Source organism: Megalobrama amblycephala, linkage group LG1 (genome assembly GCF_018812025.1).
Source record: "Megalobrama amblycephala isolate DHTTF-2021 linkage group LG1, ASM1881202v1, whole genome shotgun sequence".
Taxonomy (NCBI): domain Eukaryota; kingdom Metazoa; phylum Chordata; class Actinopteri; order Cypriniformes; family Xenocyprididae; genus Megalobrama; species Megalobrama amblycephala.
The window spans coordinates 6,831,109-6,903,197 of NC_063044.1; the positions used below are offsets into that span (position 1 = coordinate 6,831,109).

Consider the following 72,089-nt stretch of genomic DNA (forward strand, 5'->3'; position numbering starts at 1 on the left):
AGCAGTGTGTTGGTTCTCATCACTTGGGTGTGCCGGGGTTACATGATTTTCTGTGAACGTGCTTTCTAAATATACAAATGATTCTCTGTGTAACAGCATACAGTTTATTTATTGATTTATTTTTGTCACAGACTTGCTGAAGGTCAAAGCACACTTGGCCTTCTGGACATGATGAAAATTCATCACAGCGTTCTGTGCATCAGAGAAGCCTCTAAAAGCCTCAGACTTGATCTCCTTGTTCCAAGCGGAGCTGTCCCAATATTTGAAATCAACCCAAACAATCCCAGCCCTCTCTTCATTGCTCCACCTCCAAAACTTACTCTCATATCCTAACCACTCTGCTCTGATTCGGTCTCGAACCCCGGCCCGATCACTGCGGGGCGAGTGCACTGACAATGACACTAAACACCTCATTCTCTAGCGTTCATCAGTGTGCAGTAGTTTACCTGCAGAACTATCTGGCCTCTGTTACAATGCGAGTGTGTGTCTGTGTATCACAGCTGACATGCAACAAAATGATGCTTCATGAAAATTAAAGCGCCGATGATGAACGAACGACAAGGAAGCACAAAAAATGAACGTACAGAACACAAGAGTTCATTGTTAGTCACAAACAGGCCCATTCTTCATTTGTCGCTAACTTGGTTAGCTGGATTTGATTGATGACGATTTGGCATGATCTTGGATTGTTTGGTTCTTCGACACTTATCCTGGACTTTTCCGTTTTCAGCTCCACCCTACCTGCACTCGGCTACTCTCTCCCCGATTGGTTACATCCAGCTGCAGCCGATGTCGTTCACACCTAAGGAATAAACAAGGAGGCGTGGTAACAGAAAACAAGGAGGCAGGACATAAGGAGCACATGGCAAACACAAATAAAGACATAGCCATGTGTTCAAGCACAAGACAAGACAAGGACACATTAATCTGTCAGGGCAGGATCCTGACAGTTACTCACATGTGAAGCGGAATCAAAACAACGACCTCCATTCCTTCAACTCCGTCACGAAGGGAACAGGCGCTTACAGGAGCATCCAAACTCAAGTAACACAGGTATCCTATTTTTGCTGTGCAATTTTTATTGAGCAAACAAATTAGGGTTGAATTGCTAGTATATTCATTCTCTCAGGTTACAGTCAACGAATATTGTTTTAAAGCTAGACAATTGGGGACTTCATTCACCTTCTGATAACAATTTCACAATTTCCCTGTAACTGTGCATGTGTTTTCATTAGATTAGTTTGTGTGTATTAGAGTAGTTCAATAAAGTCTTGTTTTGATTTTTCACATATATCAGTGTCTTGTATTGTGTGCTTGCCAACTTACTGCCTTAAACTAAGATTTTGCTACCTTAATCATAACTTTATATTATTACCGTTGGTCACGAGATAATATTTTATCCAGAATTAGTAAAATACCCTAACCTCAGTTTTTCGGTGGACGAATAATTGATAAAGTGTTAAATATTCATTTTGAATCATTTACAGTTTAATTTGGTTTTTATTCACTGTAATTGAATTACCTTTGAGTTATAATTGATCTGAGTTGATTCCTACACAGTGCTTTTGAAATATGACTTGCCTCACCTTTAAAGGGTGAGTTGACCCAAAAATGAAAATTAATTACTCACCCTCATGTCGTTTCACGTGAACATCCTCGGCCAATACTGAGTCTGTGTTCTGCGTAAACAGGGAAGCTCTGCAATGCTTTCACTGCACCAACTGCTTAACAGACTGACAGGGTAGAGGAAAAATTGTTGAATAAAGTTGTTATTTTTGTTTTGTTTTTGTGAGTTTAGCTCCAACCCTGTAAAAAACCTTCACCTGCCTTGATTAGAACTGCCTAGAAGAACTTGATTAGCTTGTTCAGGTGTGTTTGATTAAGGTTGGAGCTAAACTCTGCAGGACAGCGGCTCTCTAGGACCGAACTTGCCTACCCCTGCTTTAACCCTTTTGTGTTCAGATCCCTGCAGTCTCACACTGGATCCAAACACGGCATACGCTCAACTCATTCTGTCTGAGGAGAAGAGGAAGGTGACACATGTATTAAAGGATCAGCTTACCCTGATCAATCAGAGATTTAAAAACTGTGTGAAGAGAGTCTGACTGGACGCTGTTACTGAGAGGCTGAATGGAGTGGATATAATGCTGGAATGTCAGTGACGTACAAAGGAAAGGATTGTGTGACTGTGAGTTTGGATACAATGACAAATCCTGGAGTCTGTTCTGCTTTGATTACAGATTCTCTGTCTGTAATCACAATAAAAAACGAACCGTCATATGTGTCCCTTTACCCTTGTCTACTAGAGTAGGAGTCTTTGTAGATGTGTCGGCCGGCACTCTGTCCTTCTACAGCGTCTCTTGACACACACACACACACACACACACACACACACTTGCACACATTTAACAACACATTTACTGAACCCACCTGTGCTGGATTTAGAGTTTATGTGAACTCTGTAGTGTCTTTGTATCAGATTTAGTATCAGAAAACTTAAAGATGCACACCCAAGATAAATTAATTACATTAATGTCACACATACATCTGTTCACGGCAACATAAATGTCTTTTATATGCTGGTGGGAGGTAAAACACCCCAAAATTAAACAGCCGAAGCAATTATACACTTAGGGTTAGGTTCAGGTTAATATTTTATGAATATCTTCGAGTTCGGGTTTGTAACATAGAAAAACTAGTTAAGGTTTGCATGTTGTCTGTTGTGTTGAGGCCGAAAGAGTTCACAAGAGCGGGAGGCATTTAGATTTCTGTATTTGTGCTCACTTTGTCTGAACAGATATACAGAGCATTTAAGGATTCATTTGCAGGGTTGTTTGCTTACTTTGCCCCATAACACTATATATCACGAGTAATAATCACACAACAATCATATTTTTATGAATAAGCATTTATTAATAAAAATATTGAAAAATTTGTATTTATAAAACTTTTTCTTCTATCACTTTCAGTGTGGTTTGAATGAAGTCTGAGTTTTGCAGTGATAGTCCCTAAGCTCAGGCAAACATTGCACTTGATACAGTGTATTTGTGTATCCATTATTGCAGTGTCTACAGCGTCCTCTCTTCGTCTTTACAGGGAAATGTGCAATCATGTCTTTGCGTACATCCAGTGGATGGTGGTCCGATGACATCTTGGCAATCTAAAATGGAAAAAGTAAAAAAATTAATAAGTGAATAATACATATGGGTCTTATATTGTAGTAGATAAGCTGAAAGAATAGACAGGGCAGTAGACCATGTGTTGAGGGTTGAGATCTAAGAATTATCCATCAAAGTATTATAATTTAAATGCAAATGCTAATCAAAATCCCACTACTACATTCAAACAATACTGTCTGGCTGGCCTATTATCTCTCTACTTATCAAACTAAACACATGCATCCCCTCAGAGTACTTACAGATTCATGTTCAAGACCATTCACACCTGTCCCTGAACAATGCAACAAGCATCCCCCCCCCCCCCCCCCAAAAAAAAATCTCAGGATCATTTAGAAGTTAATAAACTACAAAGATACAGGGAGTTTCGGATACTGCTCTAGATGACGGAGTTTCAAATTCCACATACAATTTATTCCTGTGTTTAATTATGGTCTAAGCTTAACTAAGTACTAAGTTAGTTACAATGAATCATCTAACAGTTCAGTCAAACTGACGGATACGCTTTATTTGTAGGGCAACTTTATGATTTGAAACGATTAGTTTGTCTTTTTAAATGGAGTAGGCTAGTCATCTTGTCAATATGGCGGATAAATGACGTCTGATTCATATTCTCTATAATGTCAGAAACAGAATATACTGCATGGAGATAGAACAGGTATAGTTATGAATTTTGCATAATAGGTCCCCTTTAAAGCCTTGCAAGATAACTTTTTACACATTTTATACACATTTTTAGACTCAAATTAACTTGTTCATATATATATATATATATATATATATATATATATATATATATATATATATACTTTGACCTTTAATTCACTTCTGTGATTGTAGACAATGCAGGGTCTGAACAGGACTTTTATTTTGTAGTGATGACATGATGTCATAAGACTGCGCCGCACTCCTGCATCTGCTGTGATTCTGCTGCAGAAAGGTTTGTTTTAAGAATTTATGCTGTTTTAATCGATAGACACAGTTCAATGAATTGCATATTTTTTTTTATTTAACAAACGATGTGAAATGAGTTAATTTACTCTTTAATATATTTATCTAAGTGTAGTGAAGGATATTAGTGTGAGTAAAGCTCATCCACTGATGAGAAACAGTAAACCTGCGTCTCATTTCTCTCTTTATGGGGCGGTTTCCCAGACATTAAGCCTAGTCCTAGAATAAAATGGCCCTTTAAACCACATTAACAGAAATCTGCTTTCTCTGTCATGGTTTAAAATAGTCCTAGACTTAGTCTAGTCCAGAGTTTAATAAGATGATTTCCTGGAGGAAGACTAGAGCTACTCCGCTGTTACATAAAACACTTAGACTAGTCTTAAAAGTTAAGACACTAAAGTTTTTCTTGAAGAGTGGTCCTAATTCTAAGTCCATTACATAAAAAGGTAGATTGGTGTAATTTAAATTGGAAAAATAACATTGATTACCCCTTGATTAACTGCAAGTTGGTCAAACTAGTTCTTAAGACACAGTCTTAATATAGTGACTAAGTTTATGCAACTGCAGCAGGACTAAACTGAGGCTTAAATTAAACCTACCAGGAAGAGGTTTAACTTCAGATTATTATTGTTTCATAGAAGACACATGTATCTGTGTGTGTGTGTGTATCTCTCTCTCTCTCATATATATATATATATATATATATATATATATATATATATATATATAGAATTCATCTATTTAAAAATTATTTATTACAAACAGATTTCCAGGCATTACTTTTTTCACAGCTGATGTATTTTGCTTGATTTAAAAGAACTCTCTTGTTTAGTAAAGGTTTTTTTTTTCTTTTTTGTTTTTTTGGATTGCAGTCTTTTTCTGCTGCAATGGTTTTCCTTGGATATGCTTCTCAGTTCCATGCAATTTTAAGCTTTTCTTGGTTCATTCCATGTTTTCTAGGCAGCCTCTCTCATGCTAATTCAGACTAACACAGTTGGTTTTAAATTAATCTGGTTTATTTTAATTCAGGACTCCATAGTCCAGGTTTTAGTAATCTGTACTTAATCTGTGTTTCAGGAAGCCATGATTAACAAGATTAAGGCCTATCCTGGCTTAAATTAAACCCTTTCTGGGAAATCGCCTCTATATATCATAAATCAGTTTATCATGAACACGAGTTCAGTCTCTGGCGAGTAATGATGGAGAAACTGAACTTTTCAACTCCGAGTCAATTGAGTCAAACACTTTGAGAAATGATTCAGTGAATCACGACACGTGCTGCTCAAACAGTGAACATGAACGACAACAACAAACACTAACAAACTAACTAATCATGTTTTCATCAAAGAGTAATCATTTAAATATAATCTATAATTCATTAAATACCAAATATAGATCATAAATGTCTAAATATGAAGTGTTTATTATAGTGTTAGTTTTGAGTGCTTTTTGTCTAAAAAAGCAAAAAAAAAAAAAAAAAAAAAAAAAAGAAAGCTATAGGCAAGGGAGTTTTTATCAGGGATGGAGATAAACTCTGCAGGACACTGGAGTTGCCCATCCCTGGTCTAAACCATTAACTTAATAACGTTACTTAATAACATTAATTATTCTTTTCTTAAAGATGGCGTTCATTAAAGAGGAGACTGAAGACATAAAGACTGTGATTATTAAAGATGAGACTGAAGACATAAAGATGGAGTTTATTAAAGAGGAGTTTGAAGAAATAAAGATTGAAGAAACATTCAGTGTGAAACATGAAGAAACTGAGGAACAAACAGGTTGGTTTTATTCTCACAGCTGAACTCATTTGATCATTATTAAAATGTCCAGCTCTACAGAAATAGAGAATATTTTGTGCAACATTAAACCCAACATCTACTTCTCAATAGAGAACAATGGAAAAATAAAGAAGTTTTTCTGTTCATGCTCAAAAGTGTTGTACTATCATTTTAACATACCTGAACATAGCAGTAATTGAACATTAAAGTAATAGTTCACCCAAAAATGAAAATTATCCCATGATTAACTCACCCTCAAGCCTCTTTAAGTGTATATGACATTCTTCTTTCAGACGAATACAATTATTGACCTTATTCTGAATAAGACAATATTATGATTAAGGTGTTTACATGAGTTGCTTTTAGAATATTCAGTGCTTCCCACAGGTTTGAAACATACTTGCGGTGGTAGCCGGGTGAAAAATCCTCCTGTTACCCATGGCACAAAAATGGTCTACTACATGTGACAAACAAATAATGTGTGATTTTTGAACAGTATTTTTATTTATTGAAATTAATTTTATTACATAGCATACGATTACATTTAATTACATACTAATATTATGCATTATTATGCATTGTAAATTATGCAAAATTACAGCATTTAAATGTTTATCCTTTTCCTATGTTCTCCTTGCTATGTCAAATAGTGTCTCTTTCAGTGAATGCACAGATTTTACTAGTAAAATTTATATACTGAATAGTATATGTGTCAAATAATGTTCTTAGCCTTTTCTTCCTGTGGGGGAGACTTCAATAATTTACTATGAATTAAATGGAAACCAAATTACAAAATACAATTTATTGTGTAACCAAAATACCAATAATGCCCAAAAGAAAAAGAAAAAGCTTAGCGTGTGACTTTTAATTATAAACAAGCCCGAAATACACTGGGACTCTTATTTTGAAATGTATGTACTATTGCAGGCTGATCCTTCAGATTCTTACAACCGTATAAAACATTTTATTTAAAGACCATAAAGTAGACATTGTAATAATTCATCAACTTGAGTTCATTAGCAATCGCTTGGCATAAATCTGTGCTTTTCATTGATAGAGAATCACTTTGAAGCAGTGATTTGGTAGACCACGAAGTGGTAGACCACGTAAAATCACAGAGCGGGGTCAGCGCATGCTGAGGTGTACAGTGCACAGAAGTTGCCAACTTCCTGGAGAGTCAATAGCTACAGACCTCAACTTCCTGTGGCCTTCAGATTATCTCAAGAACAGTGTGTCGAGAGCTTCATGGAATGGGTTTCCATGGCCGAGCAGCTGCATCCAAGCCTTACATCACCAAGTGCAATGCAAAGAGTCGGATGCAGTGGTGTAAAGCACGCCGCCACTGGACTCTAGAGCAGTGGAGATGTGTTCTCTGGAGTGACGAATCACACTTCTCTATCTGGCAACCCGATGTATGAGTCTTGCCTGACTGTATTGTGCCAAGTGTGTAAAGTTTGGTGGAGGGGGGATTATGGTGTGGGGTTGTTTTTCAGGGGTTGGGCTTGAACCCTTAGTTCCAGTGAAAGGAACTCTTAATGCTTCAGCATACCAAGACATTTTGGACATTTTCATGCTCCCAACTTTGTGGGAACAGTTTGGGGATGGCCCCTTCCTGTTCCAACATGACTGCGCACCAGTGCACAAAGTAAGGTCCATAAAGACATGAATGATCGAGTTTGGTGTGGAGGAACTTGACTGGCCTGACCTCAACCCAATAGAACACCTTTGGGATGAATTAGAGCGGAGACTGTGAGCCAGGCCTTCTTGCCAACAGCAGTGCCTGACCTCACAAATGTGCTTCTAGAAGAATGGTCAAAAATTCCCATTAACATACCCCTAAACCTTGTGGAAAGCCTTCCCAGAAGAGTTGAAGCTGTTATAGCTGCAAAGGGTGGGCCAACTCCATATTAAACCCTACGGATTAAGAATGGGATCTCATTAAAGTTCATGTGCACTCAAAGACAGGTGTCCCAAAACTTTTGGCAATATCATTGAAGTCTTTGAAGTTTAATGGAGCCTGATGTCAGAAAATGCACACTCGCAGGATTTTCTAACTTTTACAGGTAAAAGTATAACTGTAAAATGTAAATTGCGTGCTGAGGAAAACACATCTCATAAGCATTATTATTTTTTTTTTTTAAAAAGTTGCCAGCCACCACCAGCATTTTATGATTTTCACAAAACTTTTGTTTGATTTTGTATGAATCAAGCTTTTTTTATTATTATTTTTTTTAATAAAGACCACGTCTGGATCAGATTCATAATCACATCCATCAAGGGTGTACTTGCACTAGGTGATCGAAAACGGGCCGAGCACTTTTGACCCCCTAAGTCTGATTCGTTTGACTTGTGTGATTGCTCAGTACTGTTCCCTGGACCGCTTGAAGAGGCACGGTTGGATTAGGATTAGGCTCGGTATGGATGTAGTGAGATTGCTAACCCTGCCAGAGTACAGAATGGTTTACTACTTATGTGCGTGTGCTATGTCTGACATAATTACAACAACAAATATCTTCTACAACTAATATAACAGTACACTTTTCAATGAATTAATTAAACTATATTTAGGTTTATAATGGGTCCAGTTGTCACCTTATTGATGAACAGGAATAGTAGTTTGCGATTAAAGCTGCAATTTCCTCCATCAATGTCAACAATCTTTTAACAAGCTCATGATCTTAACCAGATGTGAAAAATACAGAAGAGATACAGAATGTACAGTGGTGGGTCCCTTTGGACCAGGTTTAAAAACCACTGGTATATTGAGTAAAAGATCTTTAGACGGGATGGCCAACTCGGGTCCTGGAGGGACACTATTCTGCAGTGTTTAGCTCCATCCCTGATCAAACACACATGCAAAATTTAAGCCAACCACAAAATTTAACCCCAAGTCTCTGCAAGACGGTGGTCCTCAAGGACCAAAGCTGCCCATCCCTGATCCATAGGGTAGGGTATAGATCAGGGGTGTCCAACCCTGCTCCTGGAGAGCTACCGTCCTGCAGACTTCAGTTTCAACCCTACTCCTACACTCCTGTCTGTAATTATCAAGCAACCCTGAACACCCTGATTATCTGGTTCAGGTGTGCTTGATTGGGGTTGGAGCTGAAATCTGTAGGATTGTAGCTCTCCAGGAGCAGGGTTGGACACCCCTGGTATAGATCATACATGTTGTTGGTTTTGATACTTTAAATGTTGAAATTGTTTTATGTCTGTTTTTGCCCTAGACCTAATGACACTGAAAGAGACGAGTCATGAACTTAATGAAAGGCAAGAAGAGAAAAAAAATTATGATAAACATAATAATTTCATGACTGGGGAAGGAGCGACACAGGCTAAAAAGTCTTCCTCAGGAAAAAGAGCTCAAAAGACAGGAACTAAAAGTTATTTCACCTGCCAACAGTGTGGAAAGAGTTTTAAACAACATAGACTCCTTAAAGTCCACTTGAGAGTTCACACTAGAGAGAGTCCCATCACTTGCCAACAGTGTGGAAAGAGTTTCACACGTGAAGACTACCTTAAAGTCCACATGAGGATTCATACTGGAGAAAAGCCTTACACTTGTCAACAGTGTGGAAAGAGTTTCAGTCAAAAAGGAAACCTTAAAGACCACATGAGAATTCACACTGGAGAGAAACCTTTTACCTGCCAACAATGTGGACAGAGTTTCAGTCAAAAAGGAAGTCTTAAAGTCCACATGAGAATTCACACTGGAGAAAAGCCTCACACCTGCCAACAGTGTGGAAAGAGTTTCCCTGTAAAAGGAAGACTTATAGTCCACATGAGAATTCACACTGGAGAGAGCCCATTCACCTGCCAACAGTGTGGACAGAGTTACAAAGAAAAAGGAAAACTTGAAATCCACATGAGAATTCACACTGGAGTAAAGCCTCACACCTGCCAACAGTGTGGAAAGAGTTTCAGTAGAAAAGGAAGTCTTACAGCCCACATGAATATTCACACTGGAGAGAAGCCATACACATGTGATCAGTGTGGAAAGAGTTTCACACATAGATTGACCCTTTATAACCACATGAATATTCATACCGAAGAGAAGCCATTCATGTGTGATAAGTGTGGTAAGAGTTTCAGATTAAAAGGTAACCTTAAGAGCCACACGAGGATTCACTTGAAAGAGAAGTCTTTTAGAAGTCGTCACTGTGGAAACCTAAAAACAATACTTGAATAAAAGTTCAGATACCTTATCTGCCTCATCTCCTAAATCAAATACCTTTGATTCACAACTACCTGCTAATGTACTCGCATTCATGTAAAGTAGCCTTGTTGACAAGTTTGGGTGGGTAAAGGCAAACGTACAAGATAAAATACTTTCAATGCCTTCTTAATAGCAGGAACTGCTGCAGAAAATGTAGTGGAGTAAAGTACATTTATTTCAAAAATGTTGTCAAGTAGAGAGTAAAAGTTGCTAATATCTTTGAAACAAAGTAGGCAAGAAGATACGTAAGTACAGTAACTAATTACATATACTCAAATACTTGACAGTACTGGGAAATAGTTTCAGGAAAACTATGAGAATCATGTAATAACTCACACCAGAGAGTTCCCATGTCTTCAGTGTGAGAAGAGCATCCCATATCAAAAAGACCTGTGCCTCTCAAGAATAGTCTTAAGCTTTGACTTAAGTGTCAAAGAATTCCTGAGCACTGTCTCACGTTTTTAGATGCAAAGACGCGTTCTGTGTGAATGGCCCCTAAGAGTGTAGGAGGAGGCAGGACTTCAGATTCTACACAGCATTTGATTGGACCAAAGATTTGACGAGAAACAAGTGAGATGTGATGTCACGAAAATCCGAAACAGCGTGCCGCTCTCAAGCAGCTCTGTTCTACATGCCTTTTCTTTCTGCAGCTGCAGTTGGAAAATAAAAGAGCATAATCTCTAATGAGCAGATTTCTTGCGCCATTGTTTCAACGTCCCTTTGCACATGGATGAACGGCACAGTGAGTGCGTGCGATGTATGGGCAAGTCCCACACAGAAGCCACGCTCACTGAAATGACCTGCTCTTATTGCGAGAGCATGAGTGTAGCCTCCTTGTGCTTGCGGACAACATTCTTTTCAGAATGCGGCTCTGTCCCTCGTGCCCTCACATTTTTCTTCCTCCCAGGAGACCTCTCAAACCCATCCTCGACCTCAGATATTTGAATCAGGCCCTGATAAAGCGCTCATTCAAGATGATTGCTTTGAAACAGATCTTCTTGCAAATTTGCCAAGGAGATTTGTTCTTTTCTCTGGGCTATCTCTGGTTCCCTACACTTTTACGAAGTGCATGGACGTGGCTCTCTCCCCACTCCCCTCAGATGGGAGTATGCATACTCTACTGAATCTACAACTGGCTTGTTATGGCCCAGTCAGAGGTGGAGCTAGTGTCACACAGAACCCTCCTCCTCAACCACTTAGAGTGCTTGGGGCTCAGGGTCAATTTTCCCAAGAGCTCATTATCTCCCAGCCAACGGGTCTCCTTCCTGGGTATAATTCTCGACTCAACCCGCATGAAGGCTGTAATCTAGCCAAAGCAATCCCTTACAGAGGATGCTAGGTCTCATGAGCTCAGCATCACCAGCCCTGCAGTTGTGTCTGCTTCATATGCGCCCACTACAGTTCTGGCCTCGAGTCCCACCCCTAGCCTGGCAGCTGAGAGCAGCACACATCCAGGGCGTATTGAACACAGGGGTGTACATGCTGTCCTGGAGCAACCTTCCCACAGAGGAATGGTCGCTTCACCCCCTTATAGTCTAGGGAATTGGGGACCTGGTTTCATTTTCCACTGTGGGGCTGATAACGGTGCTCTTCAGTCGTTGCCTTAGTAACACAAGATTTTACACACAATATGCTATGTAAATAGTGACCACGTTATGTAGGATGATCAGTTATTTCTTTTAATTGTATGATTAATTTGTGTTCATGTTGCTTAAATATCATGTTTAGCAAGCTACGGAGAAACTGGCAGCCAGACAACAGACAAGTGACTGTTCCTGATTGATGTCGCCTCTACTCGCATTCTAGCAGTAGCCTACGGTTCGGCACGGTTGGCTAATTCCAATGACTACGGTGACTATATTATGACTATACTATGAGCACCTGTTGCAAGCCCTTCTCAGTGCGCGGCTCGAATGCTCTGTCGACCCCCTTAGTAACACGGCGTGGTTATATTGTCCTCGTAGCGTCTTACCTTAGAAAGAAAAACGACGCAGTATAAGTGTAGTATCGAAAGGTAAAGTACTCGGTTAATAATGTAACCTTTGGTCTTAGATACGGAACGAGTACTGCATACTTTGCCGCGCTACTCGCGGGGCGCCTAATGCTGTTGCTTCAGTCAGAATAAAATCTGCTTAAATAGCCCAATTCTCCGCCCATTTTGGCGGGCTCGCTCACCATTGGCTTGGTTTGATTACTTTATCTTCACAAACCAATGGCCATGGAGTTTCACTGCGCAATTGAAAAAGGCTTCAGTAATCAGAGAAAAAAGGAGTTTTCCCCCTGTAGCATCTTGTTTTAGAAAGACAACTGACACAGTACTTGTTCCGTATCTAAGGGAACCAAGGTTACATTAGCAACCGAGTACTTTCATTATGTAGTTACTATCTTTACTTCAAAAACCAATGTAAAACAATGGTTCTTTTGTAGTTACTATGGTTTTACTACAAAAACTATAGTTAAACTATGGTTACTGTAGTAAAACCATAGTTCTAGTATATAAATCATGGTTACTACAAAAAAACATGGTTGAGTTTCATAAGGGTGAGAATTTGAAAGGATACTGATTGTTAGAAGGCAGCTGTCTAAGATGAAGAACGGGAACGGTGTGTGTAACATTAGCAACACATAATTAGCTGTTTGATAACGTAGTCAAGCAAAAGACTAATCATATTAATTCATATTAATTAATGACAGAACCGTCGCAAGGGCTTTGCCAAGTGTGCGAGCGCATAGGGGCTTGCGCTAAAGTAAAGTTTTGTTTTGTTTTGTTTATTAAGATCCCCATTAGCCACTGAAACAACAGCAGCTATTCTTCCTGGGGTCTCCTCTCCATATTCATTACATGTTTTACTTATATTTTTTACACCATTCACACAACTGCACACACACTAACAGTATACAAGACATAAAAGAGTTCATAGCAGCTCAATGCCAAAGAAAAGAAAACTCAAAAACAGCTCATTTTCTGGTATCATTATACACTACAATACATATTCGCATTGTTATATAATTACAACAAAACTAAATCATTAGATTCAACTTCAATCTTCCTAAAAAAAAAGTGACAGCTGACATGAAGTAAAGTCAATAAAGTTCATGTTTTTGTCCTTCGAAATATTTTAATACTATAAAACATAGATAAAAGAATATTGCTCTGAGTGTATGACCGTGATTCATGTGCATATTCAGTCAGTGTGGAATCGCATGTCAAGTTCTGAGAGAGATATTCAGTCCATTATAAATTCGAGAGCATTCCAAATGTTTTGCAAAGGCATTTTACCAGTTCATAATTTGAAACACAATTTAAGTGTCAGAACTTTGTTGAAAGTTGCAGAGCTGTTAAACTGTATATACGAAGCGAAGCAAGCTTTTTTCTTGAATATCCACAACACAAACAACAAATTGCTCGTCACTACAGCAACAGTATACTGACGTGAGCGAGTGGAGGCAGGGCTAATTTGCATATTGATTGATCCGTGTATATTAAATGAGGCAAGGGTGTAGAGTTACATTCAAGCTATTTTAAAGCTGCAGTCTGTGATTTTTCCTCTTTGTCGCCATCTCTGTTTGAAACATGTGATTGCAGTCATATGCGGAACAGTTATCTGTGCGTGTGCTCGTCAGTGCGGATGAATCTAATGTTTGGTGCACCGGTGTGGATACTGTATTTCAGAATCACAGACTCTACGTCTTGAAAGTATCACCAATATAAGAATTTTCACTGGAAAATATCATCTGAACAAGTAAGTAACATGTTTGCCACTTTTGTTCTGACCAACTGAGGATTGAGGATGATGAGCTCGCTTAGCTCTGATCATGCCAAACCGTGCAAATTATTATTACTCTTATATTGTTCTCAAATTGTTAGTGTTAACAACATCAGCATTGCGTGACTGTGTATTTAATGTGTATTAGCGTTACCTGTAGATTTCAATTTCTGTATCCACTCCACAGTCCAAAGTCTTTTGCTTTTGACAACGGGTGAATCTCCAGTTGTCACTGATGATTGTCATTTGGACCTTTCTGGATTACAATCCGACATAAAAATGATAAGTTTAATTATTTCAGCTGCTGTGAGAAAAGGCTATAAATGATCCGCTACCAGCAGCGTCCTCACATGATATAACTGACTAGCCTCTCGACGGGACTCCTTCCTTTCTGTTTACAGACGTGACGTAATGACGCACAGAGGAACTGCTGCATGTTTGAATTTCCAGCAGAAATCCACCATGTCGCTCTTTTTATAAAACATTATTACAAGCTTACCGTTGTGAATCAAGACAAGACAATTAGATAGTTTTGAATACTGGCTGGTTATGTACTTGCTCAAAAATTGATTTTGGATCATTTTTAACCAAAAAAAGTTGTGGACTGCAGCTTTAAGGCATAAAGAAACTTTTGTTCACTTGTATTTTTTTAATATGTCATTTTGGTGATCAAAGATGAGTTTTAAGGGAAAAAATAATTGACTACAGGGGGACTTTGAAACTAAATATTTTGTTTTTATTTGGTAAAATGTTTATCTTTACACTGAGTATATTCTGATACATTATGGTTTGGTCTGTTCAAATAAAAATATTTCTTCTTTTCTCACTGTGATGGAGTGTGATTGGAGGAGGCCTGATATGAAACGTCAAAAAACACTCCTGGGGAGTTTACATTTATGATGTCAAAATTCAAAATTAACAAAGCTCATATTATTCCCCAGATAATCACTGGTTTGCCTGGTAATACAGTGAAGTTTGTGCCTTCACAGGAGCAGTCTGGCACCTTCACAGTTGGCAAAATGCAAGCTGGCAAAAAGAATGAAAACCACTAATTTAGATGATCTGTAACTGGCTGCTGACACACATGAACAGCAAAATTAGGACTTTCATGTGAACGTACCGTGCTCATAAGTGCAATATCCACCATCTCCTTTAATGATGCATGAGGCTGGAGGAATGGCTTCAAAAAACCCATGAATCACACTTTCCCTGTTGTGGAGAGGCTGTTTTTTGTGATGCAATACATCACAGTCCCCACAGAACCAATCCTCAGGAAGACACTCTCTGCACCTAGAGAGAAAAAAACATTCTAATATACATTATTTCAGGTGAATAATTTATTTCAAATGTACTTTGATTAGTTCTGATCTGATTTTATAGGACTGCACAGTAGCTCAGTGTTTAGCACTATCACCTCACAGCACAACGTTCCTAGATTTACTTTTCTCATTAATGTGGTTTTCATCTGGGTGTCCAAGTTTTCTACCATTCCACAAGACATGCATCTTAGCTTATAAAGCACTGAGCATTAATTCTCAGCAAACCGACCCTGGGTAATTCAAGTTTAATATTATTGAAAAAGGCAACACGAGGGATGACCAACAGCCTCCTTTGCGATAAGGCATCGTAGGTGGTATGGTCTTGCCTCTTTCCAGCGCTCTGAGGCTTTCTGCTGCCGAAAAGACCATGATGAAGCAGAGCTTCTTTGAGGCTCAGCAGAAGGACATGATGCCAAAATGTTTGAGAGCCTCTCCATATTTTTCTCTGTAAAGAAAATACAAAATAAAGCTGTAAAGGACGATTTAGATGAGGACCAATTAAAAGTCAACTGATCAATATTTTGAATAATCTTTCATAATTCAGTATCAAACTGGACCAAATCTTTACTACATTGTGTTCTTAATCCATCTACTGCACTATCAGTTTTGTCTAAGGTTTTTGTCTTTAATTTTACATGAATTTTAGATTTAAACTTAAATTAATCACTGTTATTTACCAAATTCCTCTTAAGGATTTAGTATTTCTGAGGGAACCTCCACGCTGGATGACAGGGAACACTCAACCGGGGGTGTGTGACTGTGAAACACAGAAGAATAACAACAGGTTAGGCTATAGCTGCATTCATGTTCTTTCTTTTTTTTCAACCTACTGTATATACTGAACAATTTTTGAAATCAGACATATTTCTGTTAAGTACTTGGTAATGTCTTCTATAATAGTGCCACAAAAAGGTTTATGAACTTTTTAATGTCTTTTTGGATACTGGAGTATTTTAAATTCTCAACAATCAATTACAGTGCTCTAATTTCAGTTGGTCCACCATTTACATAATAAATTCAAACAAACGTCACATAATTCACATATAACCTGTAGCTGAGGCTTGGCGTCGCCCTCCTCGCCTTCCCCTCGGCTTGCCACGACCTACAGAGACCCTTTTAGAGGTCCGTGGAGGGTCTCCTCCAGAGCCTGACAGTTTCCTCTCCACAGCTGCTCTCTGTGTGTTGGAGTGAATATTTCTTGTAAGACTGATGTTGTTAAATGTACTGGAACCAAAAGAAATGTAACTAGTGAAAAGAAAACACAACAGTGTGTTATTCAGGTGTTAACGGCTTGAATGAGCCTTGGCATAGAAGTCTCTGTAACTCAGGGGGATGGAGCTCCATTCTTCCAAAATATATTCCCTCATTTACATATGCCACAGAGCATGATAGGATGTTAACTGCTAAACTGCATCATGCAATATACCTGTCTGAAATCTAATACACTCATCCTTCCACATTCATTATGTTTTTACTTCAATTTGTCCCCCATCTGTATGTTATGTTTGTATAAAATGATTGAGGTGTATAAAACTCTAACCCTGGCTTCAGCTAGAACGTGGTCATGTTTCAGTTCAAGAGCCATGCGTCTCCCCTCTTGGTAATGGGGGTCCTGTGAGTCAAGGATATGTCTGGTGGCCATTGCAACACTGACAGACAGACAGACAGAGACAGATAAGACAGACAAGTAGACAAAGACAGAAAAAGAGAGGAAAAACTGAGAAATTGAGATAGATAACAGTATGGAGATTGAAGAGATGGATAGAAATATAGATGGACAGAGAGGTTGTGCGAGATAGAGATAGAAAATGATGAAGAGAAAGATAGAGGTTGGCTCTTAAAAGTGCCTTTGGGTTTTGGGAATCAGGTGTAGCCTATCTATAGGGTGAAGGTGAAGTTTGACAGGATCTGCAGGAGAACAGAAAATGTTCATTATGTAGTGAAGGCTAGATATGTTGAGAAAGGTTTAAAATGTGTACCCCGATAGTGAGAGATACCAATTTTCTTTAATAAATAAATAAAATTCACGTTTTTCCCATTTTCTGTATGACTGCACAAAAGGCGCGTCTTTTTTCTTCTTTTTTTTACTGTTAATATGGAAACCATTGGTCGGCCTTTAATTCGTTGCTCTAACATGTAAACCATGTGAGTCTAATGGCAAAGAAAAGGATCAATTATAACATTTAAACAAATTTGATCATTACATTCAAGTCTCGTGGCTTACCTGAGAAGTGGTTTGAGCGCAATGACGGAGAATTCGCGGCCTGCAGAAATCACCCAATCGCGAAGCGGATTGGCTCCATCTCCATAGCAACGGATGCTGAGGTTCACGGTAATGCGGGCGTCCACTAATTAATTTAAGTTATTTTTTATTTTATTTTAATTTAATTAATAACCACAACTAACCCCCCGTTCTCACAATAGAAGGAGAATCAAATAAAACTGATGGTCATGAACATCGTATTGTTGAATTCTCAAGCACACTTTCGTGTTTATGTGTTGAAAGAAAGATGAGGATATCATTAAAAGCTTTCGGCGGTGGGTCATCAGGTAGTTTTATCTACTTTAACATAGTAAAAGTAGATAAGGCTCATGGGTACTGTAATATTTAGTTTACTGTCCGATTTGACACACCAAATAGATGGAAAAACGGCATTTCTCAGAAAAGAAACCGAAGCACAATGGTTAGTACCCTACAGAATAAAGCAATAAAAACAAGGATCAAATGTCCTGGTTAAATGTTGAGTAATGTAGTGCTTAAAGTTTAAAAATGAATAACAAATGAGAAAAAAAACAATGCTTCCGAGTGGCAGAAAGAAAAACGTGGTGCAGACACGAAAGATGCCTCCTATTGAAATACATGAGATCGAAAGTCGTGCTGATTGACACGAAAAAAAAAGGAAATTTGTGTCCACGAACACGAACCAATAGATTAAATTTCGTGACTATGTCACAAACTGCAGTGAGACTGGGTTGGGGAAAACACATGCCGAGATTTCCACCTCGCTGCAGCTGTTAGGTGTCTCAAGATGTTCAGAAATGTCAGTCAGAAGATTCTGTATTCAACACCAGCTTAGGAGAAAAATGCATGTGTCAGACTCAGAGCTGGAAACAGCAATTATCGCATCTATAGATAAGGTAAGTTTTTACATTTCAACTTTAAAATATTTCTGTGAGATAAATATACACAGGTGGGTGACATTTGATCCTTAGTATGTGTTTATGTGAATGCATGTTAAGATGTGTGTTGTAAGACCATCTGTATGTTATCAAATCTAAGCTGCAGTTTATTCAACTGCAGTTGAATATCAAAGTTTGTTCAGAACTTCTCTCTTTTAATGTCAAATTCTAGTATAACAAACACAACAATTCATGAACTCTTTACTTAATGCCATAATGTAACACTGCAATTCATAACATTAATTTAAAACACAATGGTATAGAACTGTATAAACAGACCAACATTTGTGGCCACCATAGTTGTTACGGGTGTGTTGTGTTGGAGAGACGAGACTTGCACGGATATCCACAATACAGGGTTTTTACTCAATACCGCAGGAGATAGCACACAATCACATATTTAACAAACAACTTAACATTAAGTAACATCAAGAACGGACAGGGAGTGAGTCCATTATAAAGGCAGTGCTGAAGATGAAGTCCAGGTGCAGGTGATGAGTGATGATGGAGAGATGACGAGGGAAGTGAGTGCAGGTGTGGAGACAAGAGGATCATGGGAAATGGAGTCCGGGAGACAAGGGAACTGTGACAATAGTAGAAAACATGCTACAAGAATAGCTTTTCCAGTGTTGCCAGGGCTTCAGTCAGTCCAGTCACTGACGTGACTGGCCATTGTAAATTCAAATGGTTTTTTGTTTTCTTATTCTGAATTCTTAACTAAATATTGTATTCCTGTCATCCCACAAGACTTTGCCATAATGATGGATGCCATCCCTAGTGGAACAATTGCTTTTTTTTAAAAAACTCAGGAGACTCTTCACCTTTCTCTACCTCTTGGGCTCATCCTTGTGAGACAGCAATAGGGAAGGTTTGTTTTTTGTCCAGTCCTTCTCTCAGGAACAGAAGGATCAGACAACTCTTTCAGAACGATATCATTACTGTTGTTTTAATAATATTCCTTGGAAGAAAGTGTGGTCTTTACCAAACAAATATTTAATCACTAATGTTAAAGAGGTATCGTTTAAGTTGTTACACCGTTTTTACCCTGTCAATCTTTATATCAAAAAAATGTTTCCTGAGATGGATTCTCTATGCTCTTTTTTGTGGGGCGGAAGATGAGTCTATCCCTCAGCTTTTCTGGGACTGTGTTTTTGGAAGAAATTTTGTTTATTTGTATGTGCTTCTTTCTTTGAACATTTTTCTTTGGTGTTTAAGGATGTGTTATTTGGAATATGTAACTTTGATAAAAATCTAAAAGACAAGTAATTTCCTATAAATCTATTTTTCTAAGCAAGTTTTTTTATACATAAGTGTAAATCTTTGTCTTTTAAACCTCTTTTTATTATTTTTTGAAATGTTATTTGGGCACTATCTCCTCTTCCAGCAATGTCAAAGCTCTAAAGTCCAATTCATTGTGCACAAAGTATAACATTTATGCCTTTTTATGATGTACAAGGAAGAAAAAAAAGGGACCTTTCTCTCCTTTTTTCAGTATTAATTTATGTTAAGTTATATTACCTCTGGCTCATAGGGTTTTGTTTTTGTTCCCCTTTCCATTGTTTATTTATTATTCATTTTTTTGTTTGTTTGATTACCGTTTTTGTTTATTATCTATAATTCTATTATTGTTGTTAAATTCTTTGACCTGTAACATTTGCTACATGTAAAAAAAAAAAGGTTTGATCAACAGATCATCACATACAAATGTGTGACGCTTAGCTGTTGAATATCTTCTTTGATGCATCAGGGGTTTTATGACTTTTGTCATGAGTTTTGAGTAAACTGGACCAACAGTCTAGGAGAAGTTTTTATTATTTCCTCTATGAAGTACAGTCCCTGACACCCAGACATGTTTAGAGCAGAAAAACAATAATTGATTAAAAGAGTACAAACACAATAATGATGCAGCAGCTTCAGCACTTGAACCCCTAAAATACACCTGGATTACAATATGTTCAACAAATCTCAATTCAAATATCAATTCTATATACATGATAAATGATTGATGTGAACTAAATTAAGGTTATTTCCATCAACACAAACAGAGCTTGAGAAAAGCACAGATGTCACACACAGTGATCTGACTGTCTATATGAGGATTTATCGCACACACACACACACACACACACTTTTATCCTGACATGATATTTCATTGACAGTATTAATGTAATGAAGAGACTCTATAACATCTGATTCATCATCAGCTCAAAGCATTATGGGTAGAATCAGCCTGTTCTGATTCATCAAATCAGTTTCACTGATGATCCAGTATAATACATATAAATCCCAGGATAGAGCGGCTCAGTGAATGTGGTCTGGACTGCGTAGATCTGGTTCATTGTGTCAGAGACGCTGTAGAAGGACAGAATTCCTGCACTCTGATCCACATACACTCCTATTTTACTGCTGATGGTGGGCTGCACAGTCTTTATGTTACTGTGCCAGAATGAGTAACTGGAGGGAGTGCAGTCCAAACTCCAGGACTTATCATTACATCCAAACTTACACTCATCACCCCATCCCTTCCTGCTGATGCTCTTATATGACACTGATATAGACACAGCTCCACTCCACTCAATCTCCCAGTAAGAGCGCTGATCACTCACACTCTCACTACACAACACCTGATATGCATCAAATCTGTCTGGGTGATCAGGATACGACTGGACTGTGTCAGTGACAGTAATCACTCTGTTCCCCTCAGACAGACAGTGGTATTTATTCACTGTGTTCAGATCCAGAGTGAACCGTTGGGAATCTGATGGAGATAAAACACATCACAATCAGGAACTAGATAAAAAGGTTTGTAGACAAACTTTGAAGTAGTTTCAAAAGCTTAATGTTTGAAGGTTTTCAGTTGGAAAGTTTACAGTTTTTCTCAATCGTTTTGGCTCAGTTCTTGAATGAGACTTTTATTTCTCCGAACAATACGTTCTTCTTGTTCACATCAGACTTGGATTTCTTAGTGATTTAAGCAATTTGCATGTGTTTTGGCACATGAGTCCAAGAGAACAAGTACAATTGTCTACAATTTGCACAACATCTAAATGTACATTGTTGATCAGAAATGATGAGTTGATTCTCAATGAAACTGTCAAACTCTTCACAACGTCTAAACATTCTTTCATCGTGTGAGCCTCCACATGCAAAATGATCCATTCAGTTATCAAAATCAGACATGCATGTATATTCTATAAATACCTGTGACATGGAGTATTTGTAATTTCTGCTGAATTGGCAAATAGCCTGTAATTGTAATGAAATAGGATTCACAATCTTACCAATCAAGTCTGGAATCACTTCCATTTTTGAACATGCAGGAACATCTAAATCCCTAAACAGCAAAATCCCTACACATTTTTGTAGATGTCTGTTACATATAAACTGAGAATTCAGTTGCTTGTTGTGGGTGGTGTTAGGGGAAGATATCATAGTTCATAATTAACATGAATGATGCATAATGTATAATTAATTCTAAAGTGAAGGTCATGGTAACACACTAGTAATGGACTGAAGTATTACTAATACTTCAGAAGGAATTACTAATTATTTGGATCAGTATTATAAAGTGAGAAACTCTAATAACTCTAATTCTGATAACTCTCTAGTAACTACTGAAGTCTTTGTAAACTTTTGATGTTTTTGTACAGTAATTCCTTATGATATATTTGGTAACACTTGAGTAATTACTAGTGGGTTACTATGATCTTCACTTTAGAATACTGATCCAAATAATTAGTAGTTACTTTAGAGTTATATAGTAACTCTTGAGTTATTACTATCCTATACTTTACAAAAACCTCAAAAGTTTACAATGACTCCAGTAGTTACAAGAGAGTTATCATGTTCCTTTACTCTAGAATTAATTATACATTATTCATTATTCACATTAATTACGAATATGTATATAGTAGTTCTTAGTAGTTCTCTGGGAGGAATGAAAAAACAGTAGTTACTGATTAGTTAATAGTGAACTACCACCTTCAACTGAGCACTATTACTTACTAATTCATTCATCAGAGTTACTTGTTAGTTAATAGTGGTTACTAGAGTGTTAATAATGCATTACTCATTTGTTCCTGTGTAGTTATTCATTAATGAAGGATCAGAATTCTAAAGTGTTACCCACATTTCTACAAATATGTGCTGTACAAATAAAAAATGTTCAGTCCCATTTTACATTAGGTGTCTTTGACATTTAAATTAATAATTTCGTACATGTTTTTACATTGTACCTGTATTTACTTGCATGTAATGGACTATATGCACGGTTACTTCCTGGCTGTTGTTAAGCCAGCTCGGGCATTTCCGGTGAACTGTTAGCTGTTCATTCTGTAGTTGCTGTGCATCGACACAAAACAATCAATGGTTTACTTTTTAATATTGTATTCATATTTTAATGCAGTTATCACATTTACCTAATTTGCCAATAAAACAGTTTTATTGATTGCAGTAAAGACGAAGCTATTGGGACCATTTAAAAATGCTGTGCCTGTAATTACACACACACACGTGCATTTTTTCCCCCAGCAATGATATTTTTAATGTGATGACCACAAACATTATTTGTTCATCCTTCTGAGATTGTCCCCATTGTAAAACCGAACGTTTAAAAATGTAGGAAATTCCACATTTGATAGAAAACACATATTTTAAAATAAAAAAGACAATTACCACTTTAACCAGCACGTGGCGGCAAAGTAGCATTTATTTGCGCATATATCAGCCATTTCCTCTAATATTTAGTCAAAAATTAAGTGAAAAACGATTAAACACTATAAAATAACTAGGTTTAAAAATAGATTTTGTCAATGTGAAGTATGAAGTAGTCACAAAATCTTATAAAAAACAATAACTGTTACTGTGAATGAATTACACTGAAAGTGAGCACCGAGCATTCCCTTTGTATTTGCAGCAGCTGTCAGTCAGTGCAGCACAAGATCAATGATTTCAGCACACTTGTAAAAACATACATTTTATTTAGTTAATCTAACTAAAGTGTTTTTGAGCTGGCTTATATTAATGCGGAAGTTCTAAAGAACGCTCTGTGCATATAGCCCATTACATCTATAATTACACTGTTGACTTTTCCTTTACACCTTAACCCACCCTTAAACCGACCCAGGCCACCAAACCTGTCCCTAACTTTACCCGTATTCACCTCGATAACAGCACAAGTGTTTACAGTACAATATGAACATAATGAGTACACTGTACTTATTCTTTGATGTGAGTATATAGTAGTTAAGGCCATCCAACATAAAGTGTGACCAAATGTCCATTTTCTTTTTATGTACTAAAGTATTGACTTTTCCTAGTAAATTTTTACTTACTGCTGAAATCTCCGTGTAATACACAAGAGCATTCAGACAGACAAAACTGACATTCTTGTACAGTGAAGAAAACGGTGTCAACTAAAAAGTAGAAAGCACATTTAATTTGAATTTTAAAAATATTCCCATAGTGGAAAAAAACATCTAAACATTTAGACTAGTGTGGCTCACACAATGACAAGACGACTTATTTTGATGGCATTGGTCACTTTACCGACACAAAAACTAGGTTCTGAAGCATGAATTAAATGTTTTGTGTGAGTAACTTCATTTTGCAGATATGCGATAGAGTTCTGATGTTTCAGCGAATAGTTGTGACAATTGCATTTATAGTTTAGAAAATGGTAAGACTGTTTCAAGAAATGTGCCAAAGCAACTGAGAAAAACTGTCTGTCAAAACTACTAAACTAAAACTTACAGACAGACAGATAGAACTAGACTAATCTGAACATTCCATTAATGAAAGTCTTTGGGAGTTTAATTGTCATTTTTAGGAAAACCTTAAGTCTGATCAGTTAGAAAAGACTTTGCAACTCGGGTCAGAACAGTCTGAAGGTTTAGTCTGAGTTTGGAGTATGTCGATGAGAGATTTGTACATTTTAGAGTCAGAAGAAGAGGAGCAATAATATTGTGGCGAGGGGGGAGTGGTTCAGCGAGGTCTGCAACCGGAGAGAATAGCGGGAGACGCTTGGTAAGTGAGTGGGGTGGATGCAAATCACGAACACCTGTTTCTCGTTCTAGTGATTGGCGCGGAGACAGGATAAGACGCCGTGAGAAGCAGGAGTGTGTGAGAGAGAGGGGAACTGCTGACTGAGACCCAACGAGTTACTTGGAGTGAAGCCCTTTGTGGATTGTGTTTACCGAACCTGGTGTGAAGCCCTTTGTGGAATATTTGTGTTGCTGTTATCGTGCGTCGCACGGCCTTTCTGTTGAACATTCGTTTCAATAAAAGCTCAGTCAGCAGTAGTTCGCTGTCCCTGTCCTCTTCCTTCCCATACACGAACGTGAACTGTGTTACACTGGTGCCGAAACCCGGGAGTACGCCGCCATGCAAACATCGTCCTCCCCACCATTTGCGGACGTCATCGCGTCCCTCGCGGTCCTGCACCGTGAACAACACCAGGCCCTGCTGGATCTGCGCAAAGACCAGGAACGGTGCTGGCAAACCATCCTCCAGACCCAGCAGGAGGACCGCGAGGCGTTCCGGAGCTGGATTCACCGGGAGGTTTCTCGGGAGCCCAGCGGGCAGCCAGCTGTGCCTGTCCACCTGCCCCTGAACAAGATGGGCCCTCTGGACGATCCAGAAGTTTTTCTCGAGCTCTTTGAGAGATCCGTTGAAGCGAGTGAATGGCCGCGGGACCAGTGGTCTATGAGGCTGGTCCCGCTCCTCTCGGGAGAGTCGCAGGTGGCGGCACAGCAGCTGCCAGTCCAGAACCTCCTGGTGTATGACGACCTACGGCGGGCCATCATCCAGCGGGTCGGCCGGACCCCGGAACAACATCGACAACGCTTCCGTTCCCTCGACCTGGGTGAGTCCGGCCGGCCCTTCGTGTTGGCCCAACAGCTCCGGGACTCGTGCCGCAAATGGTTGCTGGCTGGGGAAAGCGACGTGGATCTGGTCATCGATCGCGTGGTGCTGGAGCAGTTCATCACTCGGCTCCCAAAGAAGACGGCCGAGTGGGTCCAGTGCCACCGCCCCACGTCGCTGGACTCAGCCATCCAATTGGCGGAGGACCACATGGTGGCGTGCCAAGGGGGCGGCGAACCCCTTCCAGCTGTCTCTCTCTCTCCCTCTCTTTTGTCCCCCTCTCTCTCTAGGCCTGTCCCTCTTCCCAGGCCACGTCCGCCCGGCCCACCTCGCCCGGCCCCGACCCCGCTCTATGGACCCAGAGCCCCAGGGGGGCGGGACTCCCTGCTGCCGGGACGGACCCCACTCCTGCTTCTCCCCTTTCTCCGCGTCAGCCATTTAACCCACTCACTGCCACAGGAGCGGCGGGCAGGTCTGGGCCGGCTTGTTGGCGGTGTGGGGACCCGGATCATTTTGTGGATAAATGTCCGGTTATGGAAGTTGGGACGATGATCCGGGTCCCCGACCACCCACAAGCTGCCCCTGGTCAAGCTGGCGAGTACCAAATACCCGTGAGTATCAAGGGGGGTACATATCAGGCTTTGGTGGACTCGGGCTGTAACCAAACCTCGGTCCATCAAAGCCTTATTTCATCTGGGGCATTGGATACAGGCCGCATGGTTGGGGTTCGGTGTGTGCACGGGGATGTGGTGAAATATCCTGTAATGCCCGTCATAATTAAATTCAGGGGACAAAAGCATAGTGTGGAGGTTGCAGTTAACCCGCACCTCCGGCATCCGATAATTTTGGGAACAAATTGGCCTGCGTTCAGTCAATTATTGGGATGTTTATGCTCGGATGCCTCTTGGGAAAAGAGAACGCAGGGTAAGCAAGCACGGGTGCAGGTAGGAGAGACTGAGCAGAGACCGGAGAGCGCTGCTGCAGGGGAACAGAGTGAAGCCGGAAGACTAATTCTTCCGGAGCGCGATGATTTTCCCCTGGAGCAGTCTCAGGATGAGACGCTAAAACATGCATTTGAAAAGGTCTGTGTGATTGATGGGCAGCCTCTCCAGCCTGGGCATCCGCTTGCTTATCCATATTTTGCGGTTATAAAAGATAGGTTGTACCGAGTGACCCAAGACACTATCTAATCCGATGGCAGGGCATTTAGGACAGGCAGCGACACTAAATCGTCTCATGACCCGATTTTTCTGGCCGGGCATTCACGAGAATGTACGCAGGTGGTGCGCGTCTTGTCGTGAATGTCAGTTGGTAAACCCACCAGCCACCCCAAAAGCGCCATCGCGCCCACTCCCATTAATGCAGGTCCCCTTCGAAAGGATTGGTATGGACCTCATCGGGCCATTGGAACGATCGGCACGGGGACATCGCTTTGCATTGGTCATTGTTGATTATGCAACGCGATATCCTGAAGCAGTGGCTCTCCGCAACATTTCCACTAAGAGTGTTGCGGATGCACTGTTTCGCCTAATCTCCCGAGTGGGGATTCCAAAAGAAATCCTCACTGACCAAGGCACGGCGTTTATGTCACGCACGTTACGCGAATTGTACGAATTATTGGGCATTAAATCGATTCGTATCAGCGTCTTTCACCCACAAACGGACGGGCTGGTCGAACATTTTAATCGCACGCTTAAATCCATGATTTGTAAATTCGTTCAGGAAGACGCCAAAAACTGGGATAAGTGGTTGGAACCTCTGTTATTCGCAGTGCGAGGGGTCCTGCAAGCCTCCACGGGGTTTTCCCCCTTCAAGCTTCTGTTTGGACGCCAGCCCCGCGGGGTGCTGGATGTCCTGAGGGAGGCTTGGGAGGACGGACCATCTCAGGCCAAAAACGAAATTCAGTATGTGCTGGACTTGAGAGCAAAACTCCACACTTTGGGGTGGCTGTCAATGGAGAATTTGTTACAAGCCCAGCACAAACAGAGCCAGCTGTATAACAGACGGTCTAATTTACGCAAATTTGCACCGGGAGAGAAAGTACTTGCATTGCTCCCTACTTCAAGTTCTAAATTACTTGCAAAAGTGGCAAGGACCCTTTGAGGTTACATGGCAAGTGGGCGAGCTCGATTATGAGGTGGTACGGTCTGACAGGAGGGGGGCACGTCAAATTTATCACCTCAATCTCCTTAAAAAATGGAATGAGGCAGAATCAGTGATGCTGGCGACGGTGATTAGCGGGGAGGATGATCTCGGGCCAGAGGCGAATGTAAAAACTCAATCCCTCGCTCTGACCCCAGGAGGAGATCACCTCTCGCCCTCCCAGCTCACTGATTTATCTAAACTGCAAGTGGAGTTTGCAGACGTGTTCTCTCCCCTGCCGGGGCGTACCAACCTCATTCAGCACCATATCGAGACGAAGCCGGGCGTGGTTATTCGCAGCCGGCCGTATAGATTACCTGAGCACAAAAAAAAGGTAGTTCAGGACGAATTAGAGGCAATGCTTAAGATGGGAGTAATAGAAGAGTCCAGCAGTAACTGGGCGAGCCCGATAGTTTTGGTCCCCAAAACAGACGGCTCTGTTCGTTTCTGCGTGGACTATCGCAGGGTGAATGCAGTGTCGAAATTCGACGCGTATCCAATGCGACGGGTGGACGAATTGCTTGACCGGCTAGGCGCGGCTCGATTTTATTCGACACTGGACTTAACAAAAGGATATTGGCAGATCCCCTTGTCGCCATTATCCAAAGAAAAGTCCGCTTTCACGACGCCGTTCGGATTACACCAATTTGTTACGCTTCCGTTCGGGCTGTTCGGGGCACCGGCTACCTTTCAGCGACTCATGGATAAAATTCTCCGGCCCCATGGTGCATATGCGGCTGCCTATAAAAGGATGCACCAGATACGGTCCAGTGGACGGAGCTGTGCCAGCAGGCCTTTACCCAGGTGAAGGCTGCTCTATGTGGCGGACCATTGCTTCACTCTCCTGACTTCTCTCTCCTTTTTCTGTTGCAGACTGACGCGTCGGACAGAGGGCTGGGTGCTGTCCTGTCCCAGGAGATAGAGGGTGAGGAGCAGCCGGTGCTGTACATTAGCCGTAAGCTCTCTAAGAGAGAAGCTAAGTACAGCACCGTGGAAAAAGTGTGTTTGGCTATTAGGTGGGCCGTCCTCACCCTCCGCTATTATCTCCTGGGACGGGAATTCACTCTCTGTTCGGACCACGCTCCCCTGCAGTGGCTCCACCGCATGAAGGATACCAACGCGCGGATCACTCGTTGGTATCTGGCTCTACAGCCTTTTAAGTTCAAGGTGGTCCACAGGCCGGGTGTTCGGATGGCTGTGGCCTGAGTCTGGCGGTGGGGGTATGTGGCGAGGGGGGAGTGGTTCAGCGAGGTCTGCAACCGGAGAGAATAGCGGGAGACTCTTGGTAAGTGAGTGGGCTGGATGCAAATCACGAACACCTGTTTCTCGTTCTAGTGATTGGCGCGGAGACAGGATAAGATGCCGTGAGAAGCAGGAGTGTGTGAGAGAGAGGGGAACTGCTGACTGAGACCCAACGAGTTACTTGGAATGAAGCCCTTTGTGGATTGTGTTTACCGAACCTGGTGTGAAGCCCTTTGTGGAATATTTGTGTTGCTGTTATCGTGCGTCGCACGGCCTTTCTGTTGAACATTCGTTTCAATAAAAGCTCAGTCAGCAGTAGTTCGCTGTCCCTGTCCTCTTCCTTCCCATACACGAACGTGAACTGTGTTACAAATATGTTTATTAGCATTTCAGTTAGTTGGCGTTTCCAAGCCAACTTAATTATCGATCTGCGTGATCTTTTAATGTATCTCTTGTAACGTAACTCTTTGTTAAATATTTTCAATATTGTGTCTCAGTACAGTTTTATCATCAATTGCATGACCAACTCTTTCACATGAACACAGTTTCTCTGCTTGTTTTCTCAGTGACTTACATTGTAGGAAGTCGTTCCTGGTCTTAGGAACAATTTCTGTGGAAATCAACAGACATGAATGAGTGTGATTATAATCAAGAGAAATTCATCCATTGCTAACACATGCAGAAATCCTCCAACACAGAAGATCAATCAACAATATTATATTGATCTGCCTGCATTGACACCATTGTATGTGAACTGAACTGAGCTGGATGATGATTACACTGTTTTCTCCAGAGCTGCTGTATAGATAAACAAACTAAATTAATAACTAATGATTTATTTTGAATGAATCAATACTGAACTTTCTTAAGCTGGACAATGACACCATTTTCTTCTAGAGCACAATCTGCATGTAAAAAGTGTTATATAAATAAAGGTGACACAGAGGATATGTAGAGAAATGTCTCTGCTGCGTACAGAGCCCAAATCCTGACACAACCACTTTTGAGGGATTGATATTATTGACATGTCTCCATATTTGATTTGGGTTCTGTGGACATAAACTGATCACAGATTTGATTTGAGAGGGAATAGGACTCAAATTTAACTTTGCTCATCATAATCATACCGCTTCATAAGACTTGGATAAAACCTTGACCTTCTGATTATTCTTTTTCAAAGAGACACTGATTGAATAATAAATGTCTCCTGCTCAATCAATTGATTAGCCTACAGTATATTATAATTCTACTGCTTATTATGAAAACTTCTGTGAATACATGGAAACCACAGTTTAGTTCTAATTATTAAAATCATAAAAATTATTGTAACGTAGTTTGTATCTACGGGAAGAAGGAGGCGGGAACCGGCGAACATTCAACAAAACTTTAAAATAAAATAAACACAGAACAAAACGAAAGTAATGCCAGCAGACCCTCGCGGACGTCTGCCGGCCACACAAACATAATAAAACATAAAATAAAGTCCAGGCCTGGTCCTCTCTCGTCCTTCACTGTCGTCGCTCCTCCTTTTATGCTCCCGGAGCTCCTCCGTGAGAGACTCAAGGCCGGTGCGCCTCCCAGGTGGAGCTCATTATCACTTGCGTCACCGGCCTCGCGCCGTTCTCTCACGGCTCTCGCCCGCCCTGCTCGTCACAATTATGTTTTGGTTTTAAATTCGTCTAAAATCATATCTCTTAAATTCTTAAAAACATATTGTTGTCAGGTATTCATTCTACCGTTATTTCTCGCAATTTAAAGATTGAAAATTTTCACATGTTTTTTTAAAAACTTTCCAGTTTTTCCAGACGTCATCCCATATAACTTAACAGCAATAAACAAAACTTTAAATTAAATTAAATTTAATGTAATTAAATTAATTTAATTAATTGTAATTAAATGTAATTAATTAAATTAAATGTATTTTATATGATCTACAGTTCCATAAATGTTTAATATTGAATATAAACTAAATTGTCCAGAGTTGTAAATTATGTAAAATATCTAAATTATAGGATCAGATCAGGGGTCGAGAACGACCTGCACTGGCTCAGCATTCAACAAAGAACGATATATAATATATATAATATAAAGGTTCCAGATTAATCTAATAATACAAAAATACAGCAAAATATGTTTTATTAAAAAAAAACAATTCCCTGTGTAGAACATATTGCACGTATCTCTCTCCATCTGTAAAACGCACACAAGAGTGTCTTTTAAGTTGAACTGTTGTGTGAAGTGGAAGTATGTTCATGACTTTCAATTCATAACATTTACAGAGTAAATAAAATAAAGGTCAAATGTAAGCCATTGTTACTAGTGATGTTATGTTTGACACTGAGGCTTCAAAGCTTGTATCAAAAAAACGAAACATCTCACATTGAAGCACTGTATCGGAGCTTGATTCGTTTTGCCATAACCACGTGATCGGTGACGTCCGAAGCTTCGTTTTGGCACACAACCACGTGACTGCTTCGTATTCTGATCAAAGACAGAAGGTGTGTTCGAGCTCATGCAGCGCCGCACGGACCGATCGGCGGCTGACTTGAAGCAGTGCATGCCAGTAAGAAATGTTGTCCGACTTGAGACAGCGCTGACGCCACGTGACTGTGACGTATGGCATCAAAGTACCGTGAGAGCGATTCGAGATCAGCCGCCCGAGTCAGCCAGCGCAGTTTCTCAAGAGGAGCTCCACGAGCGCTGATGACGACACAGCTGTTTCATGATTGGCCGGATTCACCGCATGACAACGATCACGTGTGTTTCGTGTTTATTGTCACGCCTTTAGTTCCAGTAATGCTCAAAAATCTGTGTTTTTATAACAGTTAAAGCTCTTTTCATGTAGTCGCGATGTTGTATTGTGTCATGTTTATCAAAATAAAACAGATAAAAAATGTAGACCCCACTACTTTAGTTTTTATATAGTATGCTTATGTTGAACTTTATTCTTGTAAAAACAGACGCTGTGAGCAGTACATAAAGTATTGAATGAAAATGTCTCTGAAACACCAGTGTATTAGTCAAATATTGCATTTATTTCACTTCAGCTGTGATAAAGTATACAAACACGGCGTGAGAGTCATTACGAGAAGCAGAAAGTGTCCAACTTCATGTCTCCGTTTTCAGCTCCTCCCCGACTGCACGCGGATACTCTCGCCGATCGGTTGCATCCGGCCGCAGCCGATGTCGAACACACCTATAGAAACTGCGCTGTCTGCCTCAGGCGGCTGATCTCGAATCGCTCTCGCGGTACTTTGAAGCCATACGTCACAGTCACATGGTGTGGACACTGTCTCAAGTCGGACAAAATTTCTTACCGGCATGCACTGCTTCAAGTCAGCCGCCGATCGGTCTGTGCGGCACTGCATCAAGTCGAACACACCTTATAGAATAACACAAGAGGTGTCACTTGTATTGTTTTCAATGGGAGAAAGTGTAAGTCCCGCCTTCAAAATAAGAGCCAATCACCGACTGGTAAAGTCATCGCGTCACTGCAGCGGCCGTTAGAAGCACTGGTTTCTATAGAAACAACCAGACGTGCACCTCCGAAATGAGGCACAAGAGACGCGCATTTAGGTCTGCGCATGCGCATTAGCTTGATCCAGCCTGAAAAATACAGTTTTTTTGTCATGATTCGAGCGTTTGGAAAAAAATTATGAGACAGTTGTCAGATTTCATTGATGATTACAAATATGAAATTTAATCGAAAGCTTGGCAAACAGCTTTGGAGAATTTGATGTTTCCCCATTCAGAGAGATAGGAGCTGCATGATGCCCAGGATGCCCGAGAGGCGTTTCAAAGATGGCTGCCGAGTGAAATGAATTGTCTTAAAGGGACTTTGTTCTGATTCACATAACGTGAACCCTTGCGCAGATGTGAAGTGTCATTTGCATTTTGGCAAAAGAATATGCCATAATACGAATAAATATTTACATAAATATTTACATGTGTTCAGTTTGTATTTATTCCCAGTTCATACTTCATTCTATGACAATCATTTATTTTGATAATATATGCCAAAGCTTGCCTATTTCTCCCCCAAATTGTATTCAGACTTATTTATTCAAATTGTGTAAGTGAAATGACACGTGAAAGACTTTTTTTTTATGTAAAATAATAATTTACATTGTTTTATATGCTTTTCATAGCACAAACTTATTACATGAAACAATCCAATAATAGCTGCGTCGTCTGGGACACAAAGGCCGTTTTTTCCACCCTTTGACCACAAGATGTCGTTAGTGTGCACTGTCTTGAAAAGCTCCGAGTAATGAACCTTTTTACGATACACTTGAGGGGAAAGCCTTGGTGCTTCACAAAGCTTCATTTTGCCATCACTAATTGTTACCACTGGTTGAAAGCAAAGGAAAGGTGCAGGATTTAATTGCAGCAGTGAATGTTTATTAACAATAACTATAAAACAAAAACACTCTTCAATAAGAAACAAACAGAACAACCAACTTAATGCAACAGAGAACTAACAAAAAACATACTGAAACACAGGGCTTAAATACACAGTGAACTGAAGCTCTAACGATACTAATTAAAGGTGGTACAGAGGATGTTTTGTTTTATACATTTTTGCAATATTACTTGAAACTGTCTTTACTAACTGATAAAAGACTATTTATTAGGTGCACTGAAAGTAATAATATTAATATACATCATCTGTGCACGAGGTAGGGCCTTAAAAACATCAGCCAATCATTTGTGTGATCATCGCGTAAACGATTGGCCCTCTGGCTTGTCAATCACTGCCATGACGTTACTTGTGAGAGACGAGCGTGGCTGCGCGCTCCAGTAACTTTCCACACTCCACAGGCACCGCATGCAATGTTTTTGTCAGGAGACAGGAGTAACAACTGCAGATTATGAGTTACCTGCGGTGAGTCCGACATAATGAATCCACTAAACCGCGCACACACTTAACGATTGTAAGGCCGATTATGAATGTAAATTGATACTTATGACTGATCGCGCTCAAACACGTAGAGCCAGTTGCTTTCAGTCTGCGATTACAGTCGGTGTTCAAATTCCATGTGAAAGTATATAAATCTGCTTCAGGAGCAGGAAACAATCGCTGTATGTTGAGCTCAGTCTTAGAATGTTTTACCTAGTCATTAAATGTGTGCCCGGCTTAAAGGGATAGTTCACCCAAAAATGAAAATTTGATGTTTATCTGCTTACCCCCAGTACATCCAAGATGTAGGTGAATTTGTTTCTTCAGTTGAACGCAAATTATGATTTTTAACTGCAACCACTGCCGTCTGTCAGTCAAATAATAGCAGTGGATGGGAACTTCAACTATAACAGTAAATAAAACTTGCTTAGACAAATCCAAATTAAACCCTGCGGCTCGTGACGACACATTGATGTCCTAAGACAAGAAACGATCGGTTTGTGCGAGAAACCGAACAGTATTTATATCATTTTTTACCTCTAATACACCACTATGTCCAACTTCGTTCAGCATCCTGTTAGTGAGGTCTGATCGCGCTCTGATGACGGAAGTGATATCTCGCCCATATACTTCAATGAGCGCGAGACATCACTTCCGTTGTCAGAGCGCGATCAGACCTCACTAACCGGAAGCTGAACGGAGTTGGACACAGTGGTGTATTAGAGGTAAAAAAATGATATAAATACTGTTCGGTTTCTCGCACAAACCGATCGTTTCATGTCTTAGGACATCAATGTGTCGTCACGAGCCGCAGGGTTTAATTTGGATTTGTCTATGGAAGTTTTTTCGACTCTTATTGTTCAAGTTCCCAATCACTGCTATAATTTGACTGACAGACGGCAGCGGTTGCAGCTAAAAGTCATAATTTGCGTTCGACTGAAGAAGAAAAGTCACCTACATCTTGGATGCCCTGGGGGTAAGCAGATAAACATCAAATTTTCATTTTTGGGTGAACTATCCCTTTAATAACACAACGAATGCCGGTGGTAAACACTCGTGTTCCAATACTCGTGCACGAGTTTTGGGAGGCGTTCACTCGAAATGAGCTGTGAAGGAGGGGGGCTGTTCTTACGCATGCGCTCATTTCAAAAACTCAGTCGACGAAAAGAACCTCTGTACCACCTTTAACAAGCTGAACTCAAACACTAATCAAATCAGGAATCATGAAAACAAACAATGGGCTGGAATATAAGAACAAACAACATGTGATGAATAAACTCTAAACATTAACTAAACAAAACAAAACAACTCAGACCGTTACAGCTATGTGTTGCAGAAAAGCATCTCTTAAGCCCCGTTCACACCGCCAGCTTTTTCGCTGCAAGTCGCTTGTGGGCGTTCCTAGTGCTGTCGCTCTAATGTCATTGGTAGACTGCACGTCTGATCATATCTATAGAAAATGCAATCCCAAATGGTATATAAAACTAAGAAATCATTGTATTTTGACTAGGAATTAGGATTAAGAGAATTAGAGATAACATTCTGCTGTTGTAGAGTCTTGTGACTGCAGAGCTAGATTAACAATCATTCTATCAACAAATTAAACTCACTCGTAGCCTACTGTCAAAAAATACTAAAACGTCATTCGAAATTTGACAAATAATCAATTTTCTTGTCCCTAATAATCAACACAATGCAGGGGAAACTGTAAAATGAACATGAAACTTCTCACAGCATCATATAATTAACAACACAAAATGTGAATCAAACAAGACTGCCGAGAGTTCCTTTTCCACGCATCGTTTTATTATATCCATGTACAGCCAAATCATATAAAACAGCGGTGTCTGACCCTAGTCAGACAGTGCTAACAGCACAAAACAGCAACAACAACAATAGCAGAATCTAGATGCTTGTGTTTGTGCTGCAGAAGCTACTGAGCCAAAATAAAGCGTTATTTCTAAGCTTTACTATAGACCTTATAGCCCCGCCCCTTTTCAGCGCTGTGCTCGTTGTCTTTTGACTTTTGTATTTCCACAGTGATCTTACGTATTTATGAATGAACTGCTCATTTTAAAATCTTACCGGTCTACTGACATTTGTTAAGACATCTGGTTTAAACATGATGCTCATGATAACTTTTCATCAACTCTACAACAGGTAAATCCACTTCACCAGCTAATTATTCTTCAACAGCGATGTCATTTGCTACCGCAAAAACGGATCCAGCTAACAATAACCTGGCGGTCAGCCAGCGTTTTTTGGGCGGCACAAAGTCAGCGGCTAGACACGGTCGGATCACCGTCGGCACACCATCGGCAAGCCGACCGATTTGAAAATGCTGTCTGTCTGCCAGCGTTTTTTGGGTGGCACGCCACCAGCGGTTTGCCGCTGCTGGACCACCGTTGGTACGCCAGTGGCAAGCCGATAATCGGTCTAGTTTCTACTGATCACTTTACAGGACATCTTTTTTGATAAGTGTGTATTAATTTTATATTATCTTTGCAGTTAGAAAGAATCTGAAAGCACTGAATAAAAAATATTGTGACTGCCTATGAGCATGCTTTCAAATAAAATAATGTGGTTAAATGTTTGTAAAAACAAGTTATAAAAAGTTTAAGTTATACAATTATTAAGTTATAAAAGTGCCACAATTGTCCCACTATCACATGCCGGGGTGGCATTTTGCTCCTATGAACAGGTCACAAAACTACAAAATGAGTTTTAAATTCATGGTTTAATATTAATGAGATTTTTTATGTAATGTTTTAATTCTGGATGTTTATTTATGTAAATGCTGCATGATTGTGACGTGTTTTAATGCGTGCGCGCGTCGAACTTTTCAAACAATAGAGTGCCCCAGGGATGACGCGTTTTTGTAGGCCAACCCGGAAGTTAGCAGCGCATGGGTTCCCTCGGTTGAAAGCCTATGCATTTTTCCCATAGACTTTTGGAAAATCGCAGAAAATAAGCTCTGTGTTTAACAAAGAGTTATGACACTTACATGTTTTGTCTATTAAGATAATCTTTACAAGTTAACACAACATTTATAGATTTTGAAGCCTAAATAAAGTCGTCAGATATAAAAGGCTAACAGTAGGCTATAAACGGACTACAGCACACCATGGTCGCGGATCAACGTCATCACCACCAAGCTTCTTCAAACTTTATTTAAAAAACAACTTCATTTAAAAACATGCTCGCTGATTGTGATCTGCGCTGTGTATGAATACTTATCCACTTTTTCATGAGAAATGCTGTCCAAATGTCCCGTTTTTAATGATGACGTCTAAAGTCCCCGCCAAAGGAAATAGTCCCTTTTAGCAATTTGTTAGCAACCGCCAATTTTAAGACACAGTAAAAGTTTTAAAAAATCAAGAGTGGGTTATAACTAGTGTGTTTTATGTCATAGATCAAAACGTGAAAGTATTTAGAGGCTTTGTTAACCACAGACCTTATTTCAGGCGATTTAGCAAAAACCCATTCAAAAAACCCATAGACTTTATGGCATTGGAACCGGAAGTCCTAAAATGCTAACTCGCTTCCGGATTTTGCCTACAAAAATGCGTCATCCCTGGGGCACTCTATGGAGCGGCGCAGAGTTGCCATGGAAACGGAGAAACAACAACTGACAAGCTGCAAAAACAGCAGCCTCTCGCTGTTGTTTTCACTTCTTTCAGGTGAGTTTAGTCACTAAAATCACACAAATAATACACACAACTGTTCTTGACACTTCTCTAACATGTAATTGACACATGTTGAATATTTACTTTATAGAAACAGTTAAGTGTCTTCGAAAAACTCCGTTAGCATCTCCGTTAGCATCCCGTTTTCAGAAGAGGTAGGCTAACTCTAACGATCGATTTGTTTATGATAGTTTAGGCTTTTAATCACATTTTTATGTGTAGATGAGAGGTTTTAATAGTTTTATAAAGGTTTTGCTGTCAGGTGATTAGAAGCTGGCTAATTTATAAATGTAAATTTAGCCTAGTTAATCAGTGACGTAACTTGCATGAAGCACAAGTTTTCAAAAGCGTTTTGATCTCTCATGGTAAACAAATATTGATATTGTTCTGTTATTTATATTCTCGTCGCTTCATAACATTAAGATCGAACAACTGTAGTCACGTTGACTATTTTAACTATGTTTTCAACTACCTTTCTGGACCTCAAATGGTGCAATGACTTTGCTGTCTATGTGTGGATCAGATACCCTTGGATTTCATCAAAAATATATTAATTTGTGTTCTGAAGATGAATAAAGGTCTTACGGGGGTGGAACGACAAGAGGGTGACTAAGGTGAGTAATTAATGACAGAAATTTCATTTTCGGGTGAACTAATCCTTTAAGCCTTGTCTGTGAAACCGGGCAAGTGTCTCAAAGGGAAGGTTTGCATGACAGTTTTGCTGACAAATAAACAGGGATATCTCTATGGAAGCTTGTTTCCGTCACTAAATAAAAAAGGTAATTGTAGGGCTGCACAATTTATCACACAGTACGAGCTGCGCAAAAAATAATTCCAGTCTTTGCCAGATCGCGTGCGATTTAATCGCAATAAATTGTGCAGCCCTAGGTAATTGCGACTTTCTATCATGCAATTCTGACTTTATAACTCGCAATTCTGACTTTATAACTCACAATTCTGACTTTATATCTCGCAATTCTGACTTTATAACTCACAATTCTGACTTTATATCTCGCAATTCTGACTTTATAACTCACAATTCTGACTTTATATCTCGCAATTCTGACTTTATATCTCGCAATTCTGACTTTATATCTCGCAATTCTGACTTTATAACTCGCAATTCTGACTATAACACACAATTCTGACTTTATATCTTGCAATTCTGACTATATCTCACAATTCTGACTTTATAACACGCAGTTCTGACTTTATATCTCGCAATTCTGACTATAACACACAATTCTGACTTTATATCTCACAATTCTGACTTTATAACACGCAGTTCTGACTTTATATCTCGCAATTATGACTATAACAAACAATATTGACTTTATCTCACAATTATGACTTTATAACACGCAATTCTGACTTTATATCTCACAATTCTGACTATAACTTGCAATTCTGACTTTTAACTCGCAATTCTGACTTTATATCACAATTCTGACTTTATATCATGCAATTCTGACTATAACTTGCAATTCTGACTTTATATCTTGCAATTCTGACTTTATATTATGCAATTCTGACTTTATAAATCACAATTGTGATATTCAAATCTCACAATTCTGAGAAAGTCAGAATTGTGAGATAAAAATTTGCAATTACTTTTTAATTTTTATTTTATGGTGGAAACAAGCTTCCATATAACTCAGTACATGTAACTCAGAGAAAGATTAAACATTCTCCATTTACATATATGACCAACATTGTAACAACACAAAGTGTGTTGAAAATCTGCAAACTTGCCCTTTAAAAATGTTGAAGATAGCATCCTTTTGTCTGTTTAACTGAACACGATTTTAAATTGACTTCATCTTGGAGCTACTGTCATATTGACATTCCTCTGGCTGATTAAACGATATTTTGCTATTGTATAATATTGAACATGCATTTTCTGTAAAGCTGCTTTGAAACTAATATATATTGTAAAAAGCACTATATGGTTTAACTATGGTAAAACTGTAGCAACTATGGTTATCATGACTAGTTACCATAGGTTTTGAAACCATGCGCTTTGTAGTTATGGTTTTACAACAACAATCATAAACCATAGTTGTAGTAAAACCATGGTTCATTTTGTTGTTTTTATCGCAAATCCTGTGGTAAAACCAAGGTTAATTTAGAAATAAATGTGAATTTAATGCTCCTAATTTACTTTACTAATATTCACATTGGATAAAAACATCTGGTAAATGAATAAATGTATGTATTTATTTAATCTGTTCATTGAAAATGTGTTTTAAAAATAAATTTGCAACTGCTATTGAGAGTTGTGTACATTATTCATTATAGTGTGGAAGGACAGTGGTTAATGTAAGGAACTGATGGACCGACCGCGGGCCGCCAGAAAACATTTATTATAAACCAGCGGCTCGATAGCGGACCACCGTCGGAAAAGTGGCGGCTGCCGCCACTGGCCCGCTGGAATAACGATGAGCAAAATTCCAGCGGACCGCTGCCGGCGTCCGCCGCTGGTTGTAGCTGCTGTCACCATAGACTTAAACAGGGTACGCAGCTGTGATCGGACACAAATATGGCGGCGGGCATAGCGGAAGTGACGTCTTTGAAACCCATGGATAGAGGGTATGCATCAACGTCACTTTCCCGCCGGAACGCGCTCCCTCAGCTGGACTGAGCGGCAAAAGAACCTGCTGCGTGACACTTGGGTAAAGTTGGTTTTATATTCGCACATTCGGACATCCGTATTCAATAGCCTTGTTAATCACACTACATTGGACATTCAGTGGACATTCACAAGTATATATGCAATATTAAAACAATACTTGCCTATTTTGATCGACTGTGAAAAATGTTTTAAGTTGACAATCGTTGGTTGTCAATATCATGTCGCTGCTTAAAATTTGCAAACATTAATTTATTGCACATTTATTGGAAAGTCTGAATTTATCAGTAGTCCGAATGTGCGAATATAAAACCAACTTTACCCAAGTCTGCATGACTGGATTTAATAGGTGAAACTGAGAAAACTCGAGTAAAACAAATGATTACACTAAAGGTTGGGCTCGAAAGTGTTCCTTACAACTTAAATAAACCTAATCCATGGATATTGACATGCAGCCTGGAGTCGTGTTTCCTTACATTTATATGTGCCTGATTTAAGCAAATCTGCCTGTGTATATTTTACAATATAGGTAGGTTTAAATCCACGTAATCACTTTTATCAATGTTATATATATCGTCACATTGTCCAGCCCTAAAACATATATAGTTTTATAGTATAGTTTTTGTCAGTGTTGTTTATTTAAAAACACCCAATTATGCAGAATATAAGGTGGTAAATATTTAATTGATGAGTTGTCAACATAATATATAACAATACAATATATACGGTATGATTTTACTTCAAAATCCAATAATTTGACACAAAATGATAACGGCAAATCCATGTTTCTCTGCTGCAGTCGAGTTGTTTCTGTGAATTGCAGTGATCTATTTGCTTTTTTTTCTGTTGCTTTCTGCAGTTTTTAAATATATACCTCAGGTTTTGTGTCAAAGCTATTTGTACAGTCAATCACAATGCTCTTTCCCGTTTTGGATGTGTTTTGTGTGTTTTCAAAGTCTTATTCGCTCCAAGTCTTATTCACTGTTTTATGTGTATCTCTGTGGCAGAATTACAGCGCCACATACTGGTCTGGCATGTATACTAAATCGTTTTGAGTCATTTCAGTGGTTTCGTGTGGACACAGATATTTCTTGAGATGAGGAAAAAAAAATTGTTTAGGGTAAGCTCTGGCTTCGTGTGAATGTAGCTTTAAAGCTTCTATTTACTTCAAGCTAATTTATTTCCATTCTTCACTTAGAGCTGAAAAACCTAAATACCTTTGCAGAAAATGTTTTAAAGAACACAATAACTTGCAATAATTTCTTTTTTTGTTTTTTGGCTTGAGACTTAGTGACAACTCCTGTAACTTGACAATGTAGGTTATGAGCCATTTATTGTTTTTATTATGTTTATGTTAGCTACATGTGTAAATGTCCTATTGGTTTTCATATAGAGATGTATGTTTCACTTGTTCAAGGCTTTGTATTGTTTATTGTGAATTTCTTATGATTAAGTACAGTGGCCTACATTTGACATTAAATACATAATATACTCTGTTTCTTCAAGGACTATTTGTAACAACATGAACGAAGGATAAAATACGTTCATATATACGGTCAAATGGGAAACATTTTACAACTTGTTACATTTATTAATAGCCACACCTGTTAGGAAATATGGTTGTCAATGCAAACATTGACTGTGTGAATGAAGCAATTTTTTTTTTCAAAGACAAAAGATTAATGCAAAAAAGTACATATGGCACTTACCTGAAGGCGGTATGGGGCCAATAGTGTCACTGGCTTCACTCACTCCCACTTTACCCACAATCCTGTAGCAGATCAAGTGCTGCTTTCCAGGTTCCAACGCAGTCAGAGTAAAGTCTTCATAAGGTGTGTTTATGACAAGCCACTGTTCCTCAACTGCTTTTACCTCCTTGTACTCCACTCTGTACTGCAGAGTTTCTCCAGTCAGGGACTTCTGCAGTTTCAGGGACACACTGCGCTCCTTCACGTCCTTCACTTCTGGTGGGGGAGGCTTCGACACGGGCTGGAACTGTGTGTTTGTCAGCTTCCCTTTTTCATACAGATAGATGGAGGACCCTGGACTGGATTGATCTGAGATGCCAGACACAATGAATCGATATCTCTTTTCACCTTTATTAGCCTCTGAAAAACTTTTGAAAAGAGATAAATTCTCTCTCATCTTTGAGATGACATCAGGATTGTTGAACCACTCTTCTGATGCAAACGTGTTAGAATGTGCTTTCGTTCCCACATCTAGCTCTTTAAACTTGTCAGATTCCAGAAACTTCTTCTGGGTTGAAAGATACTGGTCTTCATACTTCAGAGATGTGAAGGTCAAGCACACCACAACATCAATATCAGGATTAAGGAGGATGTTCTTGAGACCATCTAAGTCTTCTATTTTGATTCCCTCCAGCATCTTGGTTTGAGAACTCAAGAGGCTAAATTCAGACTTTACAAGTTCGAACCACTGATTAAGCATGTCAGCATTGAAAGGGGAGCTGTAGTGGATCTTCAGGATGTCTTCCAATGAATTTTGCTCCATCTCTCCTCCTCGTATAGCAGGCAAGACCCTGCTGACAGCTTTCATGAGCACAGATTTGTAAATATTAAGAGAGTCCTGAAATAAGCGCACCCTCTCTTTGATGTCTCTAAAAACATTTACCAGTGTTTTTCTGGAGAGGTCATTACATGTCCTCTCTGCCTCTCCCAGCTCCTCTATTATATCTTCAGTGTTGGAAACCAGATGCGTGGTGATTTCTCTCTCCAACTGTGCAGCTTTTGTATTCAGTAGAGAAAGAGGATAGAGCCAGACTTTTATTGGAACTGCATTCTGTGGATTCTCCTTCAGTATAGTGGGGAGCTTCTTGTACACCTCCAGGGCCTCAGTGTAAGTGGTGGGGTTCTGCTCAAGTTGGACGTCACCATAAAATGTGCAGTCGATGCTCTCAGCCACTTTCTTATCATTATCTGTCATTTCTACAGCTCCTGTTCCCTCAATGGAAAATGTAGGAATCTTCTTGACCATGACATTCAGTTGTCCCTCAATCTCCTGCTTGTTTTCCTCTTCTGAATATGTCCGATCAAACACCATGATGGCCTGAGCTCCGTACAGTACACCTGTGACCACATGAGTTGCAGTTTTCTGCTCAAACACCTTAGGGTAGGTGAAGTCACTCAGATGGGTCATAGTGAGCTGTTCGAATTTGGTGGTTCCTTTGTAATACATTGTAACTCTGGACTGTTGGTTTGAGGATTTGGTGTCACGCAGGAACTTGGCAGATCCTCCCACCTCCACCAGCCCTCCTAAGAAGCTGGCCTTCAGGGAAGCACTTACATCCAGGAGATTGGACTTATCAGAGAGAGAGTCAGAGCTACTGAACTTCAGATCTGTCATGAGCTTTGAACGACTGTCCAGATCTTCACTCAGTGACTTCTTATCCCACAGAGTAACACCTGAAATGAGAAATGGCTCTAAGAGTTATGTATGAGGAAGTGATGTACTGTTGAAGAAACATGCCGATGTTGTGCCTATAAGACTACTAATTTAATATTTGTGTGCATCATCTTATGTCTCAAAATGACCACGCATGCACTGCTTTGTTGATTCACATTTGGGTGAAAAGGGAAATACAAATCATTTTAGTAGGTACTGTACAGCACCTGGAATGAAGGTATCCTGGCGGCAGTCATACAGCATACCAGGAAACAGAGGTCTTCCTAGAGCTGCCACTTCAATGGGCTGTGATGCCATTCTTCAGTAAATAACAATGAACGATGGGGTTATACATTTTAAGTTTAATAATGACCATCATTCTAAAATTTGTTTTTCTTGTTACTGACCCTAGTGAAAAAATAGTATGCTTAAGCACAATTTATTTGTATGTACTTTATATGCTATAAACTGGTATACTTAAAGTGTCATGAAACCCCAAAACACTTTTTTTGAGATGTAAACAGATATGTATAGGCAGCACATCATTGAAAACACTAAAGGTACTCATTAATGTTATTCATAAGTGAAAAATAGTTATTTTTGCATTGTTCAGAGCGATTTCTGACTTCCTGTTTGAAAAGCTAAGTCGGAGCAACGTGTTTTCGGCCATGTATGGACATTGTCGAACATATCTCGACACATATTCATGACATAAAGCTCCTTTAATCCAATCACTGCGCTGTAGTATGCATAAGATTATAATTTTGGTATTATGCATGAGGAAGTGTCACTTCTCTCCCCTCGTTGGTGTTCGTTTCCTCAGTGCCACAACACAATGTGTTTTCCTGCGACGTGACCAGAGCAGAGGTTTGTGTGCATGTGGATTGTTTTGCTGTAATCTACCAGCACAAATGGAAAATATGTTCGTGTGAGATTGTATTACAGCAGAGAATTGAAATGTCACTAAAGTGCGGCTCATTCACCTCTGCCTGCTCTAGCTGCATTCAAACACGCGAGCCGTAGGCTCTGTTTCCCTCAGGACAGCACGTGTGTTTGTATTTCGCTACCGATGCGGTCAGAACTGGAGTTTGAATACGAACACATGAAAAATACGATTGTGATTGATAAACACGCGGAGCGCGCATATGCTCGGTTTCAGCGCGGAGCTCCGCGTTGAGTTTAATAACACTAGCCACGTGGCACATAGCTCATACAGAATAAAGTATCCGTGTTTAAAGTTTTTATTTCACACATTCTCCTGCACCAAACATTAACCAGCACGGTGTAGTTATGCACACATATTTCCTCAAGTCTTCTTCAAATTAATTATATGTGCAAACTGGACACTGATACAGTGGTGTAGCCTATCTGAACACGACCACACGATTATTCTAATACACAAAAGACTGATTTTGAGTGCAGTGCTCGTAAACGTAATCAAAGTAGCCTATTATTAGCCCTATTAAATATTCTTTTGCATTTCTCCCTTGTGCTTGTGAGTTTGTCATTTTCTCCATGCTCATATATTAATATTCATTATTCTGTATAATGAGTGTGTTGTATGTCTCTGTTTCATTGGTTGTTCTCTCCCTTCTTTTCCCCCCTCTACACTCCCACTTTTCCAGAGCTTTACACGCCCATTTTCACAGAGTTTTTTCAAGTCATAGGTGTGAACGACCAGGGTAAAACAGGGGGGTTTCATGACCCTTTAAAGTCTGCTAAATTGGAAAAAAAAAAAAAAAAAAAAAAAAAAAAATGTACTAAATGCATTTTAGTTGTACTTGTTTGTGCTAAAGTGGAACTATTCCAAGTATATTTAAGTACACTTTAAATATGCTATTGAATTTAAGTTTTGAAATGCAGAATTCACTCAGAATAAACTTTAAATGTATTTTGATGACATTAGAATTGCAATTCAATTACATTGTAAGAGTGTTGAACATACATTAATATTATACTGATAACAAACTTTTAGTGATTTTAAAACACATTACAATGGCATTCTAAGTAAACTTGTGTGCCTGTGCTAATGGCATCATTATAGTGTGCTTCAAATAGGCTACAATAAAGTAATCTTTATAAATAAAGTTACAGCTTTATAATATGCCTTTTACAGACAGCTCCAGTATACCAGTAACTTTACTTATCCAGTGAACATCAGTGAGACAATGGGAACAGATTTAAATGTATATTGAATGCAGGAACCAGTACGGGCTGGAATCAAACCAGGGTCACGCGGGCCGCTGTCGCACAAGAGCACTCGGCTTACCTGTTATGCCACCACACATATAGACTACACTAAACGTCTTGGTTACGTATGTAACCCTCGTTCCCTGAAGGAGAGAACGGAGACGTACGTCAGTAGTGACCGACAAATTGGGATATCGCTAGAGAGCCCTATCAGCTTCGAGTGAACTAAAACAAGCCAATGGAATTGGCGTGCGATATTTGCATAATGCGCACCGCCTCCAACAGGTGTATATAAATAGGAAGCAGATGCAATCGCACTCTGTTTTTCGCTGAGGAGACAACTGGTGTCCGCACAACAGCGAGGGTACAGAAACTGTGGCGACGGGACGTACGTCTCCGTTCCCTCCTTCAGGGAACGAGGGTTACATACGTAACCGAGACGTTCCCTTTCAGTCGGTCACGTTCGACGTACGTCAGTAGTGACCGACGAATTGGGATCCCAAATAAAGCGCCACAGTTACAAAACCCCTTCCAGTGCCAGTACGCCGAGAGAGTCTACTGCTGTTCTGACCCATTAAGTAAACTAGACTACACTGGGAAAGCGAACCCGTAGGGGACGCTGCGGAGGCCACTACCTACCCAATGGGGGAGGAGTTTACCTGGAGAATACACATATCGACTGGCCCCTGGGGCAGCACGCATATGGAGTCCCTGGGATGGCTCCACCTGGGTAGGGGGAGACTCATCTGACAGGTGACAGCAGAGCTGGCTCTGCTAAGGGAAAGACACAGGCTCACCGTAGGGAGTTAGACCGTGGACAATTACACATATGGGACCGCCCACGTAGAGGAGTCACAACATATGGAACCCAGCCAACAGACAATGTCAGTGACGGATGTTGGCCTGGCATCAGACACTCCGCAATGTCCGCGCCGAAGGGGGAGGCGGAGGAACTCGACAGGGTTCGCCAAGTGGGGAACACGACTAGAGTCAATAGATGCACGTATTCGGCCCAGGGGGCGGGAATGGCTTTGCAAGCCGACACTTAGAGCGGGTTCAACGCGTCTACCGGCTAGTGGAAGCGAGTACACGGGAAGATACCGGCTCTACACGTAGGCTATAGAATCTAGCGAACGTGTTAGGTGTCGCCCAGCCCGCAGCTCTACAGATATCTGTCAGCGAGGCGCCATGAGCCAACGCCCAGGAAGAGGCCACTCCTCTGGTGGAGTGGGCTCTCAACCCAAGCGGACAAGGCATGCCTTGGGATTCGTACGCCAAGGTGATGGCATCCACTATCCAGTGGGCCATCCTCTGCTTGGAGACAGCCTTTCCCTTCTGCTGGCCTCCGTAACAGACGAAGAGCTGATCTGAGGTCCTGAAGCTTTGCGTTCTGTCCACATACACATGCAGAGCACGGACAGGACATAGCAAAGCTAGGGCTGGGTCTGCCTCCTCCGAGGGCAGCGCTTGCAGGTTCACTACCTGATCTCTGAAGGGAGTGGTAGGAACCTTGGGCACATATCCAGGCCGGGGTCTCAGAATGACGTGAGAGTCACTGGGCCCGAATTTTAGGCACGATTCGTTGACCGAAAATGCGTGCAGATCCCCTACCCTCTTAAGAGAAGCCAATGCAACCAGGAGGATGGTCTTGAGAGACAGTACTTTTAACTCGACTAATTGCAGAGATTCGAAGGGATGACCCTGGAGAGATGTAAGAACCAGGGTCAGATCCCAAGAGGGTATGGAGGAAGGGCGAGAAGGATTCAGTCTCCTCGCCCCCCTCAGGAACCCGATGATCAGATCGTGTTTCCCCAGGAACTTACCCTCAACTGCATGGTGATGTGCGGCAATAGCAGCAACATACACCTTGAGGGTGGAGGGAGACAGCCTTCGCTCCAAGCCCTCTTGCAGGAAGGAAAGCACAGATCTGACCGAGCATGATCGGGGGTCCTCTCGGGCGAGAGGAGCACCATTCAACAAATAGGTTCCACTTCAGCGCGTAGAGGCTCCTCGTGGAAGGAGCTCTAGCAGAAGTGATGGTGTCTATGACCGCTTGCGGGAGATCACTCAGAACCTCCGCATCCCGTCCAGGGACCACACGTGGAGGTTCCACAGGTCGGGACGCTGAACGCTCAAGCCCTTACGAGAAAGGCGAGACAAACAACGCACCGACGTGGGCATATTCTCATAAGAGAATATGAACCACCCACAAACACAGTCTCAGCACGCTAAGCAGACATGAGAGAAAGTGACTGTGGGCGTCAGTGAGGATAGGAAACAACCGCCTCCAGAAACGCACAGACAGAATGACGTCTTGAAAAAGACGCAGTGTCTGTCTGTGAAGCTCTTTTAGAAGGGGAAGAGTCAGCTCTCTCGTGCTGAAGCACACAGGGAGTGACGCGATGTGTTCGGGTACACCACTCCCCGAACACACCGGAAGGAACAGGCCCAAATCGCAACAGACAACTGCGTTTTATATGGGAATTCAGTTGCTGTTAAAACAGCAGTTGAGAGCTTAAGCTCAGGCTCCCCGGGAAGCTCGCGACCTCGCTGTTGTGCCTTAACACCAACACAAACAGACGCTGAATACTTCGAGAAGGCTGTTTAATTTCACTCTTGTGAAGTCTGAAAGCTGGACACCAACTGTTGGCTCCGAAGCGAAAGACAGTGCGATTGCATCTGCTTCCTATTTATATACACCTGTTGGAGGCAGTGTGCATTATGCAAATATTGCACGCCAATTCCATTGGCTTGTTTTAGTTCACTCGAAGCTGATAGGGCTCTCTAGCGATATCCCAATTCGTCGGTCACTACTGACGTACGTCGAACGTGACCGACTGAAAGGGAACTGGTGTTACTTTGTCTTCTACAGCTATAATGCTTCCTGAAGCATTGTTTTGAAATCAGCCATCACTAAATAAGTCGTTATTTAGTTTTTTGGCGCTCCAAAAATATTCTCGTCACTTTATAATATTAATATTGAACCACTGTACTCACATGAACCGATTTAAATATGTTTTTAGTACCTTTATGGATCTTGAGAGAGGAAGTGTCCATTGCTCCCTATGGAGGCTTCACGGAGCTATCGGATTTCAACTAAAATATCTTAATTTGTGTTCTGAAGATTAATGAAGGTCTTACGGGTGTGGAACGACATGAGGGTGAGTAATAAATGACAGAATTTTTATTTTTGGGTGAACTAACCCTTTAAGTCATGAAAATACCAAACGTGATTAAAGCTGCCTCAAAACTGTGCATGCATATTTGTTGACATGGTTTTAAAGCTATATTGTTATCCAATTTGTTGGTCTTAAAAGGTCTTAAAAATGCACATATGTACACCAAAGAAATCTAAATTTTCTTGGGGGACCATGCCCCTGTACCCCCCTAGCAAACAACATTTTCTGACCTCAGTAATTCTGAAACCCTGCGTACGGCCCGTACATTCATTTCTAATGAAATCTGAGGTAAACGTGTATTTCTACAAATGTGTGCACTTTTGGACTAAAAGTTTGTATGTGTATGCACTGTGATCATAAATGGGACCAAACGTGATTTAATGTAAAGGTTTGTGTTTCGTTATTCTATTAATAACTACTGATTGATTTTGCATTTCTATCAGAAATTAAGAATTATTAGTGTCATTGTAGTGTTGCAAATATCTAAGCTATCTAATACTTCAAATCTTAAGGTTAAATCAGAATTTTTTTGTAAAAATGTTTCTGTAACAGCTGCCAAAAATAGTATATAGCTCCACTGTGGTTTTTAATAAATAAATAAAAATAAAAAACCTTTTCAAACCTTGTACTAAAGTATACTTGTAGTAGTTCCACAGCATAATCAAATATACTTAAGTATATCTTTAGTTGGATCTCAACACAAAAATACTTGCTACAGTTTAGCAGACTTTAAATATACTAATTTAGTATACTAAAAGTACAATTGCAGGGTATTTATATTAAGTACATGCAAATGTAAATGCAATTGTAGTACTCTTAACATAAAATACATTTCAAATAGATTTTAGTATATTTATTTTTCACTAGGCCGAGTTCATTAGTTCTCACATAATTTTAAAATCCCTTAAATTAATTCTAATTCACTGTTAAAAAAATCCATAAACAAGGCATAAATCCTTCCTACACTGAATGCAATCCATTAAATAATTTCTAACCATTGCCTGTGGTGAAATGACATATGCATCTGATTAGTTTGAAGACAAATCATATTATCATTGTATTATTATTATTATTATATTTTTTTCCTAATGCATTTTGAGTCTTCATGCAATACAGTTGAGATCTAAACACCTCATAATCTGATGGTGCCCTAGTGAACAAAAGTATACTTTATTGTATTTTAAATATATTCCCTTTTTCTATAGTACACTGCAAATATACTAACAAAAAATGTACTATCATTAAATATATAAAAAGTATATTAGTATCATATTTTCACAATGCAACTTTTAACACACTTTAAAATAATTGTATTTTAGTATATTTTCTAAAAAATATATCTTAGAAAAATATACTTGAAGTGTAAGTTCAGTTTATTTTTTAAAAGTGTATTTATTTGCACTTTATAAAAATATATTTGAGGTATATTTTAACTGTGTACTGAAAATGATCATTGTAACAATGCACTGAAAGTATATTTAAAAAATACATTATTTAATATCCTGAAATTGTAGTGTATCTAATGTTAAATTTGAGTATATTTTTTAAGTTTACTTCTTCATCCTTGGAATTCATTATATTACTTGTGCTATTTATTTCAGTATGAATGCATTACAAGCCCATTTAGTATATGCAGTGTAGCCTATACAATTTCCAAATATGTGTAAAAGTTTATTAAGTTTACACTGGCAGAATCATTTTACAATCGTACACACAAATCTATATTAAACAACACACCAGCAGCACAAGTAATGCGAAAAAATATGTCGAGTGGTTAAACTTATAGGAATTCAAATGTCTCTTCAACTTGGTCTGTGACCAATCAGATTTTGTTGCTCACTGCCTTCAGCCAATCAGAGCTGCTGACGTCACGGTCGTCGTCTGAATCTCCTCGCTCAGTCACTCAGGTGAAGTATAATGTCGCAATGTATAATTTATTTAATAAAACACTGAAAGCGCAATACATCGCTCAATCTTGGGGATTCTGACCAGTTCAATCAAGTGATATCGCAGCCTGACCGTGATGGCGACGACGACCGGCTAATCTAATGGCCTACGCGATCCTGAAAGAACCAGAGAAAAGTGCTGCTATTTGGAGGTAAGTTGTAGTCTAACAGTTAACAAACTTTATTTTATTTTCTTTAACAAACGGAGAGCGATATTTCGGCTTGATATCTCTTTTTTGAGTTTGTGTGTGGTGGTTTATGGCACATGTTTGTATGTAGCACCAAAACATTCATATGATTGGTCAAATCAGCCTGTATTATGTACTATATAAATTCATGAAGTGTTTTATGCTTGACTATGAACCGAAAACAATATCGGCATGCCATACTGATACAGTTCCCTGCTGCTAATCCTCATTTACTGTTCAAAAATAGTATTGGTTCAATGTAGGATTTAGACAGACTATTGTAAACGTGAATAAAGAGTTGAACATGCTGTCTTATATCTTTGGTATATTCTATCAACAGATGCTGTTCTTCACGAGTCTCTGCGGTCATCATTGTGCCATCAGACACAATGAGAAGCTCATCAGAAAATGGAATATAATGTGTAATTTGTATTTGTGTATAGAGGGTTAGGGTTATTTTTTTTTCTTTAATGAAAAACATGGTAAGTTTTGCTGAATCTAAGTTTAAATAAAAACTATTGGATTTGTCAATGAAATATGTCTCTTCATTAGTGATGTTGTTACATTTTATTTATTTTAATGGCCTTGAAAACAAATGCATTCAACTTTGGGAAAATGTGTTAAACTGTATTTACCCTAGTGAAAAAAAAGTATGCTAAGTATACTTGCAGCAAGACTAATTATTAGTATATTTCAAGTGTGTTAATGATTAGTTCATTTAAAGTGCTATTTTGAAACAACTAATTTTGTACTAAGTATATTTAAGTTGAAATTAAGTAGTATTAAAATACAACTTTAAGTATATTTAGTATACTTATGTGTGCTAAATTGGAACAACTTCAAGTATACTTAGTACATTTTAAGTATATGTCTGTGTAGGGACTAATTACATGCTTGATTAGTGATATTAAAGTGTACTTAATTTGTGTACTCAAATCCAATAGTTTTTATTTAAACTTAACATAAGATTCAGCAAAACTTACCATGTTTTTCATTTAAAAAAAAAAAAAAAATATATATATATATATATATATATATATATATATATATTGGACAAATGGTGACCCTCTATACACAAATACAAATTAGACATTATATTCCATGTTCTGATGAGCTTCTCATTGTGTCTGATGGCACAATGATGACCGCAGAGACTCGTGAAGAACAGCATCTGTTGACAGAATATACCAAAGATATAAGACAGCATGTTCAACTCTTTATTCACGTTTACAATAGTCTGTCTACATCCTACATTGAACCAATAATATTTCTGAACAGTAAATGAGGATTAGCAGCAGGAACTGTATCAGAATGGCATGTAAATATTTTCGGTACATAGTCAAGCATAAAACACTTTATGAATTTATATCGTACATAATACAGGCTGATTTGACCAATCATATGAATGTTTTGGTTCTGCATACAAACATGTGCCATAAACCACCACACAAAAACTCAAAAAGGAGATATCAAGCCGAAATCTCACTCTCCGTTTGTTAAAGAAAATAAAATAAAGTTTGTTAACTGGTAGACTACAACTCACCTCCCAATAGCAGCCCTTTTCTCCGGTTCTTTCAGGATCGCGTAGGCCATTAGATTAGCCGGTTGTCGTCGCCATCACGGTCAGGCTGCGATGTCACTTGATTGAACTGGTCAGAATCCCCAAGATTGAGCGATGTATTGCGCTTTCAGTGTTTTATTAAATAAATTATACATTGCGACATTATACTAGGGATGGGCATATCGATATGAAGTATCGATATATCGATACTGACGTTAAGTATCAAAAGTATCGATACTCAAATAAAAATATCGATACTAAGGTGGGTTTTTTTTACCAGTGATTTTGATTAATTAACAATAAATTTAATGCATACAATATGCATTGAATTGGACAAATAACCTATGTTAGCGAATAATTGTGTAGTAGAAGTATTTTCCTGCTCATCCTAACACGCAAATGCTGCAAGTCAGAACCAATCAATCACAGAGAGCGTTCGCTCACTGCCGACACTACATTCAAACGGCTGCATGTGTTTAACATTGTAAGAAACCATTGATGCTTTTGGGAAATGCAGCCCTGAACAATGTTTAACAGCAGACAGAACAACATAATATGTTTGAGTTATTTCACAACAAACAAAATGAAATAGTAGCCTACATAGTTTTTGCAATTACATTTATTTAAATTGAACATTAAAAGTTTGTTTTGAAGTATTTGTAGATTTCCATGGTTACCACTACAAATAAACATTTTAACCATGTGTAAACAAAAATATAATCTAATAAATTGCAATTAAGGCGTATTAAATGTTAAAATACCTTTCAAATATAATATTAAGTGGGTACCATTACCCATTTTACTCAAAGTAATTCAATAATTTAAGGACTTAAATTATTAATAATTTAATAACTTAAAATCAGATTAGAGGTATCGTATCGGTATCGATATCGGCGATTTTGGCCTTGAAAGTATCGGTATCGTATCGAAAACAAAATAAGTGGTATCGCCCATCCCTACATTATACTTCACCTGAGTGACTGAGCGAGGGAATTCAGACGACGACCGTGACGTCAGCAGCTCTGATTGGCTGAAGGCAGTGAGCAACAAATCTGATTGGTCACAGACCAAGTTGAAGAGACATTTGAATTCCGACAAGTTTAACCACTCTACATATTTTTTCGCATTACTTGTGCTGCTGGTGTGTTGTTCAATATAGATTTGTGTGTACGATTGTAAAATGATTCTGCCAGTGTAAACTTATTCAACATATTTACTCATATTTGGAAATTGTATAGACTACACTGCATATACTAAATGGGCTTTTAATGCATTAGTTATACTGAAATAAATAAGCACAAGTAATATAATGAATTCTAAGGATGAAGAAGTAAACTTAAAAAATATACTCAAATTTAACTTTAGATACACTACAACTTCAGGATATTAAATAATGTATTTTTTAAATATACTTTCAGTGCATTGTTACAATGATCATTTTCAGCACACTGTTCAAATATACCTCAAATATATTTTTATAAAGTGCAAATAAATACACTTTTAAAAATAAACTGAATTTACACTTCAAGTATATTTTTCTAAAATATATTTTTTTAGAAAATATATTAAAATACAATTATTTTAAAGTGTGTTAAAAATTATATTGTGAAAATATGATACTAATATACTTTTTATATATTTAATGATAGTACATTTTTTGTTAGTATATTCGCAATGTACTATAGAAAATGGGAATATATTTAAAATACAATAAAGTATACTTTTTTTGGTCCCACTTTATATTAAGGCCTTAACTACTATGTACTTACATCACAAAATAAATACAATGTACTTATTGGGTTCATATTGAATTGCAAAACAAATTTGCAGCTATTGAGGTGGGGTATGGGTAAGGTTAGGGAAAGCTTTGGTGGTATGGGTAGGTTTAAGGGTAGGGGTAAGGGTTAAGGGATGGGTCAACAGTGTAATTATAAATGTAAATACAGAAATTAATTACAGATGTAATTACATGCAGGTGTTTTTAAAATATAAGTACAATGTAAAAACATATATGTACACAATAAGTGCATTGTATTAAATGAGTAATTTAAATGTAAGTACATAGTAGTTAAGGCCACTTAATATAAAGTGGGTCCCTTTTTTTCACTATGGTAAATAGTAGCACAACTGTATTGTGTGAGATTATGTAATTCAAAGTACAGTAGTCAACATTTGAAGTGGATCAAAAAAGTTAGGACAACTTTGATTAAAGGTTTTGATCCACTTCAAATGTTGACTATATTATACAAAGTATAAGTAATAACAAAGTGTATTGTTATTGACTGCAAAGTGTGTAATGTTTAATATTTGGAATAAGCCAAAGGTACTGAGCATACAGTATATACTATTACCTGTAAAATAATATATTCAGTGTATATTGCTTGTGTTTTCTGAAGACACTCGTAATTATTTTGTAATGTACTTAAATCACAAATAAAGTGTACTTATAACACAAAGTGTACTCATAACAGAAATAAAGTATACTTATAATACAGCGTATATTATAACAAAAAATATACTTTTAACACAAATAAAAGTATACTTATAACAGAAATTAAGTACACTTTAATATCACTAATCAAGCATGTAATTAGTCCCTACACAGACATATACTTAAAGTGTACTAAGTATACTTGAAGTTGTTCCAATTTAGCACACATAAGTATACTAAATATACTTAAAGTTGTATTTTAATACTACTTAATTTCAACTTAAATATACTTAGTACAAAATTAGTTTCAAAAGAGCACACTTTAAATGAACTAATCATTAACACACTTGAAATATACTAATAATTAGTCTTGCTGCAAGTATACTTAGTATACCTTTTTTTTCACTAGGGTGGCTATTCACACTGTCATAGCATTACCTGTATCATTAAAGTGGTGTCTCACCTGGAGTCCTTGCGTGTATTCGGTGTGTTAAAAAATGAAGTCGTCTGCTAATGTCTTCAGTTCTGAAGTCTGAAGCCAACTGGGTTCTTTGGTCATATTTATAGTACTATTGTTCAGGCATTTTTACTGGAAGAAAAAAATCCACAGAAATGTATCTGGTTACACAGAGTATTGCTCAACAAGAGGGTCTATAGATCGTTCAGACTTGTCTATAGATCGTTCAGACTGTTCCTTGTGTGTTGTTTTGATTTGCCTGAGGTTATTTAGTCTTGTTTCTCGAGTCTTCTTTGGCCTGCTCAGTATTAGGGTAGTTCCACTAAGTTGACTCAGTAACTTATCTACATTTGTTCTGCTGTTATATTGTCACAATCATTTGTGAGAGTGCCCGTAATTGCCATCAGAGGGCACTCCACACCGTGTGTTTCTGCCTTGTTGTTTGTTGGACTGTCTTCCTGTTATATTTATGACCCTTTGCCTCCCTAGTGAAAAAAGTATACTTTATTGTATTTTAAATATATTCCCTTTTTCTATAGTACACTGCAAATATACTAACAAAAAATGTACTATCATTAAATATATAAAAAGTATATTAGTATCATTTTCACAATGCAACTGTAACAAGTGCCCTCAACTAAGCTGGAGCAATGGACCAGTTTCTAGGTAAGTGGAGAACAATACTGGTAGTAAATAAATCACGGAGTCACGTGAGGAAAAATAATCAAAAATATATTAATTCAACAGTCACTTGAATTGAATGGCATGAAACAAAATTGGAAACAACAATAAAAATAAAATAAAATGATTAACAAAATGTAAGTTCCTTGTGTTGACTGGTTTTCTTCTCTTATTCCTTTTTGATTCGGTTTCTCTCTTTTTTTTCTTGAGTCAGTTTAATTCAAGTTATCTACACTACCTCTGTATGCAGATTTTATTTAGCTGTATATTTATCTTTAAATTTTGAGTTTAGGGTTCTATTATTCTGTTTTGCTTTTAAGTGTTATTTCTTTCTATTTGATTTTATACAAACCAAATAAACCCTTAAACACTATACAATGTAACCACAATTTAACCAAATTGCAACACACAAATGAAATGTTCACATAAAAATAAAATGAAATTTAAATCTGACTCACATTTAATAACATTCAATCATAATCTTGACAGAACCATTTTTTTTTTCTGAATTTTTTTTTTTTTTTTTTTTTAATATCATGCAGAAAAGTCCAGCAAGATGTCCAGTAGGTGTGTGCAAAATGAGTTCAATCCTACCAGTTGAAGTAGTGAAGAAGTGGCTGAACAGAAAAAAAGAAAACACTGTCCTGAGTGAAGAAAATTGAAGATTTGAAGAAATCCTTGTGATGCAGAATAAAGTGTCCTTTTTTTTCCAGGTTCAGGAATCAGCATTCAAGTTTTTGGTGGCCCGCCATCTCAAATCCATGAGAGGTTTTCAACTCAAACAATAAACCTGACCTGTTTTACCAAAACAGTGTCATTAGCATTCAAACCAACTCTATAACATTTTTTCTTTTTAAACTGAGTGTTAAAACAACACATGTGTGTTGACAAACTGCCTGGGAGCTCCTCAGTGGTGAAACTCCTCCTCCTTCAATCAGTGGTGAACCAGGTGGAACAAATCTTCCAGATGATCTGAGCGTGTCAGGATCTGGCTCTGTTGTCTTTAGACTGCAGTCAAAGGAGCATTGAATGCACTACAAGACTAAGGAAACTATCTTTGTCATCAAGGTGACTGTGCAAGATTAAGCCTTCTACAATACTGTGAAGGACAGCCGGTAAGCATCATATTGGCCATGTTTGACTAGATTGACTTAAGCAGTGCAGTGCTAATAGTACTCTGGAAAACACAAACTCTGAACTCTTGTTGACTTGGATAGGACTTGTTGAGGTGGTATTTGTAAATTCAATTGTTGTTTGTGGGGTATAAAGGAAAAGTAAGAAAAGCCAAAATTCATTGTTTGACAAAGAATGGGTTTGAAATGGTTAAAAGTAATTTCAACTTTGTAGAAATCTTAATAAACCAAGTTCTTAATTCAGTTAAAATGTATAGTCTAAAATTATTTGGCTAAAGAGACTTGGTTAATAGATAAGAAAATTCTAAAAAGTGAAATAACAATTGATTGTTTTGTAGAGGATACATAGTTGTGTGGCTACAATGGTGCCTTAGAATAGTTCTTTACGATGAAAGTACTTGTTAAAAGTGGAAAACTTGTATTTTGTAATGACGGTACTGTGTTTATCTGAGGTGAATGTGAAAATTGTTTAGTTTGGCTGTCAGCTCAAATAATAACTGGTATTTGTCATTTCTTTTGAGGTTTTTCACCTGTTTACTGCTATCAAGGAATGGTAAATAAAAGACAAGCAACTGTTCCCATGGCTGTTTATTGAGTGAAATCCAGTTAAAAGCTTCATGTGGAGGGATTGTCCTTTTCAAGTGGGGAATTGCACAAGGAAAGAGTCAAAACTTGACAGTGAAAAACCGTCACTGAAGACTGGAGAGAAGTGACCACATGTGTCCAAAGAGACAATTAAAGACTGTTTCGTCCTGTTGCTGTGATTTGAAATGGCTGATTCATTGCTGGTAGAACAGCTAAAGATCGCAAGGACATCAGCGAAACGTCAGTTTTCCAGGTTGGCCAATAATGTGCTACGAATGCATACAATGATGTCGGAAGAGGAGCTTCGAGACAATTTTAAGAAGATCTCTGAAGAAGCTGGCAAAGTCCTGGAAGCCAACGATGATGTAGAGGGGCAATATATTGAAGAAGGCTCTGATGCAGAGGAGTTGAGTGAGCAGCAAAAGAGGGACTTGGTCAAAACAGCTAATGAGTGTGAGAAGAAATTGCAAGAGATAAAGGACCTTATACAAAAGACATTGTGGGCCAGTTTCGGGGAATATGAACTGACACAATCAATTACAACGGCAGAGTCGCAAGCAGAAAATGTGGGAGCTGTGGACCCAAGTAAAAACCCAGATGCATATCGCTTCATGATCGGACAACTAGAGAAATTTGTGAAGACTGCGAAGGAGGTGCATAAACATTGGAAGTGCTGGGCTCCTCCAGCAGAGCAGCAGCAGTTCCAGATTCGTATTCAAGGCCTTGAGACTATCCTGCCAAAACTCTCAATAAGACAAGCAGACTTTACAGGGGCACACGTCAGAGAAGAAACCAGCAAATTGAGTACTACTTCAATTAGTTGTGTGGCCACACCAGCAATTAAACTAAAGCCAGCTGCCCTCCCAAAGTTTTCTGGCATCCGCCGAGAGTTTCACCGGTGGAAAAAAGATTGGGAAGCGCTCCAGAGGCAAGGAGAACCTACTGGATCCAAAGAGGTTAAAAAGTTCCAACTTCTTAACAGTGTGGATGAGAAGATAATACGAGACCTCCGCCTTACAACTTGCATAACTGCTGAGGACATGTTCCGGGTCTTGGAGAATCGCTTTGGTAATAAGACAACTATAGCTCTTGAAATAGTAGAAGAGCTCCAAAGACTCCAAGCAGTTAAAAGTAACCAGCCAAGGAGGATTGTTGAGCTAATTCAATCTGTAGAAAAAGCCCTGGTCGATTTGAACGAGCTTGGCAAGACTGGTGCAATAAAGAACCCTCTTGTAACAAAAACGATAGAGAGTAAACTCCCTGATGGTCTGAAGAAGGAATGGCTTCTTCATGTAGCTGGTAAAGATGATGAAGCGGAGGAGGAGAAACGATTTGACTACCTCCTCAAGTTTCTTCAAGGTCAAGAAGGCATCTATGAGAAGCTGAACCAACTGAGAGAGGAAGAACCAAAACCAAAGTCTGAACCTCGGCAAGCTCGAACCAGAACTTCCACTCAATTTAGCAACCAGGTTCAAGGATGTGTGGTCTGCGGAGATGGCAAGCATAAGAGAAGGCTATATTTCTGCCAAAAGTTTCGCACTCTTAAGTTGTCAGAAAAAAGAAATGCTGTCAGGAAGCTGGGAGCCTGCAAAAAATGCCTGGAGATTCACAATGAAGGTGACTACTGTAAATCAGAGTTTCTGTGCAGGAGGCCAGATTGCATAGAACAGCGTGCTGCAGAACACCATTATTACCTTTGCCCAAGAGCTGGTACGTTCAAAGGGAATGTTGTTCAGGGGTCCAATAATGACGGCAAAGTGAGAGGTGACACAAGAGAGTGTTACACCCAAGCTCAAGAAGAATTTGTTAAAAGTCTCTCACCTGAACTTGCAGAGAAGTGCCGCAATGCCTTTTGCAACACTGTAGTTAGTACCTCTCATTTGTCCAACCAAAGTAGTCTTCTAGAAGAGAATGGAATAGTGGAGTGGCCAGTCATCATGATGCTCTTAGAGGTTACGGCCAATGCAGGACAAAAAGTTGGGACTTTGATCGACCTAGCATCGGATACGAATTATATAACTCATGATGCAGCTGATCGTTTGAAGCTTAGAAGTGAAGCTGTAACCCTTGTTGTTCATGGCGTGGGAGGAATGAAAGTTCAAGTTACCACAAAACGGTACCTCCTAAAGATCCGGATCCGTACAGGGCGGGGCAACTTCAGATCTCACCAACTCCTCTGCTATGGTTTGGACAGCATTGCAGATATCCATAAACATGTGACAGCTAAAAGACTTCAAAAGTTCTTTCCAGACGTCCCCCAAAATGAACTGGTGAGACCAAGACAGATACAGCTTTTGATAAGCCATAAGGAAGGGCGATTGGTCCCACAGAAAATACGCACCATTGGGGACCTTGTACTATGGGATGGGCCATTGGGAAAGACAATTGCAGGGACACACCCTGGTCTGTTTGAAGAGGTTACAGTTACAGCACATCAGTCCAGAGCACACTTTGCCAGGTCTATGAGAACAGCAGCATTGATGTATGAAGAACATATCTGCACCAAACCTATCATCAAGTCATCTTATTCTGCTATTACCACTCGGGATTTTATTGAGTGGTGGCGATGGGATAGCATTGGTGCCCCCTGCACTCCAAAATGTGGAGGATGTCGCTGCGGCAGTTGTCAACCTGGTGGCAAAGAAATCACTCTGGCTGAAGAAAGGGAGCTGGAAGTTGTAAGGGGTGGCCTGACTTATGTTGGTGCTGATGACCACAGTGATAGTCCACACTGGCATGCAAGATATCCTTGGCTCATGGATCCATCTAAATTGCCAAACAACAGAAAAGCAGTGGAGGCAACCTTCCTTAGAACAGAGAGACAGCTCGCCAAAGAACCACAGTGGAAAAAAGCCTATGGAGCTCAAGTCCACGAAATGGTTGATCGTCGAGCTGCAAAGAAGTTGACCAAGGAGGATCTAACAAATTGGAAGGGACCTGTCTGGTATATTAGTCATCTTATCGCACCCAATCCCCACTCTGTTACAACTCCGGTAAGACTTGTTTGGAACAGCAGTCAGAAGTACAAAGGCCAAAGTCTTAATGACCTTTTGATGAAAGGTCCTGACGTTCTTAACTCTATTCGAGCTGTCCTCCTCAAGTTCCGCCAAGGCTCCTTTGCTGCTCTAGGAGATGTCAGAAAGATGTATAATTCTGTGTGGCTTGAGGAGAGGGAAGTCCATCTGCACCGGTTCTTGTGGCGTGATTCAGAGGGCGATGAGCTAGAACAATATGCCATAACCAGAGTGAATATCGGGGACAAGCCAGCAGGATGTATAGCTCAACTTGCTATGAGGGAGACGGCTAATCTGCCTCAATTTAGCCACCTCATAGAAGAATGTCAAGTATTACATGAACACAGCTACGTCGATGACATCTTGACTTCCCACAACTGTTGTGAAAGACTTAAAGTCATTACAAAAAATGTGGAGCTGATTCTAAAAGCAGGAGGGTTTGAATTGAAGCCTTGGGTCTTCTCAGGTCAAAGTAAAGGAGAAGGAGAAAAGGCATCACCAAATATTGTTGTCCTGCCGAACCAGCTTAAGGAGGAAGAGAATAAGGCGCTTGGTTTCGGCTACATTGTGGATGAAGACATGTTGCATGTCATGGTGAGAGTCAATTTCTCTAGGCGGAGGAAAAAGATGAGACTTGGACAAGACCTGCTGCTAGGAGAAGTACGAGTACAGACACCAGATCCGCTGACAAGACGTGAACTGCTGAGTCAAGTTGCTGGGTTGTATGACCCAGTTGGCCTTACAACACCATTAAAGCAAAAAGGGGCTATCTTGGTTCGAAGGGCATTCCAAGAGGTAAAACCAAAGTGTAGCATCGTCAAGGACACATGGGACCTTCCCTTGTCGGAAGAGCTCCGCAGAGATGCAATTGGAATTTTTGAGGAGTACGTCCAGCTAAGCAAAGTGATGTTCCCAAGAGCCCTTACTCCCCCAAACGCAATAACAGAACCAGTGGCTGTTACTTTTTCAGATGGCAGTGAAAGCTCCTATGGTGCTGTCCTCTACCTGCGGTGGAACTGCAGCAAACAATTAACAATTCGACTAGTGGAGTCAAAAGCAAAGCTGACACCTCTAGACCAGAAGGGGGAGGCGGTCAAAGCAGAACTTTGTGGTGCAGTTTTTGCAAGTCGCCTGAAAAAGCACTTTGAACAGCATGTCCGGATTCAGATAAAAAGGTGGTACCATTTGTTAGACAGTCAGACTGTTCTTGGAGCTATCCAGCGTGAAAGCTATGGATTTCAGACTTTCTTCGCTAATAGAATTGGAGAGATCCAAGAGAGCACACGGCTACAGGATTGGTGGTGGATCCCTGGACCACTTAACATAGCCGACATTATCACTCGAGGAGCTGGGCCAAAGGAACTTGATGCGCATTCAGAGTGGCAGCAAGGGCCAGAGTTTTTACATCGTCCAGAGAGCGAGTGGCCAATTATGTCGTCAAAAGATGTGTCTGGAACAGCTCGAGAAAGCATTAACAATATGCAAAAGAAGTCATTCGTGGCTGCACTCACTAGAGCTCAAGAGAAAAGTCTTCCAAGTCTTTCAGGAAGACTTCCTGCTGGTGCAGCTGTCCTAAATTTAGTAGATGAAAGGCGCTTTAGTAGTCTAAAGTGTCTAATCAAGACTGTTGCTTTTATCTGGAGAGCTGCCAACAGGTTTATGTCTGCAACAAAGATCATTGAAACCCCAAAGTGGGAGGTGATTCCCACAAGAGGAGTTATCACCGCCACAGAACGTCAAGAGGCAATAAGAGACATCTATCTTGCTGCTCAAGAAGGGGTAACATTTCCAGCCACCACTACGGACCGTTTGGTTGTGTACAGAGAGCCAGAATCTGGGCTACTAGTCTGTGGTGGGAGAATCCATGGCTTCAGGGAGGATGGTGCTGCAGTTCCCCTTCTGCCTTTCAATGCATGGGTCTCTACTTTAGTGGCACGGGAGGCGCACAATGAGGGTCATGAAGGTGTGGCTGCAACCTTGCTGAAAATGAGGAGGAAAGTCTGGGTCATCCAGGGAAGGAAGATTGCCCAAAACGTAGTGGAGAACTGCCTTTTCTGCAAAAAGTTAAGAGCAAGAAGGTGCAAGCAGGTAATGGCTGACCTACCTCTTGAAAGAACTACACCTGCAGCTCCGTTTGAGTTTACTACAATCGACCTCTTTGGACCGTACCTTGTCAAAGATGACATCAAGAAACGGGTCTCCATGAAAGTGTGGGGTGTCGTCTTCAGTTGTATGGCCAGCAGGGCAATTCATGCAGATCTGGTCAACACAATGTCGACAGAGAGCTTTTTGATGGCTTATCAACGCTTTACTGCAATAAGAGGGCACCCAAGAAAGATCTGGTCCGACCCGGGGACAAACTTCATCGGCGCCAAACCTGTCCTAAGAGAGATGTACCAGTTCCTGGATGCTCAGAATAAAACTTCAATAGAAGAGGTGTCAGCTCAAAAAGGTACCAAATGGGAGTGGACTATTCACCCCGCCGACTCACCTCACCGCAATGGGGCTGCTGAAGCCGCTGTCCGCATTCTCAAGAAGGCACTGCAGAGCCTGGGCAACAACACTGGCCTCAGCTACAGCGAGCTACAGACAACATTACAACTTGCTGCAAACCTTGCCAATGAACGCCCAATAGATGCCAGGGTGCAGAGCCATGAAGAAAGTGTGCAGTATGTGTCACCCAACGCACTTCTCCTGGGCCGAGCCTCTTCAAGCGGTGAGATCAAAACGTTTGACTTTGCAAACTACCCTTACAAGAGACTCAGAGAGATGCAGAATCAGGTCAACAAGTTCTGGAGGTCTTGGAGCCAGCTTGCCGGCCCAAATTTATTTCTGAGAAGTAAATGGCATACTTCGCATCGCAATGTTGCTGTCGGAGATATTGTCTGGTTGTGCGATCAAAATGCAGTGAGGGGCCAATTTAAGCTAGGACGGGTGGTGAGCGTCAATCCAGATGCTAAAGGCATTGTTCGAGACGCGATCGTCAAAGTGGTCCAAAGCTCCTGCCTTCCTGTCACAAAACCTGCATTAAACCGTCCATCAGTCAAAGTTCTAAAGGAAGCTTTCCAGACCACAGTCCTGCACAGAGATGTTCGACGCCTGGTTGTCATGCTACCAGTTGAGGACCAAACTCGGAGCTGACTGGCAGTAAGAAAGTGCTGATTTGCGATCTTTCCATCAGTTCCCGTGGGAAGATCGAGTGGGAGGTGTGTTGACAAACTGCCTGGGAGCTCCTCAGTGGTGAAACTCCTCCTCCTTCAATCAGTGGTGAACCAGGTGGAACAAATCTTCCAGATGATCTGAGCGTGTCAGGATCTGGCTCTGTTGTCTTTAGACTGCAGTCAAAGGAGCATTGAATGCACTACAAGACTAAGGAAACTATCTTTGTCATCAAGGTGACTGTGCAAGATTAAGCCTTCTACAATACTGTGAAGGACAGCCGGTAAGCATCATATTGGCCATGTTTGACTAGATTGACTTAAGCAGTGCAGTGCTAATAGTACTCTGGAAAACACAAACTCTGAACTCTTGTTGACTTGGATAGGACTTGTTGAGGTGGTATTTGTAAATTCAATTGTTGTTTGTGGGGTATAAAGGAAAAGTAAGAAAAGCCAAAATTCATTGTTTGACAAAGAATGGGTTTGAAATGGTTAAAAGTAATTTCAACTTTGTAGAAATCTTAATAAACCAAGTTCTTAATTCAGTTAAAAATGTATAGTCTAAAATTATTTGGCTAAAGAGACTTGGTTAATAGATAAGAAAATTCTAAAAAGTGAAATAACAATTGATTGTTTTGTAGAGGATACATAGTTGTGTGGCTACAATGGTGCCTTAGAATAGTTCTTTACGATGAAAGTACTTGTTAAAAGTGGAAAACTTGTATTTTGTAATGACGGTACTGTGTTTATCTGAGGTGAATGTGAAAATTGTTTAGTTTGGCTGTCAGCTCAAATAATAACTGGTATTTGTCATTTCTTTTGAGGTTTTTCACCTGTTTACTGCTATCAAGGAATGGTAAATAAAAGACAAGCAACTGTTCCCATGGCTGTTTATTGAGTGAAATCCAGTTAAAAGCTTCATGTGGAGGGATTGTCCTTTTCAAGTGGGGAATTGCACAAGGAAAGAGTCAAAACTTGACAGTATTCCTTTTATATTAAACGTGTTAACTTACAGACACATTTCAGAATATGGAAATGAATATTCATTAATTGCTAAGCAGAAATATATAACTCAACATAAATCCCAAAATAAATCCTATTTACAATCAGAAAATATACAAACGATCTTTATAACATGCATAATGAAATGCATAGTAACAAAATGCATCTTTCAATGAAAATAAAATGCATTTACACTCACCAAATCCACAGTTTCACAGTTTTTCTAAACACCCGCATCAGATTCAGAGGAGCTTCAATCGGTTAACATCCACATTAAAATTGGCACTCATCATTCTAAAACGATTTATATTCATTAATCATTAAGTATTATAATGTTATTTATAACTCTATCAAATGAATTATTATGATATAAACCTTTTCAATCCATTCTGTATCTCGTGTTTAGCGCATCTCTTGCACTTTCCTTGCACACGTCATACACAACTAGCGTATGCGCAATACATCACATGATCTACACTCAATTTTAATACTATCTATTTTTATTTATAAATAATTAATTCACAATGCATATTAATAGATAAATTTAACTTTTTTAATTAAAAGTATAACTATTAAAATATATAATAATTTTATTATTTTTTCTTTTAGTACCACATTTAACATGGGTTACACAACTTTTAACACACTTATAAATAATTGTACTTTAGTATATTTTCTAAAAAATATATTTTAGAAAAATATACCCAGCCAACATTCTATCATGGGCCCCATATGGGCTGTAAATATGGGGCCTATATGGGTTTGTCCATGGGTTCCATGTGGGCCCCATATGAATCCCATATGGGGCCTGACTGGGGTTAATGCGGGGCCCAAATGGGCAACGCATACAAGACCCATATTGGTCCCACTTAAGACCCAGCCAACAAAACAACTGTGGGGCCAATGTGAGGACCATATGGTTGTAAACATGGGGCCTAGATGGGTTTGTCCGCAGGTTCCATGTGGGCCCTGTATGAATTAGCCCATATAAATGTCATATAGAACCTAAGTGGGGCCCAACTGGGCAACATTCATAATCATACATCTGCTTGACTATTCCACTGGTCATTCATCTACAAAAAAAAAAAAAAAAAAAAAAAAACACAAAAAAAAACACACAAAAAAATGCAAGGTGCAATTTACAAAAAATTAATCAGACCTTTAAAAGTTCAGTGTATCAAGTACTTTATTATAATTCAGACATTTTCAATAAAAGTTTTTGTAAAGTGTTAAACACCAACATTACCAGTTTATTTTAAAACAGGGTGATACTATGCCAACAGCTGGTTTTACATAACCAAACTTATGTAACATTTAAAAATATTACTAATAAAAAAAATAAAAACAGTCAAGAAATGAAAACACTGGGAACAAAAACCTGGGAATTTTCTGTCTGTTCACCAAAACATCTGATGCTTCCAAACAGTAATAATATTTAAAAAAGAGAGCTTTTTCTGAAAATTCATGAATAGACTTTATATGGAGAGACAGAAATGTCTTAATTTCATTAATAACATCACTTGTGTTTCAGAGATGAATGAAAGTCTTATGGGTTTAAAGCAGGGGTGTCAAACCCCTGGAGGGCCACAGCCCTGCATATTTTAGTTCCAAACCTGTTGCAACACACATTACATCTAGTTTTCAAATAATCCTGAAGGGTTTGATTAGCTGGACCAGGTACTTTTAATTAGGGTTGGAGCCAAGTTCTGCAGGGCTATGGCCCTCCAGGATCAGAGTTTGACACCACTGGTTTAAATCAATAGAAGAGAGAGAAAAGATTTTTATGTTTTTATATTTTGGGTGAACAATCCCCTTTTAAACAATCCAACAAAGTGGTTTAATAAAGGGCCGTTTGATCTTGTGAAATACTAAATTTTAGTACGCCTACATTCTACAGTTCCAGTATTTTTATATGGGACAATATAAATATGGCCTACTGCCCTAACAAAATACAAAGTTTCATCATTTTTACTGTACCAATGTTTTTTCATGAACCATTAAACGTGGCATTATGACAATGCACACTAAGCCCATTTCCCAGCGCGATTCTTGGATGCCACAGAGTTAAATACGTTAAAATGGACATAAGTCCTTGAAATATGATGAACTTCCCTAACGAAAGCCTCATTTTGAGTACTTTTTACTGTGACAGCCTTATTTATTTTTTTTTACTTGGCAAAAAGAACAATGCACACAGCTATTCATATCCCAGCCGTCACAGAGAATGCTTTAAAGCAGACATAAGACCGTGATATAAACTGCCCTACGAAAGCCTTATTTCAGCAAATAGATCATTATTAATTTATACATATCTATACTTGCATTTTCTGCATAATTTGAGCAAAATTTGAGACATTTTGTCTTGATATCTGACACCCTGAGAATGAGAAACTGTTGTACTACACCCTTTTTCTAGTTAACCAGGATTTCTCAGTGTGGCGAGGGGGGCGTGGTTCAGCGAGGTCTGCAACCGGGGAGAATAGCGGGAGACGCGTGGTAAGTGAGTGGGTTGAATGCAAATCACGAACACCTGTTTCTCATTCCAGTGATTGGCGCAGAGACAGGATAAAACGCCGTGAGAAGCAGGAGTGTGACAGAGAGAGGGGAACTGTTGACTGAGTCGAGTCGAGGTTCGGGAAGTGAAACCTTTGATGGTGTAAACCCAACGTGGAGTGAAGCCCTTGTGGATAACGTATGCCGAACCTGGAGTGAAGCCCTTTGTGGATTGTTTATTTTCGTTGTTGTGCGTTGCACGGACTTTCTGTTGAACCGTTTAATATTCAATAAAATCTCAGTCAACAGTTGTTCGCCGTCCCTGACCCCTTCCTTCCCACACTACGAACTTGAGTTTACTACACTGGTGCCGAAACCCGGGAAGGAAGATGGGAGCACGTCGCCATGCAGTCCTCGTCCTCCGCCACATTTGCGGACATCATCGCATCCCTCGCGGTCCTGCACCGTGAACAACATCAGGCCCTGCTGGAGCTAAGAGGCGACCAGGAGCGGTGTCTGCAAGCCATTCTACAGACCCAGCAGGAGGACCGCGAGGCGTTCCGGAGCTGGATTGACCGGGAGGTTCCCCGGGAGCCGACCGAACAGCCTGCTGTGCCCGTCCACCTGCCGTTGAATAAGATGGGCCCGTCGGATGACCCAGAGGCGTTCTTAGACCTCTTCAAGAGATCCGCGGAGGCGGGTAAATGGCCGCGAGACCAGTGGTCAATGAAGTTGGTCCCACTTCTCTCAGGAGAAGCACAGGTGGCGGCACAGCAGCTCCCCGTTACGAACCTCCTGGTCTATGACGATCTACGGCGGGCCATCATCCAGCGGGTCAGTCGGACCCCCGAACAGCACCGACAGCGTTTCCGCTCCCTCGACCTGGGTGAGTCCGGCCGGCCCTTCACGTTGGCCCAGCAGCTCCGGGACTCGTGCCGCAAATGGTTGCTGGCTGAGGGAAGCGACGTGGACCTGGTCGTCGATCGCGTGGTGCTGGAGCAATTCGTCACTCGGCTTCCCAAGAAGACGGCCGAGTGGGTCCAGTGCCACCGCCCCACGTCGCTGGACTCAGCCATCCAACTGGCGGAGGACCACCTGGTGGCGTGCCAAGGGGGCGGCGAACCCCTGCCAGCTGTCTCTCTCTCTCCCTCTCTTTTGTCCCCCTCTCTCTCTAGACCTGTCCCTCTTCCTAGGTCTCGTCCGCCCGGCCCACCTCGTGTTCCGCCCCGAGGGCGGGGCGGAACGGGACAGGCACCTTCATACGGACCCAGAGCCCCGCCCAGAGGGGCGGGACTCCCTGCTGCCGGGACGGACCCCACTCCTGCTTCTCCCCTCTCTCCGCGCCGTTTATTCGGCCCACTCTCCGCCACTGGAGCGGCGGGCAGGTCTGGGCCGGCCTGTTGGCGCTGTGGGGACCCGGATCATTTTGTGGATAAGTGTCCGGTTATGGAGGTCGGGACGTTGATCCGGGTCCCCGACGATCCACAGGCCGCCCCTGGTCAGGCTGGCGGGTACCAAATACCTGTGAGTATCAAGGGGGGTACCTATCAGGCCTTGGTGGACTCGGGCTGCAACCAAACCTCGGTCCATCAAGGCCTGATTTCATCTGGGGCATTGGATACAGGCCGCATGGTTGGGGTTCAGTGTGTGCACGGGGATGTGGTAAAGTACCCTGTAATGTCCGTCATCATTAAATTTAGGGGACAAAAGCATAGTGTTGAGGTGGCAGTTAACCCGCACCTCCGGCATCCGGTAATTTTGGGAACGGATTGGCCCGCGTTTAAACAATTATTGGGATGTTTGTGCTCGGATGCCTCTTGGGGGGAAAGAACGCGGGGTGAGCAGGCGCGAGTACAGACGGGAGAGACTGATCAGAGACCGGAGAGTTCTGCTAGAGGGGATCTGAGCGAAGCCGGAAGACTAATTCTTCCGGAACGCGATGATTTTCCCTTGGAGCAGTCTCAAGATGAGACATTAAAACATGCGTTTGATAAGGTCTGTATAATTGATGGTCAGCCTCTCCAGCCTGGACGTCCACTTGCTTACCCATATTTCGCAATTATAAAAGATAGGTTGTATTGAGTGACCCAAGACACTCAGACAAAGGAGGATACAACCCAGTTATTAGTGCCAAAGAGCCGCAGGGAAATGCTTTTCCACGCGGCTCATTCTAATCCGATGGCAGGGCATTTGGGACAGGCAGCAACACTAAATCGTCTCATGACCCGATTTTTCTGGCCGGGCATTCACGAGAATGTACGCAGGTGGTGCGCGTCTTGTCGTGAATGTCAGTTGGTGAACCCACCGGCCACCCCAAAAGCGCCATTGCGCCCCCTTCCATTAATGCAGGTCCCCTTCGAGAGAATTGGTATGGACCTCATCGGGCCATTAGAACGATCAGCAAGGGGACATCGCTTTGCATTAGTCATTGTTGATTATGCAACTCGATATCCCGAAGCAGTGGCTCTCCGCAACATTTCGGCTAAAAGTGTTGCGGATGCACTGTTTCGCTTAATCTCCCGGGTGGGGATTCCGAAAGAAATCCTCACCGATCAAGGCACGGCGTTTATGTCACGTACGTTACGCGAACTGTACGAATTATTGGGCATTAAATCGGTTCGTACCAGCGTCTTTCACCCACAAACGGACGGGCTGGTCGAACGGTTTAATCGCACGCTTAACCCTCAGGGGTCTGAGGATTTTTGGGGCCCTGGAGAAGTTTTGACATGCCCTGACATTTGTGCTTTTTTCAGTTGTTCATAAACATATTAATGGAAAAAGTGTCATTACACTGTATTCAGCACAAACTAGGCTACAATAATATGTGAGGAACATGTATGTACATGTTTGTGTTTTTGAAGGAATAACGTTTATGCGTGGTTATTGAAAAAACAAAAAACTTAAGTCACTGAAATAAGGCCAAAAAAAGTATATTAAAACTGTGTTCATAAGACTTCTAGGTATTGGAGGTTGTAGACTAGAGTTTTTGCTTCAGAATGAAGTAAAAATTATCCTTCCTACTCCTTCATATAAAACAATAGAGAGATTTAAATTTTCTAAGACACTTTTGGTCAAGAAACACAGTATGCGAGGAGGCGGGAATCCTCATGTATAATGGGTGATTCTCACCTGAGAAGACAAAAGAATTGAATAATAATGACCTGAAATGACTTCCATATTAATGAGGCCTTTCAGTCAGGTAGGCTGTGAAAAAACCCTCTGTGATCATGCTAATAACAGGATTAAAGTCCACTCAGGACAAAAAAAAAACATGATTTTTGTGATCTCATGCATGCATGTATTATTGCACATGATATGAAGAAAATTTTGTATAGGCCTATGTTAAATTACACTACCAGTCAAAAGATTGAACACATTATAATGCCATTATAATGTTTTTAAAAGAAGTCTCAAGTCTCTAACCAAATAATGGTTTTCTATTTTAATATACTTTAAAATATAATGTATTTCTGTGATGCAAAGCGTCTGAACATTCCTACCTCTAGGGCATTTCATATAGGCTACTATATTTGTTATATTATAGAGCCTAAATCTTGATGTGCAGTTGACAAACTATACATCATTAAAAAGATCTAAGACTCAAGCTTCACATTTTGACTCTTAAAATCTTATATTGACCATAATTTCTTAATATGCTTAAAAGCATACACATTTGGAGAAATATTGATGGATTCTCATATGTTTATATCAATTTTCTATACAGAAGTAATATTTATTATTCTATATTTATTGTCATCATTATGAGCGCTGGATGCTGTGTTTTTAATTCATTTGCAGCCGGAGGGCGCTCTGCCCCTTTTGTCCACAAATGCCTCAGTAAAAGAAGAGGAATATCATGTGACAATCAAGGAACTAACAGAGGCAAGAGATCGCTAAATATGGCTATTCAAAACACTTTTGAAGACAATAAATACACGATTGAGATGATGAATGCATGCATTGCCTCTGAATTTGCGTCTGAATAGCGCTGGCTCCGTGGGCGTGGCCGCATTAGCGGATAATGAGCTGAATCACAGACTTCTGACATGGCTCTCTTTTCATACAGATTACATAAACACAGAAGGTTTGTTTTCGATTTGACTTACATGTTTTAAAACCTGACATCCTAACGTTTTTTTAGACATAAGTGTAATTTTTTTTGTCATTAGTATTCACTAAGTTACAGTTCATTTTCTAAGAACTATCAGATTGGAGTTCGTTCAGAGGGAGAGGAGAGATCACGCATCATGTTAGTTTTCTTTATTTTACAAAGAGCACAACATTTTGTTTTTACTCTGAGTGTACACAAATGAAAGAAGATATTCCACAGATTAAAATGGTGTATAACTCTTAATTGTATGTGCAACATTGACGGAGTATTTTGAGTCTCTTTCACACTGATAAGAAAAAAACACGGTGGTATCGCCGGCGATACCTTCAGACCTCAGAGTGTTAAACAGTTCATTATACAGGTAAGTTAATCTCTGTTGTCAGAAAGACTGTCATAGGAACCAAAGTTGTTTTCCACACGTTCTCATTTCAGTGTTGTACACAGGAAGACAGAATGCATTTAGTTATCGATGCAAGTCCACATATGTGCGGACTTCCGGCAAGATGGCGAATTGAGCAGTCGCTTTTTTCGGAACTCGTTCAAGTTAGTCCCAAAGTTAGTTTGAAGTAGTTGAAAGTCCATTGTGAAGAGGTGTCATGGATGCACAGAAACTAATTAAACCGGCCAAATTCATAAAGGGCTCCAAAGAAAAGAATATTCCGCGGGAAGTAGGTGGGAAAGGTGATTCTTGTGTTGCGGAGCACGACTATGCTA

General features: G+C 39.9%; 1 protein-coding gene and 1 long non-coding RNA gene across 5 annotated transcripts; both read right to left on the minus strand.

Moving 5' to 3' along the window:
- Nucleotides 1-14,599: 14,599 nt before the first annotated feature.
- Nucleotides 14,600-16,695, minus strand: LOC125243777. The gene is made up of 3 exons (XR_007179120.1): nt 16,253-16,695; nt 15,882-15,961; nt 14,600-15,649 (listed from the first exon to the last, which is right to left on the minus strand). It is a non-coding gene; the product is annotated as an uncharacterized LOC125243777 (long non-coding RNA).
- A 3,483-nt stretch (nt 16,696-20,178) lies between these two features.
- LOC125242921 (stonustoxin subunit beta-like) lies at nt 20,179-56,761 on the minus strand. 4 transcript variants are annotated; one of them, XM_048152041.1, is made up of 6 exons: nt 56,474-56,759; nt 55,180-55,330; nt 43,474-43,565; nt 41,554-43,266; nt 29,204-29,239; nt 20,179-21,142 (listed from the first exon to the last, which is right to left on the minus strand). In XM_048152041.1, the coding sequence occupies exons 3-6, from the start codon at nt 43,562-43,564 to the stop codon at nt 20,628-20,630; spliced, it is 2,355 nt and encodes a 784-aa protein (XP_048007998.1). In that variant the 5' UTR covers nt 43,565; nt 55,180-55,330; nt 56,474-56,759; the 3' UTR covers nt 20,179-20,627. The 4 variants fall into 4 exon arrangements, with proteins under 4 accessions (XP_048007998.1, XP_048007997.1, XP_048008005.1 ...); XM_048152040.1 differs by having other exon boundaries at nt 55,205-55,330; nt 56,474-56,758; XM_048152048.1 differs by lacking the exon at nt 29,204-29,239 and having other exon boundaries at nt 55,205-55,330; nt 56,474-56,761.
- Between the last annotated feature and the right edge of the window lie 15,328 nt (nt 56,762-72,089).

Bases quoted from the DNA above. Each gene is read 5' to 3' on its own strand.
- LOC125242921 (XM_048152041.1), bottom strand. From the start codon at position 43,564: ATGGCATCACAGCCCATTGAAGTGGCAGCTCTAGGAAGACCTCTGTTT. The intron at 29,240-41,553 runs GTAAGTGCCATA...TGATTTCCACAG, and splicing joins TGGCCCCATACCGCCTTCAG to AAATTGTTCCTAAGACCAGG. The intron at 21,143-29,203 runs GTAAGTCACTGA...TATCTCCATCAG, and splicing joins CAGGAACGACTTCCTACAAT to ATTCCCAACGGTTCACTCTG.